Below are 72,089 nucleotides of genomic sequence, written 5' to 3'. Positions count from 1 at the left end.
AAAGCAGATTGCAGGTTTTTAAGGTTCATCCTCCTAGATGGTCCTGCCGGAAGCGAGGAGAACTTTATAGAATTAAGTTAAACCCAACAGTGCTCATTCAACATATGCAACAAAGAGAGTACACATAAGAACATAAGAGAAGCCATGTTAGATCAGGCCAATGGCCCATCCAGTCCAACACTCTGTGTCACACAGTGGCCAAAAAAAATTATACACACACACACACATATACACACTGGCTAATAGCCACTGATGGACCTCTGCTCCATATTTTTATCTAAACCCTTCTTGAAGGTGGCCATGCTTGTGGCTGCCACCACCTCCTGTGGCAGTGAATTCCACATGTTAATCACCCTTTGGGTGAAGAAGTACTTCCTTTTATCCGTTTTAACCTGTCTGCTCAGCAATTTCATCGAATGCCCACGAGTTCTTGTATTATGAGAAAGGGAGAAAAGTACTTCTTTCTCTACTTTCTCCACCCCATGCATTATCTTGTAAACCTCTATCATGTCACCCTGCAGTCGACGTTTCTCCAAGCTAAAGAGCCCCAAGCGTTTCAACCTTTCTTCATAGGGAAAGTGTTCCAGCCCTTTAATCATTCTAATTGCCCTTTTCTGGACTTTCTCCAATGCTATAATATTCTTTTTGAGGTGCGGCGACCAGAACTGCACACAGTACTCCAAATGAGACCACACCATCGATTTATACAGGGGCATTATGATACTGGCTGATTTGTTTTCAATTCCCTTCCTAATAATTCCCAGCATGGTGTTGGCCTTTTTATTGCAAACGCACACTGTCTTGACATTTTCAGTGAGTTATCTACCATGACCCCAAGATCTCTCTCTTGGTCAGTCTCTGCCAGTTCACACCCCATCAACTTATATTTGTAGCTTGGATTTTTGGCCCCAATGTGCATTACTTTGCACTTGGCCACATTGAACCGCATCTGCCACATTGACGCCCACTCACCCAGCCTCAACAGATCCCTTTGGAGTTCCTCACAATTCTCTCTGGTTCTCACCACCCTGAACAATTTACACAGAAATACACAACATGATTTGTACCAGATGTTCCACGAGAGAAGGGTGGGACAATGAAGAAATAGATGAGGATCAGTCATATACATGGCACCCTCAGGAGTACCACATGGAGAGAAGTGTTACATCATTTTGTTGGTGATATTGGTCATCCTCACATCTGTATTTTGAACACTTAGAATTCCATGGACAGGTATTGGCAGTGGGTATTGAAAAATCCAACTCTACTGCCCCTCCTGGTTAATTAAAGCTTGCCAGGAGGAGCTAAGATGTCCTATACGGGACATCATAAATAGATCTCTTTCAGAGGGTCTTCTTCCAACCCCTCTGAAAAAGGCAGTGGTCTGCCCCCTCCTGAAAAAGGTTACATCAGATCCGGCCAAATTGGCGCATTACCGTCCGGTCTCAAATTTGCCCTTTTGGGGCAAAGTTATAGAGAGGGCTGCGGCATTGTAGTTGCAGAGCTTTCTGGATGACACTTCCACCTTAGATCCTTTTCAGTCCGGCTTCCGCCCAGGCCACAGGACGGAGACAGTGCTGGTCACCCTCATGGATGATCTCCGGTGACATCTGGATTGAGGCGGTGTGGCAGTACTGCTGTTGCTAGACCTATCGGCGGCGTTCGATATGGTCGATCACCGGCTGCTGACCCACCACCTCGCTGACGCAGGGATTCAGAGGTTAGCCTTACAGTGGCTTTCCTCTTTCCTTGAAGGTCGGGGACAAAGGGTGGTGATTGGGGGAGAGCTATCCCAGAGGCACCCAGTTAATTGTGGGGTGCCCCAGGGGGTGGTTCTCTCTCCAATGTTATTTAACATCTACATGCGCCCCCTTGCCCAGATTGCCCAGGGATATGGGCTGGGTTGTCACCAGTATGCTGATGACACCCAGCTCTATCTATTGACGGGTGGCCGGGCTGCCAATGTCCCTGTAGATCTGAACCAGGCATTGCAAGCCGTGGCTGATTGGATCAAGCTGAGCGGGCTGAAATTGAATCCAGCGAAGACAGAGGTCCTTTGCCTAGGTCGCAGCGGTCTGGAAGGAGGGATTCCCCTTCCAGCTTTTGACGGGGTGCCACTGGTACCAGTGCGCGAGGTCAGGAACTTGGGAGTGCTACTGGAGTCTTCCCTGACAATGGAGGCCCAGATAGCTGCCACTGCCAAATCTGCCTTCTTTCACCTTAGACAGGCAAGGCAGTTGGCCCCTTCTTGGAGCGAGGCGACCTGGCAACAGTGATTCATGCGACGGTCACCTCGAGATTGGACTACTGTAATGCCCTCTACATGGGGCTGCCCCTGTTGAACCCGGAAACTGCAGCTAGTGCAGAACGCTGCAGCCAGGCTGCTGGTGGGACTACCTCGGTGGGAACATGTGCGGCCTAGGCTGTGGGAACTGTACTGGCTGCCAATTGTATACCGGGTTTGTTACAAGGTGCTGGTTATTACCTTTAAAGCCCTATATGGCCGAGGACCTGCCTACCTGAGGGACCGCCTCTCTCCATATGTTCCCCAGAGAGCACTGCGCTCCAGCTTACAAAATCTTTTGGAAATCCCTGGGCCTAAGGAAGCCAAACTTAAAACAACCAGGGAGCAGGCCTTCTCCATAAAAGCACCCCAATGGTGGAATCAGCTGCCGGAAGAGGTCCGGGTCCTACGGGATCTCAATCAGTTCTGTAGGGCCTGCAAAACCGCCCTCTTCCAATTAGCCTTTTAAGATGGAACCAGAACTAATATTATGGTATCTTGGATAAACAGAGATTATAGCACCATGGTATTGTTTTTAGCTTAATTTAATAGCTTAATTTTAATATTAATTTACATATTGTATCTATGCCGTTGTTTATTGATTTTATTATCTGTTTATTGTTATACCATGATATTATATCATGCCTTGTAAGCCGCCCTGAGCCTGCCTTGGCGGGGAAGGTGGGGTATAAATAAAAACTTATTATTATTATTACTGACTCCTACTGATAGTTGGGAGTCCTACTGATAGTTGGGAGTCCTACTGATAGTTGGGAGTCATTGGTAAGGGGATTTCTGTTAAGAATACGAGGAAACGGTCTGAAAAAGTTAATGTACACATCTCAAATTTGTCCACACGAAAAGTTTCTTCAAGTGGAAAATAAGAGGAACCTGCACTGAGTGGAGTTGGTGTATGCAGAAACTAGGTTCAGAGGACCTGAGTCTTAGGTTGTCCTCATTTGTGGTAATACAGGCAAAACAACCTGGGTGGGAAAGATTCTACACCCCCGTAAAAGAGTATTTTTAGAAGGATACTATTAATGGACATTGGACTCGTTGGTAAGAGTTCTGGAATACTTCCCTGTTAATTCCTGACCTTGCAGAAAACTGGCCAAAGGTGGAGGAGAGTCAGGACTATTGGGAGAAAAGGGGTTTCTTCTGTCAACACCTGGATCCGTCACGCTCATTATATGTTTCAGCAACATGGGAAAAGCTCTAGATTAATTTATGAGTATCCCACATCAGTAGTAACGCTGAGTCTGCTACCTGGATTAATAAGTGAGACCCCATTAGTAGTAGGGTCCTTACAAGCATTATCTAAATGGTCAGAACATGAAATATTGTTTGTTTCCCACTCAATATAGGAAAAATCAGATTAAGATGGTTTAGATACAGCAAACTGACCCTAGGCTTATGTTTCTGTCACACTCATAGTGGGGTATAGAACTCTATAGTGCCAGGCTTCAACCAAGCACAAGAAAGAATGAGCAAGCTGAGTAACTACAGTGCTTGCACAGACTACTTCTGGTTGTCAAAACGAGGAAATCATGCATTGGGGAATAAAACTTTCCTGTGGGGCAAGACAACTTTGAGAGATATTTTTCCTGACATACCAATGTTCCAGGCCGATTATTCAGGTAAAGATAGTATATGTTCAGGGATGAAAATAAAAGACCCCAATATGTGGTTTTTCTTTGATAAGTGGGCCACTAATTATCATCCTGGGTACAAGAGAGGGGCATGTGCTGGGATAGGATTCTTGACCTTCCCGATGCAGGTTTTGCCCAAGCATTCCCGGATAAAAAGGGAAGATCATCTCAGTCCACGAGTGGGACAGTTAGGTACAAATTGTAAAGATGAAGTAATTGTGGGCCGTCAGCTCTCAGATGATGAAGGCAGCCGCATAGGGGGAGGATTAATAACAGGTCTTTTAACATTAGGGGCCTACCCAGGAATAGTGGCACAAGAAAATCGTAAAAGCATAATAGGCCTGACCTGTAGACTAGAGAAAACAGTGAATGCAACAGGGAAGGTCATCAGAGAATTGAAAACTGAAATAGAAGAATTAAGTCAGACCCAGCTACAACATCAGATGGCCCTAGACTATTTGTTAGCGCAGCAAGGAGGATTTTGTAAGGTGAGAGGAACACAATGCCATGTGCAGTTTCATGATTTAAATAAAAGCATAGAAATGCACCTACAAGAAATGCAAACTACTTTAAAGGAAAACTATGAAGGAATACAAATTCCCTGAGACTGGCTAACCTCCTGGTTACCAGGCTGGAAATGGCTCAAGAGCATATTTCAAATTGGTATAATCATAGTAGTAATCAGCATCATCTGTTGTTGTTGTCTACACTGTTTACCTGTGTGCACCAGTGCTTGCAAGTCAGCAATAAAGAAACATACAAAGAAGGGACAAGCTCAGCTGATGGTTGCAAAGTATGAAAATGTTCCAGCTCAGGTAAAAATAAAATAGTAGGGATTGAGAGGGGTGAAATAATGAAATGAGCTGAAACAAACAGAAGGTACTTTTCAAAGAAAGAACCAAATGTAATGTCTTAGTGATTGTAAAAACACAAAAAGCAAAACCAGGTATGCAAAGCACAAACATTTAGTAACCATAGAACAGGTGTATTAGCCATTGTTAAAATGCAGAAGTAGAACTACTATACTAAAAGAAATGACATGGTTGAACAGGCCATGACAACAGTAAAGATTAATAGCAATACAAACTAATAAGTAGCAAGTACGCAGGCATAATCAAGTAATGAATATTAACTGACACACCCTACTTCGAAGAAAGGTAAATTTAAATGCACATGCAATGTATGTAACGGGAGGGGTACATATCAAGGAGGGAGTATGAAGTACGCGTTCGAATAGGCTGTACCTTCCGAGTACCTCAGCCTATGGGGAAAGGAGGAGGGACTCATCGGCCGGGAATAGAGGATAAAAAGGCATGTATGGAACTGATCAGAGAGCTTGTTGCAAAGCAACTCCCCTCTTTCTTGATATCAATAAAGTTGTATATTTTAAAGGAGACTCCCGACTGACAGCTCTTTTTCTTTGAATCTCCTGGAGAGGCCGGGAGAGGCGGATAAATTGTCTCTAACAGGCTGAATGTTTAATTTTTTTACAGCTGTATAAAAAGTACAAGAAGACGAGGCCTATTGTCTGTCACGTTGCTGAAGATGTGACTCCTCTGGAAATTTCCATGGTAGATGTAAGATTACTGACAAGTGAGTCACTGAAGTTGTAAGGACTATTAACTTTTGGTTCTAATTTTGGTCTCTGATCAAGGACTATTTGCCTCCCACTTTAATCCTCTCAAGGGCAAACCAGACTTCCAACTGCTACCTAAGTGATTGTACAGTTCATGGCTATGCAGCTATGCACAGCTCATTGGGAAGACAGAAAGTGATTCAGTTCAGTGATGTTGTAAGAACATTTTTCAGCCATCTGCTCGCCACAGGAAGTCACAGTGCATAGCATAGAAGCATAAGCTACATTTTTAAGAAAATCCAAAACAGTGTACATGATTAAAGGGATATGCAGTGGTGCACAGCACTAAAGGAAGTCTGCCATAAAGAAAGTCTGTCTTGTGTAACGAAACTAGCCATTGCCAAAAAAACCCCCTACTTTTAAAATGGTAAACTCACTCTCACCATCTAAGAAACTGAGGGTGGTTTCCCACCAGTCAATGTGGCAGAATTGTCATCAGTCATGCGAGCAGCTATAATGGTGATTCCAGAGAATGTAAATAAAACCCAGAAATTTTTCTGTTTTTTCCTTGTTATATTTCCAATTTTTGCAGGAGCTGATTTTTTTTGAATGCCCCCCTCTCCCGATAGGGAATATCACAATTTCTGTGGGATAGATCTACACATACAGAAAATCCAGGGGCAAAAAGTTCTCCCCCCATTATTTTATAAGCGAGGGGGGGATTCCAATGAAATATTTTGTTTTGGAATGAGTGAAATGCTTTGTAATACCATTTTGCTCAGTCAGGATGTATAGTATGATTTTTAGATAAGATCTGAAGCTTTAGATAATGATAATTCTTGCAGATTTATACACCATATTTTCAATCATATATTTAAATGGGACTTATTTTATTAATAAATAGTACATTGTGATATGTATGATAATGAGTAGATATGGACAAGGGATGGAAAGTAAACAAACCAGAGGGGGAAGAATGTAGGAAGTGTTAAAACTTTGTTCTTGTAAACTGGAGCATGGACTGTTGGAGGGGACCAGATGGACTAAGAACAGAAGCCAGGTAGTGCAACATCTGGTCTATAAATTTTCCCTTCCTGGCAATGGAAAAAAAACATGTGCAGATCAAGCCTTTGGGGAATATTTAGAGCTAAAATGAAACAAATGTGGCAACTGGAAACAGAGAGAAATTCCATTATGTCTTCCAGACCAGTCACTCTGTATGGACATTTTGAAAACTGTAGTCCATGTACACTTTTTAACACTTCTTCAAGCTAGGCAGCCAGTTGCTGGAAAGTTTAAAAAAAAACACACCAAAAACCTATGAACTGAAAGGAAACTATTGATAAATTCAGTGACACATGACTGAGAGGATGCTACTTTGCTAGGTCAATACCTTCAATCCCTTATGGTTCAAAACACAGCAAACGACTAAAGAAATTGCCTCTAATCTCATAATAGAACTGGAGATAAGAAAGACAGGCTGGAGATAAGAAAGCCAGACTGAAGTTTCCTTTCAGTTCACAATGCATGAGTCTTGATATGAATGTGAGCAATAATCTAAAGTTTCACTGAACTGAAAAAAAGTTCAGAGTTTCTACTGTGTCAGTTGGAAAGAACTGTTTCATGATGGGCATGCTTATTGTACCAGTGAGCAATATGAAGCAGTTGCTCCAGACAAGCACTCTGTCCCTTTCTCCCATGTTTATCTTTTTGAATGATTCAAAAAGGCATGGGGAGGAACGTTAGTTTAGACAATTATGAAGGATGATCTTTCTCTGTTTATTTGGAATTAACTTTCACTTTGTTTAGTTGAATTATTCAATTATTGTTCTTGGAAGAGGGGGGGAAGAGGGGGTGAGCAGCTTGGTTGTCTCATGATCCTTGTCTCTACAAACAAGTGACACCCTATGGTAAGGATAGGGTCTAGGAGTGCCAGCACTACTTCAGCAAATGTTTTGAGATCTTGAGGGTGGTGTCTTGGGAGGGTGGAGCTTGGTGACAAAGTTATGCTACTTCCCAGTAGTGCTGTAGGAATTTTCCCTAATCTCAGTAATAAAGACCACAGAGACATGGGGGAATTTCTTTGTTGTTGTTGTTGTTCAGTCGCACAGTCGAGTCCGACTCTTTGCGACCCCATGAACAAAGTCACACCAGGCCCTCCTGTCTTCCAACATCCTCCAAAGTCTGCTCAAATTTGTGTTTGCTACATCAGTAAATTTGTGTTTGTTACATCAGGGAAATTCCTACAGTGTTGTAAAGGGGGCCATTTTCTGACCATTTTTATTCCATGGGTAAATGGCAAGCCAAACTCTATGGTTTTTTCACCCTCAAAACCATAGAGTTTGTTCAAATACCAGAACATCCCTAACATGATGATGTCATATCTGGGTGATATCATCACATTGGGAACATTGCATGGTAATGCTCCTGTTTAGAGAAGGGGTTTCCCCCACTGGCAATCTGGCATGTGGTGGAGAGGAGCTCCTGAAACCAGAGAATCCCCTGCTGGGACATGGGAGATGGCAAAGCTATCTTCTCTAAGTTTTCCCTGGAAGTAATACCTTTTCCAACAGGAATTGCTGAAAATTCATGGTTTTATTGTAAAGTTGCTGGTGATTACTAGGGAGACATAACATCACCTTCAGGGTTTTCATGGAAGTGATGTAACATTGTTGTTAATGGCTGTCCCTCAATGTCCCCACTCCTGGCTGGCTCCCGCTTGTTGTTAGACCAGGCCTGGCAAGTCTGAGGCATATATTTAACAGTTCCACTCAAATCAATGGGACTTTAAAATTAGCTTTCTTTGGCTTATTCTCAAAATTCAGATTATGTGGCAGACAAGGGGATTCGAGTATGTTTTTTCTGTGGTCTTGCAAATTATATATATAATAGGGATGGGCATGAACTGGGAAAATGGCAGTTTGTAGTGGTTCATGGCTCACTCTCCTGAATTGGTTCATGGTTTCTATGGTTTGTGAGCTTGGGAGGTGGAAGAATAGCCCCCTCGTGAGTTAGAGACATCAAGCTCACAGGGAGTCTTCAGCAGGTTCTCCTCCACCTGCCCTTCAAATTGGGTGAATATTGGATTTGCCCAGCAGCAAGCAATTCTTCTTCTCCTAATTCTCCCTCACTCTTTCCTGCTGCAAAGTGAAAACAGCTGGGTTAGGGTGTGGTGTATAATATTTATTTATTTATTTGGCTTGTATCCCACCCTCCCCATTGAAGCAGGTTCAGGGTGGCTTACATATTCATAGAACATCACATAAAAGCCAATATACTCCTAATAGATTAAAAACATAAAACTATTTCAGGTGCTATGACAATCTTAAAATGATGGCATATTTAATGATGGCAGATAGCTGCCTATCTATTTTGTGTCTAATTTCACCATCCACTGTTACTACCAGATGTTCCATAGAGAAAAAGAAAGGATCTTAAGGTCAGGTCTGTGCTTTGAGGTGGTCCAGATAATTCAATATCTGTTGCAGTCTTTAATCGTAGTTAACAAATGCTTGGCAGAAGAGCACAGTCTTGCAGGTCCTGTGGAACTGTGAAAGATCTCGTAGGGCCCTAACCTCCTCAGGGAGCTCAATCCACCAGCATAGAGCTGCAACAGAGAAGGCCTGGCTCTGGACGTCTTGAGCCTGGCCTCCTTAAGGCCAGGAATCAAAAGCAGGTTTTGTGACCCTGACCATAGTGCTCTCTGGGGATCATGTTGGGAAAGGCAGTCCTGAAGGTATGCAGGTCCCTGGTCATATATGGCTTTAAAGGTGAAAACCAGCACCTTGAAACAGATCTGGTATGCAGTAGGCAACCAGTGCAGCACTTTCAGCACAGGTTGAATGTGCTCCCATGAGGGAAGTCCCAGTAACAACCTGGCTGCAGCATTCTGCAATAGTTGAAGCTTCTGGGTTTGAGACAAGGGCAGTTCCGTGTAAAGGGCATTACAGCAATCCAGTCTTGAGGTGACCATAGCATGGATCACTGTCCTCAAGTCATTGCATTCAAGGAAGGGGACCAGCTGCCTTATCAGCTGAAGGTGGTAAAGGGCTGATTCGGCAGTGACTGCTACCTGGGCCTCCATTGTTAAAGAGGGATCCAGGAGCACCCCTACGCTCTTAACCTTTGGCACCCATTGAAGGCCGGTAGTGGAATCTCCACTCCTGGACCACCACAACTTAGATACAGGACCTCCATCTTCATCGGATTCAATTTCAGTTGACTCAGCCTGAGCCACTCTGCCACAGTTTGTAGGGCCTGGGTCGGATCTTCTAGGATGGAGTCAGACTGGTCACCCATCAACAGATGGTATCATTTGCATACTGATGGCACCCCAGCCCATACCTATGGGCAATCTGGGCAAGGGGGTGCATGTAGATATTAAACAACATTGGGGAGAGAACTGCCCCTTGTGACACATCACATATAAGCAGGCGCTGTCAAGATAGCTTCTCCTCTATCGCCACCCTTTGTCCCCAACCCTGGAGAAAAGAGGAGAGCCAGTGTAAGTCCAACCCCTGGATTCCAGTGTTAGCTAGGCAGTGGGTCAGTAACTGATGGTCTACTGTGTCGGACACAGCCGACAGGTCCAACAGCATCAGTACCACTGAACCACCTCTATCCAGATGCCTCTGGAGGTCATCCATGAGGGCAACCAGAACTGTCTTAGTCCCATGGCCCAGGCAAAAACCAGAATGAAAAGGGTTAAGCATGGATTGTATATATACAATTTACTCCCATACAGCAGAATGGGAGCTCCGTGGTTGGCTGCCACAGCTTCCAATAAAGCTGTGGACAACTACTATGGGTGTTTCTAGGGCTCTCCACAAGTTCACTCCCTGCATTGCCTAGGAATTGATTGAATTGGTGCCAGGCTGTCTGGCCAATGAACCTCTTTAATGAATTACTCAAACCTCCACATACAAAAAATAGTGGTTAGTTTTTGGTTCAGAAACTGCAACCAGGTCAAAAAGAACAGCAAAGTAATAATGCTTTTGAAATGGGGAGGGGGGGAGAATCACAAATCAGCCTGGTTTGAGTAAAAATTCAGTTTGTTTTGCAGTTTGTGCCCATCTCTAGTAAATTATATGTAAAATTATGCCTTCCTTTTGTTTTCTTTTGTTCCAGTTTGTAGATTTCTGTTGTGGCTTATTTGCAAGTGAACAGATTAATTTTCTTCACTTCATACTACCAGATAGACCTGAGATGGGAGGTAAGGATCCTGTCCTTATACACACAGACAGACCTATGTTCTAGGGGAGAATTATTGATGGACTTACAGCAAACTATGCATATTTGAGGGGATGTCAGGGAATCTTTAGGAATATCTCTTGAGCAAGATTGCTGTGCATGTAAAGGCACACAGCTGGTTTAGAGAAAACACAGGAAGCCATAATGTGCAAATGGGGAAAGGTGAGAAGGTATTACAGAAAGGAGAAAGAATTGGGAAAGAGTGAATCAGTGATGGTGGACAAGTATTATGTAAGTGATATATAATAGCCTATTTGTTTTAATGTAAAAGGGATACCATTTGTAATGAAGATTTCTTTTAAAGGGTATTGTGGATTTTAAAAATCTAATCATATACATGTATCTGGTGGTTTTGGTTTCTGGGCTGCTTACCAATTTTTATTCTTCCAGCAGTGTTTTGGTTATGTGTGACCTTGAAAGGAGTTGTTTTAATCTCCTTCTAATTAATGGTTACTCTCAGCAGCACTAGGAGAGTCAGCTTGGGTTGATTGGTTCTTCTGGGATGCCCATTTTTGGGTGTCATTAGCCAGCTGAGGAAGATTTATACTGTTTCCCAAAACCGCTTAGTTATTGTTGTTCTATTTCTTGGCAAAAAGCCGTCCGGCTTACCGGCTGGTGATTATGGAGTTGCGTAAATTGTATTAGTTAGTCATATTTTATAACGTTATTTTGTTTTCACCAGTCTATTCTGAAACTGCCTGCCAGCTCAATAAATATTTTTGCTTATCTTTGAGTTGTGTTGCCTTGTCTGTCACTGTAAAGAAAACACCTTGCTCTGCCTCGGTGTGAGGGGAGTTTAGGTTGTTTACATGGTGAGCAGCGCTGGGATATGTGATTTAGTGTGGCATTCAAGGCAAGGGTGTTTGAGGCTGTGCAGGTGGTTGACAAGGAGTGTGAGCTGTTTGTTATTTTGATAGTCAGGATGGCTGAGAGCTTGTGGAGAGGTGGCAAAAACATCCCTGCATCCTCGATATGCCTCCCTCCCCATTTAAAGACCCTGGCCGACAAAGTCTTTAAATGGGAGAAGGAGGCAGATTGGCTGCTTTCACGCCTCTCCACAAGGCAAAGAGGCACAAAAGCAGCCCCGAGCACTCTAGCACTGATGCTGCCCCCCACAGCATTTATTGAGTGGGGGCACATGCTTTACTCTATCCCCCACTCAAAAATTTTGTAGATCTGGCCCTGCTTCAATTTATAACATGCAGCACATGTCTCTGTAGTGGAAGGGGGGCTAAGTGAGTGGGAAGGGGGAGAGAGAACTAGGCTGGAGGGTCATGAGGTAGGAGCAGGAGGCACCCATTTAGAGATCTTTGGCTGACTCCACCTCTGAAGAACTATGTCTGCGCTTGAATGCTTATCCGACTCATGCCCTTATATGCACCCACTCACCCAGAGCCTCTTTCTAGAGCCCATTGTGTTTTTTTTTTCCATAACGGACCTTTTTCCTAGTTTTTAAATAAAAACCTATGCGTAGATCTGCCATCACCATTGTTATATTTTTGCCTGTACCTTATATATACCTTTTCTTTTTTATTCTATTTAGTAGCTGGATTTTGAGGTTTTTCCCTTGTTAATTTTTTTTCTGTGTGCCACAGGAGACTCTGGGACATATCAGGATATCATATGGAGCAGCCCTCTGCAAAAGTCATTTGATCTGGCTGTTGTTGGTGCCCTAAACCAATCATGCAGGATAGTGGCACCTTCTATGCCAAAAGCATTGTGAGAATTGTGTGCCAGTTTTTTTTTCAGTTGTCATGACCAATCCTGGCTAGACTTAGACTTGGGAACAGACACCTCAGAGGAAGGCCAGAATGAACTAGGGACTACCCTGGTGGGAGATCAGGGGCCTCAGGGGATGCCCAGTATCACCAGATTGCACCCAGACCCAGGACCCTGGACTCTGAGGCCTCATCTGAGGAGCCTAAATATGAACCCTAAGCTCAGTAAGGCATTGGCAGATTTCTAGGCTCTGGGGGAGCCACCATAGGCCCAAAACCACAATTCTCTGAAGTTCTTTCCCTTCCTTCTAGTTGGAACAGTTGAAACAGCAGTCCTACAAAGAGGCAGTACAACAGTGAAGAAGTGTCAGGCTTACAGCTTGTGCTCTGGGTACCAAGCCAGTTACTGCTTTGTTATATGTGGTTTCTTACAGGGCAGACCCTTAACCTTCAGTTACTGGGTGGATCTCTATTTATAGTCAGTTCAAGAACTTGGCTGCTAACAAAGAAGGGAATGCAGGGTTGCTCTCTCTCTCTCTCTCTCGGCTTGGCTTCGCGAACGAAGATTTGAGAAGGGTGCAATAGTCCACGTTTGCTGCAGGCTCGCTGGTGGCTGACAAGACCAATGTGGGACAGGCAGGTCCGGCCACAGCGGCTGCAGGGAAAAGTCTGATTTAGGGTTGGTCCTGTAGCAGTGCGATTCTTCCTCAATCTCCTTTTGTCCTCAAGACCAGCTATGCGTGTGTTCTCAAAGGAAGAGACAGCCTGGTGGATGGTGTGCCTCCATGCTTTGCGATCTGAGGCTAGGTCAGACCACTGGTGATGGTTGATGTGACAGGTGCTAAGGGATTTCTTCAAGGAGTCCTTGTACCTCTTCTTTGGTGCCCCTCTATTTCGATGGCCAGTGGAGAGTTCGCCATACAGGGCAATCTTGGGAAGGCGGTGGTTTTCCATCCTAGAAATATGCCCTGCCCAGCGCAGCTGCGTCTTCAAAAGCAGTGCCTCGATGCTGGTAACCTCTGCCCGCTTGAGGACTTCAGTGTTGGTCACAAAGTCACTCCAGTGGATGTTGAGGATGGTGCGAAGGCAGCGCTGATGAAAGCGCTCAAGGAGTCGCAGGTGATGACGGTATAAAACCCACGATTCGGAGCCATAGATGAGGGTTGTCATCACAACCGCTTTGTAAACATTGATCTTTGTGCCTTTTTTCAGATGCTTGTTGCTCCACACTCTTTTGTGCAGTCGGCCAAATGCACGGTTTGCCTTTGCCAGCCTGTTGTCAATCTCCTTGTCGATCTTGGCATCTGAGGAGATGATGCACCCCAGGTAGCTGAACTGCTGGACTGTCTTCAGAACTGATTCACCCACAGTGATGCAGGGAGGGTGATAATCTTCCTGGGGTGCAGGCTGGTGGAGAACTTCTGTCTTCTTCAGACTAACTTCTAGGCCGAATAGCTTGGCAGCCTCTGCAAAGCAGGACGTCATATGCTGCAGAGCTGATACCGAGTGGGAGACGAGTGCAGCATCATCAGCAAACAGTAGCTCTCGGATGAGTTTTTCCATTGTCTTGGAGTGTGCCTTTAGTCGCCTCAGGTTGAACAGGCTGCCATCGGTGCGATAGCGGATGTAGACACCATCGTCCTCATCTAGATCTACTGTGGCTCTTTGAAGCATCATGCTAAAGAAGATCGTAAAGAGTGTTGGCGCGAGAACGCAGCCTTGCTTTACACCTGTGCCTATTGGGAAGGGCTCCGAGAGGTCGTTGCAGTGTCTGACTTGGCCTCGCTGGTCTTCGTGTAGCTGGATGATCATGCTGAGGAACCTTGGGGGACATCCTAAACGTTCCAAGATTTGCCACAGGCCTTTCCTGCTAACGGTATCGAAAGCTTTGGTAAGGTCGACAAAAGTCACATACAGACCCTTGTTCTGTTCCCTGCATTTCTCTTGGAGCTGCCTGAGAACAAATACCATGTCGGTGGTGCTCCTGTTAGCTCTGAAGCCGCACTGGCTCTCTGGGAGGAGTTCTTCTGCAATGGTGGGCACCAGTCTGTTCAGGAGTATTCTGGCAAGGATTTTGCCTGCGATGGAGAGCAGGGTTATCCCCCGGTAGTTGGAGCAGTCTGACTTTTCCCCTTTGTTCTTGTATAGGGTGATGATGATTGCATCGCGAAAGTCCTGTGGTAATTTGCCTTGTTCCCAGCAGGTGACAAGTACTTTGTGAAGTGAGCTATGTAGTACTGTGCCCCCATGCTTCCAGATCTCTGGTGGAATTCCATCAACTCCTGCTGCCTTGCCACTTTTCAGTTGCTTGATGGCTTTCACAGTCTCTTCTAGGGTGGGGATCTCATCCAACTCTGTTTTCACCGGTTGAAGTGGGGTGAGGTGGATTGCTGAATCTTGAACTACGCGGTTGGCACTGAAGAGAACCTGAAAATACTCCGACCACCGGTTCAGTATGGATGCCTTGTCTGTGAGGAGCACTTGGCCGTCTGCACTATGCAAGGGACTCTGAGCCTGATATGATGGACCATATACTGCCTTCAGGGCTTCGTAGAACCCTCTTAAATCACCAGTGTCTGCACACAGCTGGGTTCTCTCTGCAAGCTTGGTCCACCACTCGTTCTGAATGTCTCGAAGCTTGCGCTGGAGGTTGCTACATGCAGCGCGAAAGGTTGCTTTTTTCCCAGGACAGGAGGGCTGAGCAAGATGTGCTTGGTAGGCAGATCTCTTTTTTGTCAGTAATTCTTGGATCTCTTGATTGTTCTCATCAAACCAGTCCTTGTTCTTCCTTGTGGAGAACCCGAGGACTTCTTCAGAGATCTGCAGGACGGTAGTTTTTAGGTGTTCCCAGAGTGCTTCTGGAGAAGGGTCTGTGGGGCAACTGAGGTCCTCAATTCTTGACTGGAGTTTTGCCTGGAAGGCAGCTTTAACTTCGGCTGACTGGAGGCTGCCAACCTGAAACTTCCTCCGAGGAATACCTCCTCTCCTGGGTGTGGGTTTAAAGTGAAGACGGAGATTGCAGCGTACAAGACGATGATCCGTATGACATTCTGCGCTGGGCATTACTCGGGTGTGTAAGACATCTCGAAGGTCTCTCTGGCGCACCAGAATGTAGTCGATAAGGTGGCAATGCTTGGACCGTGGGTGCTTCCAGGGTTGCTAAGAAAGAAGGAAATGCAGGGAATGACTCACAAAGTTGTTCTCTGGGCTGCATAGTAACTTAATGTGCTTAATCCATGACCCATCAATCTATGGAGCAATAAGCAGGGTAGTTGGACAGGAAGAGGTTTATGGAGGGATTCCTACTACCTCTTAACTTCTTTCTGAGTTTCTGATCCAGGATTAAATAAAGCAATATTGTTGCTGATTAGCTATTATGATCACTTTAGAGGGCCTCTTGTTTTATTCTATAAATTTATGCAAAATGTCTGAAAAAATGAACCTCATTCTAATGTCTGCCAGTGTGCCTCTTAGGAAACTTCATAGCATACCTAGATTTGTATCTGTGAAGGCCTTTGTTCAATAACTTCTGTGGAAATAAGTGCTTCTCATTATTATGTCCTTCAATACAATCAGAAAAATAGATTATAGTGGAGAAACTGATTAATATATTATTAATATAGTGGAGAAATTGATTAATGTAGTGGAGAAACTGATTACTTTGTGATATTCATGCAGGAGAATCTGATCAATATAATAAATGGTGCATGGGTCATTTTAAGATCATCTTTGCCTGCTGATCAAGATCATTTATCAACATGTAAACTGAGATACACATTTGGGAGGGAAGAAATCACATAACAGTGAGACTTATTCTCCCATAGATTACAAGCATATGCACTGAATTTATGTTTGAAGTCTTTAACAACTGCTTAAAGTAACTTATCAAAATGGCTATGAATGTAAATCATAGTATATATTTGTCCACTTGGGGGTAGTAAAGTCTTTGCCTGTGTCTGCATGCAGTATTAAAGTGTTTATTTCTTGCTTTCAATTATTAAGCAGCATCTTTTCCAAATGTTCTTTAAAAGGTGCATTGTTATCACACATGAACTGAAAACATGGTATTGCATTTGTTTCAATTATGTTCAGTCCCCCTGAATTGCAGGACAGGCATGGAGATGGGTAAATTCTGAATATAAGAAGCTTTATCCAATCTCTTATGCACTCTAAATAGTGCATAATTAAGACATATGTGCAAGACGTTTTCTATATTTACATATACCTGTGTCTCATGAGCACTTCAAGGATATCAATTGATTCCCTTTTATTGTGAAACACAGAACAACTATAGGTAGCATGCAGTCTACTGAGAAAATGAATAGCATGATTCTACTTTAAGAAAGTGAACAGAAATTCAAGAAACATAAACTTCTTTGTAGTATATTGAATCCATATACACAGACTATGGGCCAGTATAGGCAAATGGAAAGTCTACCACCAGGGAATACACACAACATTGTATAGTCTCTTTTGCAGCTGGGGATACATACATGGAAGTAATAGGGGATCACTTGCATTCCCTGGACATTTGGCTGCCATAGCCGCTGCTAGTCCTTATGGTCAGTATCCTACCATCATTAGCTGAGATCCATAATTGTCTCATATGTAAAACTGATGTTAGCAATAAATCCCATTGACCCAACATAACTGTAAGCCTCAGGACATATACGTTGCTCTGACTGTGGTTGGTTTAACATTTGTTCCTTCCAAGAATCCCTGAAAAATATAGTTCTCTACAAAAGTTAGGGATTGTTATAATGTCTTCTTAGCAGCTTCATTCCCAGTGATATGATCAGTGCTCCATAGTGGGGTGTCAAACATGTGGCCCACAGGCAACGAGCTGTCTCCAGATTTCTTCCCCTGGCTGTTACCACTGCTGCTGTGTCGCCAAGTCTCTCTGAGGGGGAAGAAAAAGAGAGTGCATGTACATGCACCAGAGAAAAGCACCATCTCCTGCTTCTTTCACTGGGGCTGCTCTCTTCCAAGCCTCTCTTCCCTTCTTGGGGATGAAGTAAAGGGAAAGGAAAAAGAGAGTGCACATGCGCACACCAGAGAAAGGTTCACTCTGTACTCTCCTACTTCCTCCACTGGAGCTGCTGCTGCATTGCCAAGCCTGTCTTCCCTCATTTGGAGAGGGTGGGAGAGAGGTGGGAGGGGAGAGAGAGTTCATGCAAGAAAAGGGAGTAATATGGGCCCTTTAAGACTAACAAAGTTTTATTTCAGGTATAAACTTTCCTGTGCATGCACATTTATTTAGAAGGGAGGAGAGAGATTCTTCTAACAAGCCCTGCTCTGCTGTTTACTTTGAGATGTGATCACATACACAGAGAGCTTTTTTTGAGCAGGAATGCACAGGAATGCAGTTCAGGCTGGCTTGGTGTCAGGGGGTGTGGCCTAATATGTAAATGAATTCCTGCTAGGCTTTTTTGCAGAAAAAATACCCTGATGTCACCTGTGTGAAACAATGGTGACATCAGGGTATGGCCTAATATGCAAATGAGTTTCTGCTGGGCTTTATTTACCAAAAAAGCCCTGCATATACACATTAAAAAATAAAAGGGGGCAGGAAAGAGATGCATCTGAGATAAGGGGAATTAAAGGGAAATTGTTTTGACTTGTTCTGGAAAGTTTTTTTTTTTTTAAAGGATTAGATTTCTATGTGCCTTTCTGGGATTTTATTATCTTTCAAAAAGACCCTGGTTTAGGAATCACAGCACTTGGATTTGATTCCATGATTTAATGACTGGAAGTAGATTGTTAAGTATTTAAAAATACATTTATGGTCCTATATATTCCAGTTCAACCTGTGGTCACCCTTTCTCCTCTCCCACCTCACTGGCTGCCTTTCTTCAAATTAAACCTCCACCCCCCCCCCTTGCTTTTTAAACTTTTAATTATCATCACTAGCATTGAGTGGATTTTGTCCGCTCTGAAAACAGCACATTATTTCACTTGGACAGATCCCCCTTTCCAGTTCTAACAACAACAAAACTAACAGCACAGTTTGCAAACTTTATTAGTGGAAGGGAGCAAGAGTCCAGGAGCACCTTAATGACTAGCAAAATTTGTGTCAGGGCATGAAATTTCATGAGTCACTGCTCACTTCTTCAGATACAACTAAGAATGTGAATCCATCTGTCCTTATATCTTGGACAGTGAAGTGATTTCGGATGCCAAATAACAACAGCAGCCATTGATATTGAGAGAAGAAACCTTGGTCTCAATTCAGCCCAGGAGATTGCATTGAGCTTCATTATCAGTTGCAATTCAGCAGTCTCTCTTTCTAATCTCCCTCTGAAATTCCTTTGTAAGAGAATTGCTACTCCTAGATCACTAATTGAATGTCCTGGAAGGCTAAAATGTCCCCCCACTGGTTTTTCAATGTTGTGGTTTCTTATAGCTTTAGAAAGAGTAAGAGTCCAGTAGCACCTTGGAAATTAACAAAATTTGTGGCACGGTATGCTTTCATGAGTCATTTCTCACTTCTTCAGACTTATGTCCATTTATTCTTTGCATCCTCCTGGACCAAACTGAGACCTAGGTTTCCTGTAACATTACCAGTGATGATATTTCCATGTCTACTACCCCTCTGCATATCACACCTAATCCAATCAAGCTTCTCCTTCCTATGCTGTCTTTTAACTAGTAGTTGTCTGTGTGTATGTTTTTTTTTAGTTTTGGTTTTCATTTGGTTTTATGATTCTTTTATAATGTTGTGCTTTTGATGTTTAGCCACCTAGTTGACCCTGATTGCACAGAAAAGCAAAGCATAAATTTAGTAAATTGATAAATAATAATTAAATAAAAGGTGTATGTGTGTATTTGTACTGCTGAAGATAGCTATGTTAGCTAGATACCTGGCAGTTAGTAGCCAAGAAACAGTATAAGAAGAAAGGAACAACGAGTGTAGCGCGGCAAGTGAAAACCATTGTTGGATGGATTCAGCTTCCTTTTTTTCATAGTATCCTAGTAGGACCATATTCCTGACTTCTAAATGAACTGTAATAGAAACCAAAAACAGCAACTATGGGAGGGTCTGTAGCTCAGTGGTAGTTCAGTACTTCTGGAGAATTGCTGCTAATCATAATCAACAATATTGACTGATGGTTGTTTCATATGTTCAACAGCCCAAGTATTCATAACTCCTCTGCCAGAGATATGCCAAACTGAGTTGGCTATCAAAAGCTAAATTACAAACAATAGACAGTTTATAAAATACTTCATAAAGTTTTATATTAAGAGAGGAAGTTTCTGATGACTACATGCAATGGTCAGCTCTGGAAAGGTAAACAACATGCAGTAACAGGATATTACAATAGTACAGGTCCTGTAAACTATGTTTCTCCATTCTGAAACAGCAGATCCAAATCTGACAGATTAATATGGTCAAAGAAACAAGACAGCAAACAGGACTTTTTGGCACTGGAAAGACTAACACAATTTCATTCCACCATAAGTTTTTATGGAGCAGAACCCACGTATTCAGATGCAATGAACTGATCCTCACTTTGCTTGCAGGGCTTCTGAGAGCCCCCATGGGCCCCCGGACAAAGATTCCATCTGGGTCCCCCAAATGACCCTGATCCAAACCCAATATCATAACAAAACAAATCACTTAACTGGCTGCTATCACATATCTATAATAATAAAAGGATACACATGGTTATCTCTTTGTCCATTTGTGGCAGACATAATGCATCTGAAAATAAAACTAAAAACCTCAAAATTGGCCACTAACTTCAGGATGATCATGGGAATTTCAGGGCCAAAAATGAAAGGACTATCCTGGCCCAGGCTATTTCTACCTGCCCCCCTGCATTTGCAATGGAATATAAGCTTGTGTACTGGTTCAAGTGTTGGGCTAGGATCTGGGAGACTACAGTTCAAATCCCCACTTTGCCATGGAAGCTTCCTAAGTGACCTTGGGCCTGTCACATACTCTGAGTTTAAATTACCTCACAGTGACGTTGTGAGGATTAAACACAGGAGAGGAGAACCATGTAAGCTGCTTTGGGTCCCCCTTAGGTGAAAAGATGATGAATAAAGTAAATAAATAAATTAACATTCTAACTTCTGTTCCTCATTTGTTACCACTAGGGCAGATTAACATTCTATTATCATGCATGTAGAGGGTAAGGGAGAAACATCCTTTTACTACTTCTCCTCACAATATTAACAAAGATTTGCTGCTATACTATTATTCCAGTTCCAGTGCAAAAAGAGTGCCTGTATGCACATGAGCATCAAAGTGGAAATTAGTTATATTAGTTATATGTATTTGCAGGGGTGGATTTCTAGCAGGAGCTCCTTTGCATATTAGGCCACACACCCCTGATGGGATTTTTTGGTAAACTCTTGGAGGATTGACTATATCAGGAGAATTCCACCCCTGTGTCTTTGGACAAATATTCAAAGTAGTGATTACTGATTAGGTAACAGATTATGGAGAGGGTAAGACAACAGATATATTAAATGGTAATTATGTAAACATAAAGGAAAGTGTGATATCAATAAAGAAAAAAATCTTATTGAGGAATATGAATCACAACTAAATAAGAAATGAGTGTTTCTGACTGCATTTTTGCATGGGCATGCTTTCTGTTCAATCAGACTACCTGAGAATCTATTAAATAATTCATTTAAGGGGTACAGTGTTATGTTAAGTCAAGAAGAAAATTCTTCAATAAATTGTTTTTAAAATTCAGATAATCTGAAAGTATTGGAAAGTATTCAATACTCAAAAAGAGCATGCACATTTTGATTTTGAATCACTGAATAACTCAAGGTGGTTCCTTTGTTCTGCGCTAACAATTATCTAACTCATAGCTAAAAGAAGATCTGAAAGAAAACTATTGTAAGGAATACACAAATATGAGAGTCTTTTATCTACTAACTTTGTCCAGGAAGACACCAAAAGATTGAGTTCAGTCCATTTTAGAAGGTCAGGAACAAAATCCTGGTCTAATAAAGAAATCTAAATTTCACCACAGCTTTCCATATTATCAAAGAGAAGAAATTGGACTACCTTGTATATACAAGTTGGAATTTGAAATGCAATTAGGCACTTGAAGGATGACACAGAGAAATTTTGATTGTAACTATTCAGTTTTAGAAGTAAGAGCTGGAAACCAGAATGGAGTGCCATATAGCAGAAAGGATCAATTTTTTGCTTTGTAAACTTCCAGAGCAAAAGGTACAAATTACCATCCAGCATGATGAAAAAAACTCATAATTGTAACTAAATGTGTTTTGGTGGACTTAAGGAGACAAAATAATGCATTTTCCAGTTATTAGAAGAAACAAAATTAAGGCCTAAATACTAGAAATTAGACACTTGCTCAATCAAATGCCCATCCAGGAGTCATATGTCCACTTTTTTCTGTGATAGGTCTTTCAGGAAATACATTCTTTTAGATTTGGTACAATTAATAGGAAGCAGTTATCATGGCAATAGGAAACTTGGAAAAGATGTCTTAATCCCACTCTTGAACAAGAAAGAAGAGCTGCATCATCTGTGTAAAATAAAAGCAGAATGGGATGAGCAGCCAGACTAGAAGCATGAAAACGATTAGCTAGTAATTTATTTATGAGGTCATATAAATACAGATAGAATAAATCTGGTGCCAAAATTCAATCCAGTCAAACACCTTTTGTGACAGAGATTGGGTCTGAAAGGCAATTTGTTGAACATCTTATTCTCATAGTAGTTGGAAGTATGTAAAGAGACAGATGTCATAATTGCTCAGGAATTCCCAACTGGTCTAATTTGCTCCAAAGTACTGGCATTGAGATGTTGTCAAAGGCCATCCCAAGTTCCATAAAATTGGCAAACAATTTTTCCTTAGAATATGGGGAATATTTACTTCCACTATTAAGTACATTCTAAATTGCAAGTCAGGATTAATGATAAATTGAGACTGCAAAATAAGGTGGGGGTGCAGAGAAAACTTAGAAGTGGGGATAGATGATTGGAATATCATGAAAGGAAGAGTAAAAAATAAAGGAGGTGAAAAGAGTTAGAGAAATGCAGGAAAAGAGAAGGAGTTTCTTTTCTAAAACTGTTATCACATACTAAGGCTAGTTTCAGATTTTGGAAGCTAATCTGGATTGGCCTTGGCTAGTATTAGGATGAGAGACCTCCAAGGGTTACCATGGTTGTGATGCAGAGGCAGGCAATGGTAAACCACCTCTGAAAGACTCTTGTTTTGAAAATGCTAAGGGGCTGCCATAAATCAGCTGTGATTTGGCAGCACTTTTCACCACCAGCACACACTAACAGAGCTGTGCCTTTGCAAGATCTGGCTATGCTGGAGCTGGGTGAAACTAAAGGAAGAGGGGAACCACAGATAATGACCTTGCTGGAGGCTGCATCTTGGCAATGACTGTAGCTTGTCCTTACTGGTCTTCAGGGCTTTCTTGGTGGAAAAAGCCCAGCAGGAACTTATTTGCATATCAAGCCATACCTCCTGATGTCACCATTGTTTCATATAGAGCTATTTTATAGGGAAAGCCCAGCAGGAATTCATTTGCATGTTAGGCCACACCCCCTGATGCCAAGCCAGCCAGAAATGCATTCCTGTGCATTCATCCTCAAAAAAAGCCCTGCTGGTCTTCCCTTGTTTCAATGCAGTTTAGCTGATAGGTTTAACAGGATCTGATCAGCAAATGATTTCCTCAGCCTCATAGTCAGAACAACTCCTGTTTAGTTGGCTTTTCCTGTGCCCCTAGTTGCTGTAGTCAGACTTGCATAAGGAATATTTTCTTTAAAAAATGACACACACACACACACACATTCAGTAAATACAGCATGATGCTGGCTTCAGGAATCCTGCAGCTGAAGCCACCACCACCCCTTCATTGTTATCCTCCCAGTTCCCCCAATGGGCAACCCTGTTTTCTTGCCTTTTTTTGTGTGTGAACCTTCTACAGAAAACCAGTGGAAAGTGAGAACAAGTGGGCTCTGCTTTTGTGGGCTCTGCTCCACAAAACTTATGCTGTGATAAAATGCTACCATCCTTTAAAGTGCCACAAGACTCCTGTTTATTTTGGCTGCAACAGACTAATATGGATACCCTTTGTCAATAAGACAGTAATTGAATTGGCGCTAACAACCAACTTGTCTTTTCCCCAAACCCACTCTTTTGGGAAACCAGCATTACTTAGAATACAGACAGCTGTAGCAATTCTGTAAGTCAGAACAAAGATATGATTTCTGACCAATGAAAACCTCTTTACTATGGGTCCTATAGAATGCTTACATAGATGGAGCTAAATAAATATGAGTTTTAACTTGCTCCAAACCAGAGCATAGATTTGAATCACAATAAATACTTAATATAGATTTCCTTGCAATGCAGTTCAGATGAAACACATCTAATGTTTCAAAGAGTGGTATGTAGCCATCGTTTTTGTGCCTTTTGCCATCATCGAATCGAGTTCAGTAGGTTATACTTCCAAAGTATTTTATAACCTATTCTTGGAACACTCCAGTTCTAATCCCATCTTGATGAAACACTCTTCAATTCATTCTCCAAAATGTGTTGGAAAAAAACATGGCTTCATGTCACTTCCGACTCAAAACATGTCTAAGTCCATCTACAAGGTATCAAAAGCTAATGTTGTCTGTGGCATAGTTTAATAATCTTCCCCTAATGTATTCAGAATATGCCATTGCTGCTCTTTAGGTATTTAGAGATGATCTCATTATATAGAGTGGAGACAAGTGAAATGGGAGGATCCAGTCCACAGGAAATAGCCATTACCTTATAGTCTATTTCCAGGAAAGCCAATTGTTTTAGTACTTAAGATGAAGAACTGCTCACTGTTTTTTTTTGCTGATGTTCATGCTTTCCAACTTTACTAAGACTTTTGCAACTGTAGGGAGAAAGACTTATCTGGGGGGGGGGACTGCTACTTTTATTCCCCCCCCCTTCAATTTCTCACTGTGATGTGTCCATCATCTTTCTGGAAAGTATTTGAAGTTCTTTGCATTGGCAAATATGATGATGGTAGATGACCTTTCAGATCTGACATCCTCAGCTATGTCCATCAAAACACTATTTTCATTGCTTCTTCTCCAGGACCTGACTTTTTTCTCAGCATCTCTGAAATATATTGCATCCTTCATCATTAAACAAAAGTTCCCTTTCAAAAATCACCCAGCTGTGGGAGAGCCACTTACTCCATCCATGGCCACTTCCCAAGCAGGTGGAATAATATTTCAATGTTCCACATATGTGAACAGGACTTGATAACTGGGATTCTCAGTCATGCTCACAATTCCCTGGGATGGGCCCACACAGCTCAAACCCACCCACATTGTTAGTTAATTTAATTGTTGTACCAGCTGTGTAGCAGCAGTTCAGGGATAAACAGCTGCATCATGGTCACAGGCCACTAGAAAGGTGAGAACTACAGACAGATGACCTGTGTATGCATGTTGGACTTCTGTCTTCAGCAGATCCCATTATGTTGCGCTCCCCCAGCATGAAGATGCTCCTCTGGGGTGGGAGGTGACTGGTCGTGTGTCTGAGCTGCCAGTGTTTCCACTGGGGAAAGATGATGCTGAAAAATGCCGTTCGGAATCTCCTGGACAGTAAATTATAGATTATAGGATTCACAGCAGAACTCAGATAGAAGAAAACACCTGGAAAGAAAAAAAAGGAAGAAATAGGGAGATAGGAATATAGAGAGAAGCCCAATTAGTAAGTGAAACTCACTGTGCTGACCTCAGTTGACTTTCAAGGTATATTGGATGATACCTCTTGCTACCTAATTACGGGCATTTACTTGCTAGAATGACAATTAGTCTCATAAAATAAAGTAAAGTAGCATTGTAAATTGTCAGATTACCCAATACTGATGCAAAGCAATTAAGAGAAGGGAACATTCTGTTATGAACAAAATTTCATATCAAATAACAATGGAAACCAGGTCAAGAAGCACTTGCTTACCCAGGCTTTCTATTGACCATTTCTCTGTCAATTATTTTAAAACCTCATAATATGGGGTTGTTTATATCCTTTGTTAATTGTAATAAGATTTGAGCTCCTCTTCTAAGCAAAACTATCCAGTTATCTTTTAGCACTTACCACATGTTGCCGGTGGCTACAATGCTGTGCATTTAAAGTGTTTTTAAAGTGATTCCACCCCCCCCCCCTGCAAATTCCAGGGCGGTGCATCTTTTTGCACATATATCAATATTAATAAAATATTGTTCAATTATGTCCTCATACGACATAAAACTTCAAAATGATAAATAATCTGCTGATGACTGTAAAGTGTAATGAACTCTCATAAAAGCTGGGGTGCTAAATAGTGCCACTAAGGACATATAAAGTTGTGATGTCCAGACAGTTTATGAAGAAGAAAAGCAAGAATGGGAGTCTGTCACAATTTTTGCATCTAGCAACTGAAATTATTAACTGGTAGCAGGGGTCGTTTTGTAGAAAAATAGGTGGTGGAGCTCATCCATGGATTGTTATGCAGCTGCACCTACTATTCAATGGACAAGAAGGTGGAACTTTCAGAAGGAGGAGGTGAAACTCTCAGAAAGGTTTAGGAGCTGTGCTTCTATGAGCTCCCACTGAATCTGGGGCCTGATTGTAGGTATTTTAATTTGTAGAGGATAATTTGACTACTCTTGGAGAGTGACTAAATAAAACTGTGACAGACTGTACTTTTAAAAGCTTCAAAGTGCTGTCCAAACAGAGTAAAGGACTGTGAAGGGTTAATTCTCCACAGAAACTGTGTGACAGGCTACTCTAAGCAATCTGATTGGTTAGCATCAGCTGAGCAAAAAAAAAGTCTTGAGACAGCTGGATGCTGAGAAGATTCAGTCAAATTTCTGCCTTAACTGAGAAAAGATGTGTACTGAGACTGGTCTGAAAAAAACCCTGACAGAAAAAGGATGTAGTGCTGACAGTCAGATTTCTACCTTGACTGAAGGTAGTCTGAACTCAGTATTAGCTGAGAGCAGTTTGACACAGACAAACAGCTGGAGGAGAGTTTGGCAAGGATGTTTTGAGTAGTAGCGATGACTCCCATTCAGGCCAAAGGAAAAGGGAATAGATCTTCTTGAGAGAGAAAATAAGATTCCCCACCCAGAATTCCCTTTCATCAAGGATAAAAGCATTGGTATTCAACTCCAATTTTTAAAAAATGTATTCACTTTGGTATTTAAACCTTGTCACGATGAGTAAGATCTTTAGGGTTTCAAGTCCAGACTGCTCCCTGTATCATATGTGGTGGAAATGTCCAACAGTTTCAAATTTTGGGAACAAAGTGGTAGAGCAAATAAAACTTATATTCAACCTAACCATTTCTTTTATTTGATATCTAGCCAGATAAATTGGTGAGTAAAGATCAGAAATCTTTAATCTTGACAATGTTGGCAATAAGTCACATGACAATTGCTAAATATTTGGGGGGGGGAGGAACCCCACACCCTCATGATTTAAATGTGGTATGATAAGTTATGGAACCAATATGTAATGGGAATGACAATGGATAATCCTTTCTTCAATAATGATACTGATTTGGCTATAGATTATGATTTACTTTGGAACCCGGTTTTGGAATTCTTTGGAAAAATTTCTTTTTTGCCTAATGGATTATAGGCTATTTTTCAATTCTTAATACTTAGCATATTACGTACCATTTTTGTAAATTGTTTGTTATATGTACCCAATAGTCCAAATTAGATCTTTGTATGTTAGATTTATATTTTTAATTACTTATTTTCCCTATGCTCCCTTTGTATTGGATTAGAACTTGTATCACTTTCATCTTTTCATTGTGCTCCTGAACTCCTCTTATTTCTTTGGTTTCTTCTGTAAAATCCTTTATAAATTCAATAAACTATATACCAAAAAACAAAAACCAAAAAAACAGAATCCCCTGATCTGGTGTGATCTTAAATGTCAGTGAACAACTCAAGAAGACTACTAGTAGGTCAAAAGAAGGGGATGGAGAACTGGGAAGAGGTTTCCATTCTTCTGAGCACCAAAAGAGTCAGCAATTACTCAAATAAAGCATACTAGAGTGTTTGGGGGAAACAATAGGAAAAAAGCCTCTCAATATAAAGATCTAACTAACCTCTTATTAGCCTGATGTACACAATCAAAAGTCTGTGCTTGTACTAGTTTTACCTAAGTAATTTCAACTCCTAATTTCACCTGTTCTTTCCAATCAGTGCTAAATAAAAAAAAAAACTTTTGTTATTTTTTGAATTAAATGTCTCATGCCATTTTCAAGAGTTTAAATTTCTTCCCTCAAGCTCCTGTGCCGAGCAAATAGCCAAAATATACCATACTGGCTGCCAAAGTTTCTTCAGGGGAGAAGAAAACACATTACTAGTGCTGCTCAGTCAGAGAAGGGAAAGAGAACAGAGGGAAAATCTAGCCTCTGAGCAGGGGTGGAATTCTAGCAGGAACTCCTTTGCATATTAGGCCACACCCCCTGATGCAGCCAATCTTCCAAGAGTTTACAAGGCTCTTTTTTGTAAGATCTTGGAGGATTGGCTATATCAGGGGTATGTGGCCTAATATGCAAAGGAGCTCCCGCTAGAATTCCACCCCTGCCTCTGAGACAGGGATGTGGATGGGGTGTGTCATAAAAACAATAACATTTTTTTTCTTCCTAAGATTTTGTCTCATTGAGCCCATTATTGACAATGTATTTAGAAAGATATAACTCTGTTTAGGATTACACTTTTGATGATCACACTCTAATAAGAAAAGCTTACCTGACACCACATGGATTAAGTTGAATATACTGGCCAGTGATTCTGTCCAATGTACAACAAAACTGTAGAAGAGTCGGTCTGTGTGGAATGGAGCCCAGCATATAGCAAATACAATCACTAGGACAACTGTCACAAAGAAAAGAGAGTGGGAAGCAAAACATATTCTACAGCCATGAACCAGGTGATTCAATAAAGTAAATGAGTGCTCTAGATGGCTTCCCACATCATCAAATGGAAATATAATGTAATTATATTTTATAATGGCGGCGCCATGGTCTGACCACTATGCCCTGAGGGCTTGTGTGAATATGCTAGCTCTACCCCGTTTAGGCAGTGAGCAAGTTTTAGCTCGCCCACGTAGCCAGATGGACCCTTTGCGGCTTCAAACGGCTATGCGGGATCCCTGGCCCTCTGGCAACTCGCTGGATGAACTGGTGGAGAACTGGAACAACCAGCTCTCCACGGCTATTGATGAGATCGCTCCCCGATGTCCTCTTCATCCTCGTTCATGATCCGCTCCATGGTATACCCTGGAGCTGCTATCAATGAAACGGCGATTAAGACGACTAGAGAGACAATGGCGACATACTCGTGACGAAGCTACAAGAACATCTTATAGGTCATTTATGCGAACCTATGAGATGGCAGTCCAGGTCACAAAGAAGAATTACTTTGCCTCCTGGATTGCATCTGTGACCTCGCGCCCAGCACAATTGTTTAGTATAATTCGGTCATTAACAATTTTACCACATGGTAAACAAAATATTAGAGAATTGGAAATAGGCTGTGAGGTTTTTGCGGGTTTTTTCGCAGATAAAGTCTCGTCGCTCTGATGCGACCTTCCCGCCATAATTGATACAGTGAAAGAACTTGGGGCACCAAGCGCGTCTTCTGGTCCAGTTCTGGATTCCTTCAGTCCACTCGGCCTGGAGGAAGTCAACAGGATCCTTTTAGCTGTATGCCCTACAACTTGTAGGTTGGATCCATGCCCGTCCTGGCTTATAAAAGCTAGCCAGGCAATGCTACACGAACCACTGTAAGGTATCATCAATAGATCCCTGATAGAAGGGATCTTTCCCACACCCCTTAAAGAGGCTGTGGTCTGTCCCCTCTTGAAAAAACCATCTGCAGATCTGGCCGTATTGGTGAACTATCGGCCGGTATCAAACCTTCCCTTCTTGGGTAAGGTTATAGAGCGGGCAGTGGCAATTCAGCTACAGGGATTCCTGGAGGACACTTCCGCACTGGATCCATTCCAGTCTGGCTTTCAACCAGGTCATGGGACGAAGACGGTTCTGGTCGCTCTCATGGATAACCGCCTGCGACATCTAGATCGGGGCGGCTCAGCAGTGCTGCTATTATTGGACCTGTCAGCTGCTTTTGATATGGTTGATCATCAGCTACTGACTGGCCGCCTTGCTGACATAGGGATTCAGGGGTCCGCCTTACAGTGGTTGACATCCTTTCTCCAAGATCGGGGACAAAGGGTGGTGATAGGGGAGGAGTCATCCCAGAGGCACTCACACACATGTGGTGTGCCTCAGAGTACGGTTCTGTCCTCAATGTTATTTAACATCTATATGGGACCCCTTGCCCAGATTGTCAGGAGGTATGGACTGGGTTATCACCAATATGCAGACGACACCCAGCTCTATCTATTGATGGGTGGCCAGTCCGACTGTACCCTGGAAAATCTAGACCTGGCTCTTCAAGCCGTAGCATCTTGGCTCAGGCTGAGTCGGCTGAAGTTGAATTCGATGAAGATGGAGGTTCTCTATCTGAGCCGGGGGGGTCCAAGGGGAGGGGTCCAGATGTCGGCTCTTGACGGGGTGCCATTGATACTGGCCCCTAAGGTCAAGAACTTGGGCATGCTCCTTGAGTCCTCCCTTACAATGGAGGCCCAGGTAGCAGCCACTATTAGATCCACCTTTTTTCATCTCCAGCAGGTGCAGCAGTTGGCTCCTTTTCTGGAGCACAATGACTTAGCAATGGTGATCCATGCTACGGTCACCTCAAGAATAGATCACTGTAATGCTCTCTACATGGGGCTACCCTTGACGCTAACTGAGAAACTATAGCTAGTGCAGAACGCTGTGGCACGGCTGTTAATGAGGCTCCCTCGATGGGATCACATTCAGCCAGTGCTGAAAGAGCTGCACTGGCTACCTATTGTGTTCCGAGTCCGTTTCAAGGTGTTGGTATTGACCTTTAAAGCCCTTTATGGTCAAGGACCTGTTTATCTGCAGGACCATCTTTCCCCATATATCCCCCAGAGAGCACTGCGTTCAGGGACAAAAAATCTGCTGTCCATCCCTGGACCAAAGGAGGCCAGGTTGCATTTGACATGAGCCAGGGCCTTCTTGGTGGCAGCACCAGAGTTATGGAATGCTCTCCTGGAGGCCATAAGGGCCCTGCAGGACCTTCCTACATTCCGCAGGGCCTGTAAGACCGAATTATTTTGACAGGCCTTCGATGCTTAAACTGAGAGAGAGCTGCCACTGGACATCAGCTAGAGTTTCTGGTGACCAACCGTCTGAAAAGCAGAACCGCCAACATAGTAATGGTACAGCACTGTGAAATAGTTTTTTAAATTTTAATTGTATTAATGTTTTATAGATTTTATTGACTTATTGTTTTAAATCATGTAAACGAACGTTGTGAGCCGCCCTGAGTCCACTTGCGGAGAGGGCGGGATAAAAGTTTAATGCAAATAAATAAATAAATAAATAATATTTGTTTTTTTTTCCTTTATGCTCTGCCCACACATGATAAAATTAATTTACAAGAGTGTAACACAGCACATATATTAATCTACCAGTGTTCTGTGCAATGGTATTGCTTTTTTATTAGTGAGATACAATACACTTGATTTTGAAAGTCCTTGAGCGTTCCATTGTGAACAAGTAAACACTAAATGAATCAATGGTATTATGCCAACACAGACTTTGATAGGAAGTATACATTCGATAATTATTTCTTATGGGACATTTGATTGTATTGTGCACATTTGAGATGATCCATCCTGTATCTGTATATCTATCCCAAATCAAGGTGTTGTGAGAATCAAATTCACAGATATATGGATATCAAAAGATATATAGATATTGAAGTGATTATCTAATATATAAAAGAAGTTAAATGCATTGCATTAATTTTATGTAATGTAATTACACTGACATTTCAGGTGCCATTTTCTACATCATTGAAATAATAAATGGCAGGCTCTTCATTGTTCTTCTTTCATAATAATAATAATAATAAATTTTATTTATATCCCGCCCTCCCCACCTCGGCAGGCTCAGGGCGGCTAACAACATTTTATAAAAACATACAATAGTAGATAGTAGATAAAAGCCTTAAATTTAACAATATAAAACATTAAAACATTAAACTTAATAACATTAAAACCAATCCCAATAAGTGCAGTTATTCAGCGGTATAGGTCTTCAAACCGCATTGGCGGATCTTTAATTACCGATCTTCTTAGCAGTCCAAGTGTGCAAGTTTAAAAAGGGCGGTCTTGCAGGCCCTGCGGAACTGATCAAGGTTCCGCAGGGCCCGCACCTCCTCGGGGAGTTGGTTCCATAGGGTAGGGGCTGCGATTGAAAATGCCCGTGCTCTAGTGTTCTGGTATTTAATCTCCTTCGGCCCAGGGATGGTCATTAGATTTTTCCCGACTGACCTCAGTGCTCTCTGGGGTTCATACGGGGAAAGACGGTCCCTCAGGTAGGCAGGTCCTCGGCCATATAAGGCTTTAAAGGTAATGACCAACACTTTGTACTGGACCCGGTATATAATCAGCAGCCAGTGCAGTTCACGTAGCCCTGGCCGTATATGCTCCCATTTTGGGAGTCCCAACAACAGCCTGGCCACCGCGTTCTGCACTAGCTGCAGTCTTCGAGTCCGGCACAGAGGTGGCCCCAAGTAGAGGGCATTACAGTAGTCTAGTCTTGAGGTGACCATTGCGTGGATCACTGTTGCGAGGTACCGGCGCTCAAGGAAAGGGGCCAACTGCCTTGCCCACTTCAGATGGAAGAATGCTGACTTGGCGGTGGCTGCTATCTGGGCCTCCATCGATAGTGAAGGCTCCAGTAAAACACCCAGGCTCTTTACCTGGCGCGCAGCTTTCAATAGCGCACCATCGAAGGCCGGGAGAGCTATTTCCCTTCCCAGAGCGCCGCGACCCACGCAAAGGACCTCTGTCTTCTCTGGGTTCAACTTCAGCCCACTCAGCCTGAGCCATGTCGCAACAGCCTGTAAGGCCCGGTCGAGATTCCCTGGTGTGGGGTTGGGCCAGCCGTCCATTAGTAGATAGAGCTGGGTGTCATCTGCATATTGATGGCAACCCAGCCCAAACCGCCGGGCAATCTGGGCAAGGGGGCGCATTCACCACCATTCATTGAGGAATGGTGGTGCTGTATTGGTGTTCCCCACATTCTCAAAGAAATCTGCAGTTGTGTAATAATCCCGATATCTGGCTTTCCCATCACAGAATAGGCTGGAAACCACAACACTCCATGTCAGCTGCCATGTGTATGCCCATAGATAAAAATGGTAAAAAAGAAAGGTTAATGATTGAATAAAGCAATAGATTCTTTCTATATTTACCATTTTCACTTCCCATTCCCACCCCCATATACATAGATGTCCTCTAAAGCACTCTTTATAATCTGTGCTACAGCTTCTGTGCTGTCCAGAAGGGGGAAAAAATAGAATATGTAACAATTAACAGGGCAAGGAAAAGTCAGCTCATACTTAGTTGGCATTGACCTATAGAAATTTAATATGCCTTGGTTTGATTTTTAATCTAGTCACTTCCACATGTTGGGAGTTACAATGCTTTACTTTCCAGTTGTTGTTTTTTTTACTTTTCTTGAAGACTTTTTGGAGTTTGTTCACCAAGAACTGTGTCCCTGGTCCTTGATCACTGACAATGTTGCATCTAAAGCTTTTGTTCTACCACAAGGAAGAACTGAATAGTAGCACCTAGTAGTACAAAGACAGATTTAATACATCTGTGCTTTGGCACAGATCATCATAAACAAAGTGTTCTTTGAAGTTACCATAATGTCACAAGTTCTGGGTTGAGCAAATGCGACTGGGACATCATCCAGGAAATCCTATCAATTCCCTTATGTTTTAATGTGAGATTTGACCACTGAAAATCCATCTGTGAGGGTTTGATTTGAAAACTACTTTATATATATATTATTAAAATGTTGTGCTGATAGTCCTTAACAGGATAGAAAGTGCATCATTACATCAGTGCAGTGGGATCTTAATTAGCTTCCCCTAACTGGCTATAGTTCAGAAAATTAGCCATAGCCTATAAACTGGGATATTGCATCATTCCTCTCAATCATTCCTCTCAGTTCCAAAGATGAATTTGAATAGCTTCCTACCACCTATTTTATATATTAGTTTAAAATGTAGTGCACAAAGACTGCTATTGCATTATTATAGTCTGCTACACAGTTCTTGAAATCTTTCTCCTGGCAGTTCATCGGAGTCTGAGTCTGAGCACAGTCTGGAAGCAATGACAATCCTTTCAATTTTGGTAGCAATCTGGTGGGTAGGCTTAAGTATACAGGTTTATTTTTACCTACTATATTTTTATTAACTTTCTTAGCCACCACGAATTATGATGCCTTCATTATCATGGCTGATGAACATATCCAAAACTCCAATTGTTATTTTAGGAGTAAAAGCAACAATAGCTTTCCACAGCAGACCAGGTTATCACAGTGTATATACAGGTTTTGAGTGCCCCAGTCTCTCATAATAATAATAAAAAACCCAACATAATGACAGATCAAGCCAACATGATGACAGGCAGCAAAATAAAGTGAGACAAATTACAAAACTTGTTAAATGCCAACAACAGCGGCAGCAAAAAAACCCCTCCAAACCCAATGTGTTTAGATTTGATACCCCTTTTGAGTTTGAGGCCTAGGACAAATGGCCCTCCTGCTTGACCTCCCCCATTGGCCCTGATTTAGCCTTCTTAATTCTTATGAAATTTCATTCAGCTACTTACATAGCATCTTAGTAACTGACTTTCTGGAGGGTCTTTGAACATTCATTCCCATTTCATCAGTTTCCAAAGATCGATCTCCTTTCAGCTGGTGATAGGGGGACAAAAAGTTAAGACAAAGCTTAAAAACAATGCATCAAGAACAAAGCGGGTGACATTTCTGAAATCTGAGTCAAAATAAGGTTTCTTCTATCCTGTCTTTGAGAGTCTCTAGTTATGAGACTTCTACCATATGACATTCAAAAAATTAAACAAGAAAAGTTGCATCATGGATTCCTGTCCTCTTTGGAAACCCCTCATTAGGTAATACATATACAAGAATAAAGAATACAGAGCATCACTTCCCCAGACATAGTGTTCCATCTATCCCTTGTAGCTAATAGCCACTCATGGACCTCTGTTCCATATTTTTATTTAATCCCCTCTTGAAACTGTCTGTGTTTGCAATCACCACCACTTCTTGTGGCAGTAAATTTCATGTGTTAAATTACTCTTTGGGTGAAGAAGTAGTTCCTTTTATTTGTTCCAAATTCACTAGTCAATATCCTTGAGTTCCCATGAGATCTTGTATTGGGAGAAAGGGAGACATACATTTCTTTCTCTACGTTCTAGGGTTGCCAATCCCCAGGTGGGAGCAGAGGATTCCCTGGTTTGGAGGCCCTCCCCCGCTTCAGGGTCATCAGAAAGTGGGGGGAGGGAGGGAAATGTCTCCTGGGCACTCCATTATTCCCTATGAAGACCGATTCCCATAGGGTATAATGGAAAATTGATCCATGGGTATCTGGGGCTCTGTGGGGGGCTATTTGATGAGGTAGAGGCACCAAATTTTCAGCATAGCATCCAGTGTCTCTCCCCAAAATATCCTCCAAGTTTCAAAAGGATTGGACCAAGGGGTCCAATTCTATGAGCCCCAAAAGAAGGTGCCCCTATCCTTCATGATTTTCAATGGAGGGAAGCCATTTAAAGGCCCTGTTCAGATGCACAGTTTAATCAGTTGTCACTACTGTTTCCTACTGGATTAAAAATGGCTGATCAGATAACAACATCAGCCTCCTGGTAGTCAATCGCTGTGGAACCCCCCCCCCCCAAACCTTCTCTGATGCGGATTATATTGTTACCTGCTCCTTTGTGGTGTTTTTTGAGTTGTCCAGTTTCAACTCGTAGTTTTCTCCATTTGGGTAGTTCTCAACCAACTTCTGGATGTCTGAAGGCTGTCCCAGAGCAATAGGAGCCTCAGACATCCGGTTTATGGTCACCATTTTTTAAAAACGACATACCGATGTGCACATAACCGTATAACCACATATTAAATGTTTTCTGACCTATGCACATGCACTTAGGCAGGAGAAACAAAAAAATAGAACTGCACAGTGCCATTATATGAATGGCAGAGGACGATTTCAACCATGGAATAAAATAAAAATAATAAATACATTTTTTATTTATACCCCGCCCTCCCCGCCGAGGTAGGAATGATTCGAACTGCAGTATGGCAGTCTGATCAATAATATCCAGAACAAAGATATTCAGGACAAAACCAGGTCAGTTTAACACGGCCTCAACATGCTATGTGACCAAGCCCGTAAGGTGTACAGTCCCTCTAAATGTGATGGCAAGAACTCCCTTTGGAGTTCGATTATGCTTGTCACAACTTTGCTCCTGGCTCCATCCCCAAAGTCTCCAGATATTTCTTGAATTAGACTTGGCAACCCTGCTACCTTCTCTGTCTTATGCTTTTTTTTTTTTTTTGTAAACCTCTATCATGGCTCCCCTCAGTCATCATTTCTCTAAGCTATAGAGCCCTAACCTCTTTAACTTTTCTTCATAGGGAAGAAAGGTTAATTATTTTAGTTGCCCCTTTCCAATCCCCTTAATTATTTTAGTTGTCCTTTTCTGCACCTTTTCCAAAGCTATAGCATGTTCTTTTGAGATGTGGTGACCAGAATTGTATACACCATTCCAAACAAGGTTGCATCATAAATTTATACAGCGATATTATGATACTGACTGATTTGTTTTCAGTCCCTTCCTAATAATACCCAGCACAGCATTTGCCTTTTAAAAAAAAATTGCAGTCACAAACTGAGTCAGCATTTTCATATATGATTTCATATTGTGGTGGGAGGTGGCTAAGGCTGCATTCTAAGGCTTAATTTGACCTAAAATGTTTGCCAGAGAAAATTTAGTTAAGTCTAAGCCATCCTAGATTTTTTTGAAGCCAAGAAAATTAGTTTTAATACAGAAATAAGGAAGAATGATTAGGTTCTTTTATTGACTTTTGCATGCAAATATATATCACCAGGCCTCCTTTTGGGCAGGAGCACATAGGAGCAAAGCTCCAGAACCTCTAAATTTTATTGTGCTCTTTCTTTCTTATCACTCTCCCCCTCCCAAATATTTGCTGCCAGGCTCCATTATTCAAACCCCTGTAAGAATTTTGCTGAACTCTAAGATTTGATAAACTGTCTGATATTTCCCCCTGCAAAAAATGGGATAATAACCAAAACATATAAAGCAGACTGTTGGAAATCTTCACAATGCCACTGTGGTCATATAGCAGAAAGTAATTTAAAAAGTATGATGGGGGTGAGGTTTTATTATGACAATTATAATTCAAGAAGCATTTTAAGGTAGATGCTGAGCTGATATAATTTAATACCCATTCCAGTGATGTCAGGAATGTGTGGCATATGCAAATGAGTTGTGCGAACGAGCTCTGGCATCTCTTTTTCTACAAAATGACCCCAGTATATCACCATATTTTGCTGTAAATTAAGCCTCTTCCTTTCCAGATCTGTTTTGAAAATAGTTTGTTAATATAAAACATGTCACTTTTTAAATTAGAGTGCAGACAAAAAACTACTTGAGAGAGGGATAGAGAGAAAGAGAAGCTAAAGAAACCATTTTGTGGTGTTTTGGAAACTATTGTCAGCAAATTGGGAATTTTCACAATTTCTAACAGTTCAATAAATTTGGAAGACTCAATAATATATTATGCAAATATCCACCACTGAGACTGCCTGAAAAACTGGCACCAAAAGAATATTGTGAATACAATATAGTGTAATTTTTTTTAAATGACAAGGTAATGGAAAAAGGTGCAGTTGTGCATCAGCTACCCAGAACATACAACATCAGCTCAAAGAAAGAACAACAACAAGGAGGTGGGGAGAACAAGATAACAAACTGTACAAATACTCCAAAATAAAGCCCATCCTTCTGTACACTAAAAAAATGCTGATTTACATTTTCCTATTCATTACAATCAAAACTGATTCAGAAACAAGCTATGAACTCTGTCTGAAATTAGTGAAATCAGGTTCCATTTAACAACTTGAAAAATGAGGAAGATTTGAATGGAAATGTCTTGGAATATCTGGAATGGGTGTCTTGTGAAGGCTGAACATATTTCCTGTCTTTTATCCACCTATTGGAAAAGTGTGTACTTATCACTGATTATAGTATGAACTAAAGCTATTGGGTGGACAAATGGAAAGAAGATTATATAATTGTTTATACTGGCACATGACTAAACCTGTTGAATTTTGTGAATGACTGTTATGTATGTTTTTGTATTTTGTTGTGGAATATATGTATGATTGAAATGTGAAAACTGTTGTATGATATTTTGGAACTTCGTGGTTTTCCTATTGCCTAGGTCAAACCCTGAGACCCTTTTGGTGTGTGCAAACTGCACTGGCTGCCTATAGAGTACTTGATTTGGTTCAAGGTTCTGGTTCTTACCTTCAAAGCCTTATACAGCCAGGGGCCAGAATATCTTTGGGACTGCCTCTCCCCATATGTGCTCCACAGGTCTCTGAGATCAGCAACCCAAAACCTTCTGGTGTTTCATGGCCCCAGAGATGCCTGACTTGCCTGGTGGAATGAGCTTAGATATCCAGGCCCAGTCAACTCTTGCCAACTCAACCGGTATTATTGTCTGAGTAAAGCAGTTTTCTTAGCTTCCTGGACTAGAATAACAATCCTTCCTCAAAGTGGTTTAAATACTGTTAGGGTGAAGAAGTCTCTTTTTCTCTCTCTTCAGAAGGATCTTTCTGACTTAGAATGACTGCCAAAGAGTGATGGACTCTTTCCCCTCCAGAACAGCTGATAGTTTCCCTCAGCTGATACTGGCCAATCAGAGAACGTGATAGAGCAACTAATCATATTAGCTCTTTATTCAAAGGAAGACTAATTCCTAATCTCCCAGATTCTTAGAAACAAGCAGCCTTTAAAACCTGCATTTCTTTCGCAAGCCATCACAGCCATCCACAGCAATAATCTCACCAATGAGGCAAAGGATGGCTTCCTGAGTGGTACTGAGTGACACTGTTGGCATCCCTGGGGACATGACCTCTTGGGGGGTGGCACCCTGAGCACAGGCAGTCTTTCTTGGAGGGGCATCCTGCTCACCTTCCATTCAGCCCTGCTGAGAGGAATGGGCCTGTTCCTCCTCTTGTTGCCTGCCACCCCTTCCTCTGGTGACAACAAAGTGGGTGCCTGTGGGAAATGGAGGAAGACAAATGTTGGGTGTTTGGGTCCTTCTGGACATGGGTTTAGCACACTTAGCACTCCATCTCACAGGCGTCGCTGGGGAGGGTGTGGAAATGTTTCCACATGGTTGCCTGGAAATAGGGTCCCATGATTGGAGGAAGTGGGAGGCACAGCTGCTTTCTGACACTGGTCTGGGAGGTGCCAGAGGAGTGTGCATTTAAGGCAGAAGGAGCAGAAGGAAGTTGGTAGGGGAGGGTGCTTTCTCCCACACACACACACACACACACACACACACTGCTCTTGAAATCCTCTCCAAAGACTTTTAGTAACTGCTGTTGTCTGGGCAGTGCGGCTAATTTTTTTTTTTTCTATTGGGGGATCCCCATGGACAGAGCAGAGGAAGGAGGCTCCAAGACCCCCGGTTATAGCCTGCTGGGAGATGATGCCTGGGGACAGGGGCCTCTGGTATGTGGGGGGAGCAACTTCCCCCCATGACAAGCACCCCTTCCACCCACATTAACCCTCGTGATGTTCACAATCAGGAAGGGTGGGTATAAATATGGTCCCCCATCTGAGGAACCCACCAGGTAAACCCCTGTGCTTGGCTTGAGCAGAGAGACTGGGTGGCTCAGAGCCCTGAGACCATCCCTGACACCTAAGTCCTGGAAGGCTATATAAATGTGGGCCCTCATCCAAGGAACTCACCAGCCAAGCCCCTAAACTCAGCTGGAGCAGAGACTGGATGGCTAATTCATACGATTTTTACTTTGAAACAAAATGAGACCATTATCATATTGTAGAACATGTTTTAGTCTATTAACAGCATCGCAGAAATTACTATGTAAGAATAGCAAAAATCCAGATGTAAAACACATTATTTAGTGTAGTGTGAATGTACCACAAGAGTGGGAAGAATCCTGGAAGAAATGTTCGAGCTGTTCAGAGAATTAAACAAAAAACATTATCATACAAAACCAAAATGTCTGATATTCATTGAAAATCAGCATCACCTATAAGTATATATGGATGCAGAGTGTCTTTTCACCATCTCTATGGTAACATCCATTACATTGGAAACAGACTAAAAACCTGTTCAATTTTATACTGGAAGTAACTGTGATGACTAGACTGTGATGACAGAAGCTCCTATCAATAAATAATTAGATCTCAGCATGTGGTCAAGGTGTTTTGGGTTTGTTTGTTTGTTTGTTTTTCTGGATAGTTTTGTGAGATGATCCAAAAACTAGATGATAGGGGACAGCAATATGTCTATGAGTTCCCATACTTTAGAAAGGGAAATCTGATTCTGTCTCCTTTCCCCAAGGAAGAGTCCCTTCTTCCACTGTCAGGAAATACACTGTGTTAGCTTGAGAATTCATCCTTTCTTCTTGCAAAAAATAAATAAATAAATCATGGACTCACTTGAGTACCCTTGCATACTCTGAGAGTTTCCTAGACCGAGAAACGCTGATGCATATTAAAGTCTAATTTCATATCCAAAAAGAAATGGAGATAAGACCCCTTGCTGGCAGCACAATAGATATTTCCTGCTACTTCTCTGGGCTCTGCCTTCATTTATCTTCCATTTTATGCTTTATGATTTATCACACCATATAAACTGTTTAGGAGCTTTTTAATTGTGGTCAATATAAAATCACTGCTGTCATTTATCAGTTTATCAGATTATTCAACTGAGGAATCTATTTCACAAAGAAGTGTGTTAATTCAGTTTTATTTTTATGCATTTAGTATTATAACATTCAAAGCAACTCATGAATGCTAAATTTGCTTGTACAGTTCAGAGGCTATTTTTCTGTCACAGCAATATTTATCCTAGCAAAAGCCATACAGTATTTATCGTTCTGACACAGCAATATACTTGAAAAATAACACAAATACTGAAGACATATCCATATATTGTAATTAACCTTATGACATTTAGCATTTACTAGTAGATTTTTAAAAAAACATCCTTTGCTTTGGGCACAGCTGTTGGGATTTACAGTGCATCCTATTTAAGAATGCAACCCTGCTGGAAAAAGTCAGAGTGGAAGTTACAACGGGATTGGAGCTGATGTCAGGATACCACCCTTATGGCAGCCTCCAGAGAAACTTAGTGAAGCCTTTGCATATTTACTTAAAAGTCAATTCTATTGATTGTAAAGAAAATTTTGAAGTATGTACTTGAAGTAAATAACTAATGCAGTAAACTGTGCATGTCCTTCAGTTGCAGCGATTTCAGTGGGACTTTGACATGACTAATTAAGCTAGATGTGTCCTTAATTGGTGACTAATGGGGTAAATAGCCAGTACTCATCTCTAAACAGCATCCCAAAATGTGTTCCTATTAGTACTATCCAATGGAAGCCCTAATTGCCTTTAAAATATATATTCTGACATTATAGAAAATGAATATGGAGAGGGCAAGCAGATTGTGCCTTCCATTCCTGCTCTACTCCACTTGTTTATTCATGCTGTATGCTCTTTAGTCCCTGATTATGTCAGAAAGCAGGCAGCCTCTATGCACACAGGTTCAGTGGATGCCTGGAGGTCAGCAGCAGGAATAGAACAGCATCAGCCTGTAGTTTGTTTTCCCCCTTTTATTATTTGGTCTAGATCCAGCCTGAAGAAGTTGACGATGTGAGGGGGAAGAGGGGTTTGGGAAGCCAGGTCTATATACTATCCTTTGTAGTTTCCCTTCTCTTTTTTCTCAGGTCCTTCATTCCTGGTTAGGGTGATTATAGTCACAGGCTGCCTACCTTTCCTGCTACCAAGTCTGTTGTCCACCCATCAACATGAAATGCCAAGAGCTGGGGTTTTTTATGCTATGAATTTGACAATTCACTTCTGAACTGGAGATGCCGTTTCAGTGTTTGCCTTCTGTAAAATGGATACACTATTTTTTCAGAATGTTTTCTAAATCATGAATGCGAAAAATTGCTTAATAACATTTATTTATTTATTCAAATTGTTCATTTAAAATTTATATCTGATTTTTCTTACTGAAACCCACACAATCTATATTAAATCAATAAACGAGAAAAACAAAACAAACAAACAGGCTGAATAATGTGTGTGTTACATGTGAATAAAAGTGGAAACTATATCTGCTTGAGATATATGCCTTTTGTTTTGTGTTCATACATAGCAGAATAGAAATCTGTGGAATGTAGTGGGTTTATCTGTTTTGGCCTGCTACCATGTATGGGTGTATTGCTTTGTGGGATTTGTAAGCACATCAAACAGCTTGATACTCCTCCTATATGCCCTCTTTGTACAAGTGGTTTGTGGAGGGCAAGCCAGGCTGCATCATGGTGCAAGTACCCTCAATGACACTTGGCATCTGTGACACTGTTGTATTCTGGACACTCTTTGCCAGGGTTGGCACACAAAATGGAGTCTGGCAGCACATTGGATAAACTGCCCCAGCTCCAAATATGCTATGTTCCCAAGGCTCAGCACATACATGCATTGGGCAAGTCAGATAAGTATGCATAAATCTCTTTGTCTATGGCTAAGGTGGCCCTGGTCTCAGGAGCAAGCAGACACCTAGCTAATCTCATCATTCTTTCAGCTTCCATGGAATGTACAGACTTAGTAAAGTCTTTCCACTTGAGTTTCTGTCCTCTCTTCAAACATTTTGTCTCTGTCAATATCACCTCTAGTTGTGTCAATAACCTATCAATGTTTTCTGTCAATTTCTGATTACCCTTCCTCTATCCCTGAAACTTCCTGCCTCCACCCAATTAATCTAATCATCCTACCCATCTTCAATTCTTCTCCCCTCATCTTTCTGGCAATGGGCTACCAGCACCTATTATTTTCACCCGAAACCCATCACCCTGGCTTACTAAGACCTTTCGTTTGTCTCAGCAAAACCCATCAGTTCATTGTCTCACAACTCTATAATCCAATCTCACATTGTTTCAAGGAACATCCTGACCACATATGCCCCTAGAATACATTTTTGCCTATTTAAGGAGATGCTCTGGACATGCATAGTCCAGAAACTTTCACCCCCAAACTCAGTTTGGAACACTTTCCATATTCACATCCTCTGCTCTATGGTCTCCTAGACCTTGTCTGGATAGGTAGATATAATCCCACACACACACAAACCCCTGCTATATCCCTCTCACCTCTGTATTTTCTGTTAAGTTTGTGTGTTTGGTTTTCTGTGTGCATTTATTTTCTATATGTGTGCATTATTTTATTTTTATTATTATTATTTTCTATTAATAAAACATCCTCCCTTGTTAAGCAGCAATCTGGTTAATTCTGAGAGTTCTCTAAGGAAATATCCTGATATACAATTTGTGTAAAGTTCCCCAGTTACTGCCTCTCACAAGCTGAGGTCTCCTAAGAGCTAATATTCCCCCCCAAATATTTCCCCCAATTCTGGTAACAAGCTGTGCACATTAGACCAACAGTGTTTTCAGATGGCTATGCCCTCTGGCCTGTGGGATTCCAAAAGGTTCTGTCTTGATCCTCATGCTTTCAGCGTCTATGTAAAGGTGTTGGGAGAGGTCATCCAAAGATTTGGGCTGTGTTACCACCAATAACCTTTAAAGCCCTCAGAGGCCATGGGACTGCCTCTCCCCATATGTGCCCCAATAGGCCTTGCACTCTTTGGATCATCACTTATTGGAAGTCCCAGGTTCAAAAGGTGTCTGCCTAACCTCAACCAGCGCCAAAGCATTCTTGGCCCTGGCCTCAACATGGTGGAATCAGCTCTCAATAGAGATCAGGGCCCTGTGGGATCTTCTACATTTCTGCAGGGCCTGTAAAATGAAGCTGTTCCCCCAGTCTTTGGGGTGAGGCAGTGGACATTGAACGCATGATGATGAGGCTTCATTTTCCCCCTCCCTTCCAGTTCTGGAAGGGAGGGAAGAAGCAAAGCATTGTCGTCATGCGCTCTTGCTTTACTGAGATTCCCGCATCAAAAAGGGTAAGGGGGAAGCTGGTGCTGCTCCTCTGAGCACACTGGGAGCAGGGAGGGGGCTGGAGTGCAGTGCCGCATTGTGACGCCACAAATAAAAGAAGAAGGGAGGGGGTGGGAGGGGGCCAAGGGGAGGGGTGGTACTGCAGAGGGGGTGTGAAGCGGCAAGTCTGTCTAGGGCACCATGCACCCTTGAACCAGCCCTGAAACTGGCAAAAGGGTAAATAGAAGGTGTCTTTTGGATCTGAAAATTTGGCAAACACAATCTTTCAAGATGAATTAACATTTTAAAACTGCCATAAAACAATCATTTTACATTGTATTTTTCTAATTCTTGGCCAGATTTAACCAATCTACCTGGAGATTGTTTCCATCCAAATTTTAAACACATGTAACAAATTAATTTTAATCTACGGTAAGTACATTGGCCACTCTTGACGTGGCCAATCCTCCAAGAGCTTACAGGGCTCTACTGTAAGCTCCAGGAGAATTGGCTACATGAGGGGTGTGTGGTCTATTATGCAAAGGAATTCCTGCTACAAAAAAGCCCTGATTCTTACACATAATTACTGTACAAGTTTGAAAAATGAACAGTAGCCTCATATATACTTTGCATGCAGACAGTCCTAGTTTCAGTTCCTTATTATGAAATATGGAATGCACTCCCAGAGGCCATAAGGGCCCTGCGGGACCTCTCTCAATTCCTCAGGGCCTGCAAAACTGAGTTATTCCGACAGGCCTTTGGCACTTAAACTGGGAGAGGACTGCCACCTACACTACTGAGATATTGGAACTACTACGGGTTTAACTGTTAGTAAAGGACAATCCCGCCTAAGTAGTTATTTAATAGCACCGTAAAATGGTTTTAAATTGTTTTAAAATGTTTTAATAGTGTTTATTGTTTGAAGTTTGATCGTTTAATTGTATTTATTGTCTGAAATTTTGAACTGATTGTTAGCTGCCCTGAGTCCACTTGTGAAGAGGGTGGGGTATAAATGAAAGGTAACAATAATACATATCGCCTTGATCTCACTCAGGTCTGTGAGCTCTCCTGCTTGCAGACCTCCTGAATCAGGCAGAGGGAGGGGTGCCATGGATGTGACACCCCCAAAGAGGCCCTGGAGGGGTCTCTTTTCTGTATGGGGCTTTTACAGCAAGACAGGGGTGCAACAGCAGTTGCTCCTGTTCTTTCTGTATGCCCGGAAGCTCTCCCCGTCGTGATCGCCATTACAGCAGCAAGAGGTGATCACTTGCTTCTCTTCTCTTCAATAAGCTTTTGATCTATCACCTCTCTACCTCAAGCATGACAATTCTACAATACAAGTAAGTCAGCTTTCAATTGCCAATGCCTAATGGGTCATTTTTACATTTCAATTAATAATAATAATAATAATTATTATTATTATTATTTATACCTCACCCTCTCCGCCGAAGCAGGCTCAGGGCAGCTTTGCAGTTCAAAGGAAGGGAAAGAGGTCGATACCTCTAATTTCCCTGTGAATGAGGCCATGAAAAGCTAAAGGACATATCTAAGTACTGGAAACAATTTGAATTAATCTGAATATGGATACTTAAATCAACCCAGATCATAATTGGATATTTATTAAAGAGACTATTATTCGGCTGCAATATGGTCTGAACAAAATGAGATACTTGTTAGAGGGATTTCTCTTTGTCATCTGATTTGAAATTCAAATGTTAACATTTAAAACTCCAGTTGGAGGAGATTGGGAAGGATGGACTATCTGGGACTCTGAGCCACTTTTCAACCTGGATTAATGAACTGAGTTTGCTGACAGAGAAAAATGGCTTTGCTAAGCGAAATTTTTACACAAAAAAGATATTTTAAGCAGTTTGAAGTCTCTCAGGCAAGATCTTGGTTTATTGACAGAATTGGTTAAGAAGCAAATGGTAGCTTTTGTGCTGAAAGCTAGTGAAATCTCAGATTTACATGAGCAGAGTGCTAAAGAGAACCCGGTGACGTCTGTGGAATTGAAATGGGAGAGCGACTCATTGGGAAATGAACAAAAGAAAATTAAAATGGAGCCCTATGGCGTAATTAAAAAAGAAGACCGGAAATGGAGACTGATTCAAGTTATGTTGAGAGGAACAAAGGCTTTAGAATTTTTCCCACTCTCTTCGAGAAGGATGACTGCATTAAGAAGTAAGAAGATGCATTTTAACCAGAAAATCATGATGTGGAAATCTTTCAGAAAGAAGAGCCTCCTGAACTAGATTTTTCTCTGTGGATAGTTGGATATGGACTTTGTAAGAAAATCTGATATGTGATATTAGGAGGCTTAGTGAGATTCCTTTTTCTTGTTTTTTTTTTGGGGGGGGGGCTACAATAAGTTGTATTGTCTAAAATAATATGGATATAAAAGCTAAGGACTAAAAAGTCTTTGAAAAGAATTTTATGTAAAAATAGTTAATTTAGATTAACTTTTAAGAAGGCAGATAGTGTAATTATTTGATAAACTGGTGAATTTGTCTTTAACAGATAATGATATTAGCTTTTTATGTTATTGATATGGGTAATCCTACAAGTTAATCTATAATTGTTAAGAAGGTAGACATCATAATTATTTTGTAAATTAGTAGATCTCCTTCTAATTATTTGTTTGAAGATATTGTCTATAATAAGATAGATAAATTATTGTGCTCTATTTCTAATCTGTTAGGGATAAAGATATTGGTCACAGACCATATTAAGGAGAGAGAAGGTGCATATTAGTTACAAATCAGGAGATAGAAAACTTTTTAGTAAGAAGGGTTTCTTGAAATGTCCTTATCTTGGTGGGTAGTTGGGTATGGAACTCTCAATAAGAACTGTCGGAGCGGGAGTAGCAGAGTGAGGGAGATGACTTGCCCGACACAGGGCTTCAGGAAAGAAAATCAGGCCGACACGTGCAACTAGTGCCAAAAGGTGTATTAACATATATACACGACAAGTGCTCTCTTGTGCAGTCTATACAATATCACCTCCACGGACAAAGTGCTTCGCCTAACCACCATCTCACAGGGAGAGACCTGTGTGGTGCACACACAGATCATATATAGTCCAAGCAGCCAATCCTGGCCGTGCTGACTCAGCAGATTGCATCACTTGGCTTCTGCCGGCTCAAGCCGGTCTGCTGATCAGGTCACTGTGACCTAGCCTGGCAGCTAGATCACCAGCTGTCATACTGTGGCTGTCAGACTGGGTTTATGTAGATTCTTGCTCCAACACACCTCCTAATCTATTTAAACCCAGTGCACCAAAACACTTTACACAGTTTACATACATGTCCACCAGCAACATTACAGTTCATATTTACGTAGCTCGGAACCCTTTCCGGAATTCGTTCAGGAACTCATCATGATTGTAAAACACATCATCGTGTTCCTGTTCAGCCAGCTCTTTCAGACGCTTGGCTTCAGCCTCCTTCTCCCTTGCCTCGCACTCTGCCACCCAGGCTTTCCATTTCTTAGCCTTTTCTTTTAACATTTCCTCTAATCCGGGTGGGTCTGGATTGACAGTCAGAGTGACATAGGGACACTTGTACCTAGCGGGACGTTGGCCTTTGGTGGACCTGGCAGACACCCGTGGCCCTGTGCTTGGACCAGCTTTGTCTTCTTCGGGTTGCTCTGTTCCCACCTCCTGGGCTGGTTGCTCTGCCCCTGTAATTGGGTGTTGAACCTCCTGACTCTCACACTTTACCTCCAGTTCCTGCATTTGAGGCTCTGCCTCCTGACTCTGCTCGTCAGGCTCTGTGCCAGCATTCGGCTCACCTTCTCCAGCCCCACTGGGTGCCACCTCCTGGGCTGGAGTTCTGGGCTGCGCTCCAACATCGTTATCGCTACTTGGCAGCAGGACAAATTGTTTCTGCAAGGAGTGCAACCTTGGCCAGCTGCTTTCTTCATTGAACTGGGCACTCTTATTAAGTGTTATCTTGCTTTTGCTATTGCAGAAACGATAACACCTGGCCCTTGGCTTGTAGCCCAGAAAAATTAGGCTCTCTGCCCGGACATCCCCCTCCCCGCTACTCGTGGAGTGGATGCCAACCCGAGCCCGTGACCCAAAGACTTTTAAAGAACTCAAATCTGGGGTCTTGTTCAACAGTAACCTGTAAGGCACATTTTTCACAGTATTACACCAAACCCTATTTTGCAAAAAAACAGCTGCATGTATGGTTTGTAACACGGCGCCTGTTCGCTCGGATAGCCCATGTTCTTGGGGCGTTGCCGGGTTCGTCAGACGGTGGGCAATGCCCTTGTTCTCCAGCCAACGTTTCATCTGGTTAGATAAGAATTCCCCCCCTCTGTCGGTTTGTACAGCTAGGAGATTAACCCCTAATTGTCTCTCCACTGCTTTGACCCACTTGGTGAATGTCTTATACACCTCAGACTTATGCACCATGGTGAAAACCCACGCGTACCTCGTGTGGTCGTCGGTGGCCACCAAGCAGTATCTCCTCCCCGACAGACTCTTTGGCAATGGGCCAATAACGTCTAAATGGACTAGTTCCAGGGCTCGTGTGCTTTCCCTTGAGCTTTCTTTAGCAACAGCACACGCCTTGCTTTTGGTCTTCTTGCAGACCTGGCAATCCAAGTAACATTTGCAAGGATTTACTTTCAAACTAGGCACAAGCTCCAGGGTTTTCTTTAACGCCCTAAATCCGCAGTGCCCAAGTCTCCTATGGAGCAAATGTATACAATTATTGTGCACAGGCTCATTCGACACCTGAGCCACCTGGGCACAATCACTCTGGACCACATACAGTTTACCTTCCCTCTTTCCTGTCACAAGCAACTTTCCCCCACCTCCCAGGATTTTGCAGCAGGTTTTCTCAAATCTCACCTGGTATCCCTGGTCAAACAGTGTGCTAACACTCAACAGGTTAGACTGCAGTGAGGGTACATACAACACATTTTGCAACATACATTTCAGTGCAGGAAATTCCACATTGCCTGAGCAAACAGAATTGGCAGTGGTCCCATCAGCCAATCTCACATACTTATGCTCAGGACTGTCAATGTTTTTCAACAACTCCTTCTCGCAGCAGAGATGGCTCGTTGCCCCGGAGTCTAAAATCCAAGCAGACCCTGTGCTCTCTACTGCAGACGTGACCAGCCGGGTTGCTTCCTCACACGGGCTGGCGGTCCTCCGCTCTCGCCGCACACGCCCCAGCCTCTTCTCCCTCTCAGGGCAAGCTCGGAGCAGGTGCTGCGACGACCCGCATCCATAGCAGCGACGGACTGCAAGCGCAGTCGGCTCCACTTCCTCCACCTTCGGACGCCTGCCAGCAGCAAAAGCTGGCTCGTTCTTGGCTGTCTTCCCGGACACACCGATAACAGCACGCTGCCTGGCCGACACCCCCGGACAGCTCACGGCCGCAATTCTCTCTTGGAAGTCAAGCAGGTGGGCACAGACGTATTCCATGGTCAGGGTCGCTACGTCCACCGTCTCCAGAGAAGTTATCAGGGGAGTGTACTCAGGTGGCAACGACGACAGCAAAATGTACACTCTGTCGTCTGGAGCTACAGTCTTGCCTCTTGCCTCCAGCTCAACGAAACAGTCCGTTAGCCGTTTGATGTGATCTTTCACACGCCCTCCAGCCGGCATAACGGTGCGGAACATCCTCCTTGTCAAGGCCATGAGGGAACCAGCAGTGGTGCTAACATGCACCGCACTCAACGCGTCCCAGGCAGCCTTGGGAGTGTCCTTCCCTCGCACATAAACCAGCTGGTCATCTCCTATAGATAGCACTATGTTGGCCAGTGCCTTATCCGATAACACAGTCTCGGCAGGAGATAAGTCAGCAGGGGGGTTACTCACGAACAGCCATTGCCCTTCACGCTTGAGGTAGTGTTGCATTCTCAGGCTCCACACCGCGTAGTTGGCTGAGGTGAGCTTCTCAACGGCTACTCCAAGCTGTTGCTGAGCCATCGTGCCGACTCCTCCTCACAGCTGGCTGCCGACGTCCGTCTGGCTCTCAAACAGAGAACGGTGGTGCTTCTGTGTCCTTCACCGGCGTTCCTCGCCTCCGGCTCTTTCCAAACTCACAGTCAGCTCAACTCTCAACTCTCTCCTCCGCGCAGCGGAAGCGTCCTGGGCCCATAACCCTGTCGGAGCGGGAGTAGCAGAGTGAGGGAGATGACTTGCCCGACACAGGGCTTCAGGAAAGAAAATCAGGCCGACACGTGCAACTAGTGCCAAAAGGTGTATTAACATATATACACGACAAGTGCTCTCTTGTGCAGTCTATACAATATCACCTCCACGGACAAAGTGCTTCGCCTAACCACCATCTCACAGGGAGAGACCTGTGTGGTGCACACACAGATCATATATAGTCCAAGCAGCCAATCCTGGCCGTGCTGACTCAGCAGATTGCATCACTTGGCTTCTGCCGGCTCAAGCCGGTCTGCTGATCAGGTCACTGTGACCTAGCCTGGCAGCTAGATCACCAGCTGTCATACTGTGGCTGTCAGACTGGGTTTATGTAGATTCTTGCTCCAACAAGGCATGTGATTTTTATTTTTGGGTTATAATAAATTGTTTTTTTTCTAGCCCAATAGGGATATAAGAGTTGGATTAATTGTTAAAAAGGCAGACAGCACAGTTATTATGTAAACTGTCAGATTTGTCTTTAGTATGTCTCCCAGGAGAAACTGTGTATGTTGAGAGAGACAAAATACTATGTTGTATTTTTCTTTTAGCTTCTTAAGGATAAAAATATGATTTTTTTGTGTCTATGTCTAGGATAATGTTAAACTAACAAACTAGTCTGTGTTTTCAATATGGTTAAGCCAAAGCGGCTAGTTCCATGTTGAGATTGCTCTGACTTGTTTATACTTATATGTGTTGAAGAAGAATTGTTTAGACTTGTATTGCAAAAAAAAATTGTTTAGTAAAAATGTTTCATAATGAAAGATAAAGATGGTAAAATATATGGAGAACTCTATACTTGCAGATAGAACGAATTGGATATTTTATTTGGAGGTAGAATTAAAACTGATATATTTGTATTTTTCTTTTTTTTCTGCTTTTCCCATTCTGTATATGCCCCCCCCCTTTATTTGTATCTATGCTTACGCTTCTTTCTTTTGTAATTAAAACCAATAAAAATTATAAAATCCAGAAGGTAATAATAATAATATATTTATTTAATTAAATTTATATCCTGCCCTCCTCGTCGAGGCAGGCTCAGGGCGGCTCATGCATCTTTTATGTAAGTATATAGTAACAGATGCAGGAAATTCCTTTGTCTACTTCCAATCCTGCCAGCCAGAGTAAACAATACTGAGCTCAGTATTAGGCAGGGCCTTATCTCCTAAACACAACTATTATGGTTTATGCCTATGGAACCCAGTATTTCCAATAGTTTTAAAGCCTATAAGAACACCTGACTTGGGCATTCCTACACATGTTAGAAAACTGCTTACAATGCTAGATATCTCATATTTCTACCTTTTTCAATATAATCTCACATATTTCTTCAGTGTTATGAGTTTAACATTGATTTGGGAGTGGAGAGCACAACATTGGGAGATGTCACAAGATGACTTCAACCTGGACAGATGTTTGCATTATAATGCTGAAAAAGAGCCACAGTAGGCACAAGTGAAAATCTTTTCTCCCTTGTAATAGAGTAAACAATGAATGGAGTGAACAGAGTGAGTGAGTGAAATGCTTCATCATGTGGAGTGACCCTCCCCCAAAGAGTACACATGCACGCATGCACATACACACACAAACACTTTTGGGGATTTCATTCCATGTGATGAAGCATTATATATGTTGTTTTCTGTTTTTAATTGATTTTTCTCAATAGGGTACCAGGCCTAGAAATCATCCATGTATTAGCACAAGATAGTTGTCCAAGGTAATGTGCCAATTATATGGCATGGACCTCTAGATAATGAATTGTATAATCAAAAAGTGGCTAATTTCTATTACTTCAGATTAGCTGCTGATGTGTACAGGCTTAAACACTTAACTCATGCCAGCTTGCTTTCCTATCGATTTATTGAGCTGCTTCTCAGAGTGTCACCTTGTTTTTCTGCAAAACAGTGTAATGAATTATTTAACTTCTTTGCACTTAGTTTCTAAATTATACATGGAAAATGCTTCCCATTATTCCGCTTCCACCAGAACATTGGATATGAAAGAAAATGCTAGAAAAATGTGAAGAATCTTAGAATCATAGAGTTGGAAGGGGCCATACAGACCATCTAGTCCAACCCCCTGCTCCATGCAGGATCAGCCTAAAGCATCTTCAACAAATAATCATCCAGCTGTGTTTTGAAGACTGCCAGTGAAGGGGAGCTCACCACCTTCCTAGGCAGCTGGTTCCACCTCTGAACTACTCTGACCATAAAAAATTAAGTTGCCACTGCATTTGTGAATGTTCAGTCCCCAGTTGGGGGCAAGGGATACCCTGGTTTGGAGGTCTTCTTCTGCTTCAGAGTTATCAGAAAGTGGGGGGCAGGTGGGTGGGATTGAATGTCTGCTGGTCACTCCATTATACCTTATGGAGATCAGTCCCCATAAGGTATAATGGAGAATCAATCTGTGGACTCAAGGGGGCTGGTTTTTTGAGGTAGAGGCACCATATTTTCAGTATAGCACCTAGTGCCTCTCCTCAACCCTCCCCCCCCCCAAGTTTCAAAAAGATTGAATCAGGTAGTCCAATTCTATGAGCCCCAAAAGAAAGTGGCCTTCATTATTTCCAATTAAGGGGACTCATTTAAAAGGAGTACAGTCCCTTTAAATGTGATGGTCAGAACTCCCTTCAGAGTTCAGTCATGATTGTCACAACTTGTTCCTGACTCCACCCACAAAGTCTCCAGATATTTTCTTTGGATCTTTTCTGAGCTGGACCTGGCAACCCTAATCCACGTGGTACTATTTAACACTGGTAACACTAAGTCAGGTGAGCGGTTGTGAGGTCATAACTCAGTGTGGAGCATATGCTTTGAAGAAGGTCCAACCCCTAGTTCATTAATGGAACTTGAGCAGTAACTGTTAGGGAGAACCTTTCTCTAAGATTCTACAGTGCTCCTGCCTCCAAGTAGAAAACACTAAGCTAGATAGGTCCATGGTTTCACTTGGCACAAGGCAACTTCATATGCTTATATAGGTGAGACACTGACTGGTTAGTGATGCACTTTTCATGGGAGGAACCACAGATAATTGATTGGCGACAGGCTCCTGAAAGAAAAAAAATCAAAACTCACTCCCTGTAGTTTAGGATAGAACAGCTTGTGAAGTTACTTTACTAACTCCCAAATATTGTCCACTATTTCCTGGGCAATGCTGTATAATTTGGGTGTTCCTGAGCCTGTGCAATTCCATTATAGTGATAGCTTTACTTGCCCATTCTTGGAAAAATTGTGCTCCATCATCTAAACTTAAAAAACAAAACAGGAGTTTGACAACAACATTCCAATCAAGAAATTTAACATATAGTTAGATGGCAGAAACTTGCTCTTTAATGCTGATAAAATATCCAGAAGTATAGGAGGCTAATTTAATGGATTCTGGAGTTTTCTGGAACCCCTTTCTCTGAATTATTATACCACTATTTCTGCTGTCTCAGTGGCATAGCCCAAGCTCAGCTCAGCATGATGACCCATGGTGTCAATGGCCAGGACAATCGAGACACCAACCCAGAATGTGTTTTCTTGTGCATAAAGACACTGATTAAATATTTTTCTGTGTAGGGATACATACACATATGGGCATATATGTACACATACATGCAAAAGAAACTCTAGAATAGATGAATACATCTCCGCATATGTGAGGTAAAGTGAAGTAATGAAAAATAATTACACATCCTCAGCAGTGGTATGTATCTTATGGAGGTTCTTCAGGTGGAACAGATGCTTCAGAGCATTGGTCAGTCAGCAGACTTCAGGATTTAGTTGAGAGCCTGGCTCAATCACTGTGTGAGCCTGCATCAGTGATGCATTGGTGATACGCCTGCATTGATGCACAACAGTTGCTAGCCTTTAGCTGTTATTTTTCAGCTTTGTTTTTTAAACGCTTTCATTTTTAAAAAGTTAAAAGAAATCCAATTTTCTCTGAACTGCTATCATTTCTGTTATTTCTGCAGATTGCTAAAGAAGAAAAGTACACTATAGTGAGTCAAAATGAACATAGTTATGCTATATTTTAATTACCCCAAGGTGTCTCAGAAAGAAAGACTGTTTCTTTAATTTTTGTTATTTTTGACTTCATGCACAGGAATTTTTTAAAAAAACCTAAATTCATTCTAAAGTAGAAAAGAATGACTTAATCTATGGGTAATTGACAATATCTTGTGTATGTCTGGCTTATAAGTTCTGTGTTTGCTGTGATTATTTTTGTGTGCAGTTGAAGCATGATATTCACTTTCAGATTAAAGTTGCACATTTATTTATTTTTTAAAACAAAATTTATATCCCATATTTCTGGCCTCATAAAGGGTACCTAGGCAACTAAGACACAGAGCAGCTCACAACAACTATATCTTGAACAGAATGAATGTGGCAGTGGATTGGGAAAATGCTAATAATATGGAAGTTCTATTCAGAAAAGGGGTAACCAGGGTTTTTTTGTAGAAAACCCCCCAGCAAGAACTCATTTGCATATCAGGCCACACCCCCGATGCCAAGCCAGTTGGAACTGCATTCCTGCTCAAAAAAGCCCTGGGGGTAACTACCTAAGTGCTCACTTTTTAAAAATAGAACCATCATGACAGCCTATCTTGAATCACTTCAAAGGAAATTTGTAGGTCAATTATAAATTGCCAATGCCTCCTATGAATGAAATCCAGTGAATGTATCATGACAGAATGGCTGTCATACTACAGAAAAATATATATAAAAGGCTAAAATGATGGGTAAAATGGTCTTCTGACAGTAAAGCTTCTATTTATGTGAATTAGGTAAGAAGTGTGTTTCTTTTAAACTCAAAAAGTAATATAATTTTAAATACATTACTCTCTGAAAAAGAGTCTGATGCAACTGTAAACCACCATGTCAGCCTCACAGTTAGTTTTAATTAATCAATTTCAGCAGCATTCCTTTGAAACCATACTCCCTATCAATATGGAGGAAGAGGGAATCATTTTGTGGTAATAATCAGACCATAAAGAAAGATACATTAATGTTTGTCTGAACATCTGAGCTCAGATTCCTGTATTGCCCACAGTTAGTTGTATTTTAATTTTGAGATGCTGTCTTTACTTCCGATCTAACAAATGTGCCTGAGAAAGTAGTTTTATTCTACAATTCTGGCATGCTTGTATGAAGCAGTTCTACTCTGATTTCATTTAAAGGCACAGAACATGACTTCCTGCAGCCTCTAGAAAGGGAGTATTCAGTCAACTTCACATTCATTTCCCTAAGTATCTTTATATGGAGACAAATCCCACTGAATTCATTTCTGAACATGTTGAAGATCACATTGTAAGACTGGTAAAACAGCTTGAACATATTGATTTCAAAGACTCTACTCATGGTTCTTTTTTGAAATATGAAAAAAGGGAATAAAATATGAGATACTAGCATAAGATGCAACTGAAAACAAATAAGATAAATAACAGAGTAAAATAAAAGACAGGCAAAATGGGTGTCTATAACTATGCACTGTTATGGGGAAAAGATCTGAAACATTACTTCCACATGCAATTTGAACTCCCCTCCCCCATTGTGTCTTGACAGAAATGGTGAACTAGAAAACATTAATAAAAAGCAACACATGGGATAAATGCATAAAATATGAAATGGATATTTGAAACAAGTTACCCAGAGACAAAACATAATGGAGTCAAAACTTACTTTCAGTCCCATGAGGCAGTATAACACACTGATGACACTCATTGGCAGGACATAAAAAAGGAAAGAGGTCACTTGGATGATACAGTTATAGATCCACATGGGCTTGACCACAGCACATGTAGCAGAGCCAGGAACCTCTGTGTGGTTTGGGAAATACTGCACCATGATGCCATGGATGCTGGTGTTGGGAAGAGAGAAGAGGACAGACAGGATCCATAGGGCAATGATGATTCGCAGAGCACGTCGCCTTGTGCTTTTCATCTTTGCTTGGAAGGGGTGAAGAATGGCCACATATCTTTCTGCACTGACAGTGGTGACACTCAGAATGGAGGCAAAACAAACAGTCTCAAAAAGAGCAGTCTTAAAATAGCACCCTACCAGCCCAAACAAGAAGGGGTAGTTGCTCCACATTTCATAGACTTCCAAAGGCATCCCAATGGATAGCACCAGCAGGTCTGAAACAGCCAGGCTGAAGAGATAGTAGTTAGTGGGAGTTTTCATGTTCCTGTGCTTGAGAATCACCAGGCATACTAAGAGGTTGCCAGACACTCCAACTATGAAGATCAAAGCATATACCCAAGTCATAGGCAGAAAGAGATGGCTCCGCTTGGGTCCATATAAAAAGGCTAAGTAGTCCTCAGTGTTGTTTAAATATCTCCTTAGCGGTTCAACTTCTTCTATTCGATGAACATACCAAGTGATGTTAGTTGTCCAATCCATTGTAGGTTTTCTGGATGAAGAATAACTTCCCCAGCTCTGGTTTTACTCTCCAAGATTTGCTTGTTCCAGATTGCTTACTTTTAAAAGTAGGAATATGACAGAGAGAAAGAGAGAGAATGCATTCAGATCTGAAAGCACAGATGCATTGAAAAGAATAACTGTGTGTGTTTGAAAGAGTGAGTGAATGTGTGTGTGTGTGGTGTACATCTGCCTTTGCTGTATTAACTGTTCCCTTGTGCAGTCTCTTTGACAGCAAGCCCCTCCTTCCACATAGACTCATTGGCTAGCTGCATGAATGAAATTATATGTTGAATGAGAAAGTCTTGGCTAGTTGTATCAGCTTTCATGGCAGCTTTACAGATAAAGGTGGGGAAAGAGGGTAGAAGAAATGGGGAATCTGAAATCTTTAAGAGAAATCTTTACCTTAGTGTAAATAATTGAATTGTTAATATTATTAGATGGTAGAGAGTCCAGGAAGAAGAAAGTGGGCAAAATACTAAAGCTTGATAAAAAGTTATGCTGAAGTGATTTCTTCCAGCTGGAAGTGATAAAGAAAATAATGCTGTTTTCCATGTGCAAACTTATAGCCCCTATTGATTTTGGTATTCTGTATTACATAACAAACAATAACAGTAGATTGCCTTTCTAGGAAGAGGCAGCCTGCTGTATTAGTCAGTTTTAATGTTTTCATTTCACATATAGAGCTGGAAATTTGCCACTTTAAAGCACTATATCAGTGCAGATGTGCAGAAACACTCATCCCATAAAGTATCCTTTATACCGGGAATGGGAACCTTGGGCAGCGGGAAAAGAAGGACAACACAGACACATGTGCTGGGAAGTATTGGCCACAACTTTATTGATTACTTTATTCAGGGCTTTGTTTGTAGAAAAAGCCCAGCAGGGGTCATTTGCATATTAGGCCACACCCCCTGATGTGACCATTCTGTTGCATAGGGCTTTTTGTAGAAAAAGCCCAGCAGGAACTAATTTGCATATTAGGCCATACCTCCTGACACCAAGCCAGCTGGAACTGAGTTCCTGTGTGTTCCTGTTCTAAAAAAAAAAGTCCTGACTTCATTTGTTCCTCAGGTCTTGGAGCACTATAGGCTAGGGACAGTGGGTGCAATCTCCAGCCCAACTGCTGTCAGCATCTTCCCCAGTCTACCTGTTGGGTTAACCTAGGGCATTAGGCATTAGGGCTGGAAGCTGTGGAGACCACTATTCTTGCCCATCACCATCCTCCTGGGGGTGTGATCAATGTGTCAGGCCCAAGGTTGGCTGTTGTGCACCTCTCAGAGCCCCCTAAGGCCACCCTTTTGGTCATGCAGGGAGCCAACCTGCACTATATTCCCTGCACAACCTGCACTATATTCCCCAGCCAATGCCTAAACATCAGTTGCCAGTCATGATGGTTATGCTCTTTTTAACAGTATAAACAAGCGTACACCATAAATATATATATTTTCCTGTAGGGAAAGCAAAGATTCCAGAGCTTATCAGCCAATTAGCACAAGATGAAATTCCTTCCCAGCCCTGTTAAGCAGAGACCCATTGCAGCCTTAGCAAAGTATGAGTAGTCACATAGAAAATAAACCCCACAAGCATAAGGTGTGAGGGTGGGTCTTTGCTGAGAAAGAGTGAGCGAGCTGCTGAATGCCAACCACCTCTTCAGCCTGCTTCTTTCAATCTGAGCTGCAAACCAGAAAGAAGCCTGCAGCTCTTAGGTCTGTGCAGGGGTCATTTTGTAGAAAAATAGGTGGTAGCACTCATCCAGGGATTATTATGCAGCTGCACCTACTATTCAATGGACAAGGTAAGTAGGTGGGGAGGAGGGGGAACCCTCAGAAAGATTCAGGAGCTGTGCTCCTGTGAGCTCCTGATGAATTCAAGGCTTCGGTCTGTGTGCCCCACCCATCCCACAACAGGCTAACCTCTCAGGAGGACTGCAGGAAGTTGCTTGAAAGATGACTGGCTGACAACCAGTGCGGGACCAAATTGCCCTAAGTCTTCCTGTTCCTTTCCCCCAGCAAGAATGATACCCTAAGTTGGGGTGTCAAAAGTGGGGTCCATGGGCTTTTGTCTGGCCCATAAGGAACTGCCAGTCATCTGCTTCCTTCTCCCTCTCTCCTGCTTCCTTCATCACCCTGAAATTGAGGCAGCTGATCAGAGCAGCTTCTTGCTCTTCCCCTCTTCCTCTTCCTCAAGAGAGGAGGAAGGAGGAGGAGCCTCAGCAATGGAGGAACTTGGCTCTGTAGCTTTGCTGTGTGATTGATAGAGCCTGGCACAGCTCTAGCAGTGCCAGGCTCTCTCAATCAAACAGCAGAGCTACAAAGCCAAGTTCCTACATGGGCTGACATTCCTCCTCCCTCCTCCTCCACTGGGGAAGAGAGAGGAGAGACGAGGGAAAAAGCAAGAGGCTGCTTTGCCCAGTTCCCTCATATAACACAGAAGAAATACAAATAGTATCTTTAAGACTAACACAGTTTTATTCAAGGAAGAGCTTTTTTCCTTGCTGCGCGCTCTCTCTCTCTGTTTTCTTAAGCTAATTTTCCCAGTGATCTCCTGGATGCAACTGGGTTCCCTCCCCCTTTTCACCGTATTCATGCTCTTAAGTCCCTGACAAGTCCCTGACAGTTATGACTGTTGTTTTCACTGGTATTATATCCTTTGTCAATGTTTCATTATTATCATATTATTGCCATTGCATTTATATGAAGTACTAACTTGGAGAGCCAGTTTGGTGTAGTGGTTAAGTGTGCAGACTTTTATCTGGGAGAACTGGGTTTGATTCCCCACTCCTCCACTTGCACCTGCTAGCACGGCCTTGGGTCAGCCATAGCTCTGGCAGAGGGTGTCCTTGAAAGGGCAGCTGCTGTGAGAGCCCTCTCCAGCCCCACCCACCTCACAGGGTGTGGGGGAGGAAGGTAAAGGAGATTGTGAACCGCTCTGAGACTCTTCGAAGTGGAGGGCGGGATATAAATCCAATATCATCATCATCATCATCATCATCATCATCATCATCTTCTTCTTCTTCTTCTTCTTCTTCTTCTTCTTCTTCTTCTTCTTCTTCTTCTTCTTCTTCTTCTTCTTCTTCTTCTTCTTCTTCTTCTTCCATACTGATAGTGTATCCACAAATACTAACCCCATTGATTTTTGTAGCCATTTTTGTAGCCTGTGGGATGTTCCAGGCCAGCTGGTGGAAGAAGAGTATGGGGAGATAAACTAGTCTCCCCAGGTAACGCTGATAGGCACCAACTGAACTGAAGTGTGTGGAATGTAACCTTGACTGGGAGCAACACTGAGGCCTAGGGAAGAACTTTTTGTTTAATTCAAAAGACTTTTAGTGGGCATGGGGAAAAGGGGAGCCATTATGCTGTAACCTGTAAGTGCCAAGGATCAACCAGTTCAATTCAGTCTGGCAAGACCTGATCATGCAATGCATGTCATTAGTGTGTACTGCAAGCCTCAGCATTAAAAGCTTCTTTTGAACCAACCTAAGGGACCTCATGATTGAACTTGGGCAAAACCTTACATTTTGCCAGAATCACTTTACAGCTGCAAATGGCCTGAATCCTTCCATCTACCCAGAACCATGAGTGGATCTGGTGAAGAGGGAGACAGGGCTGTCAGTACCACACAGACCAAGCCTTTGAGTGAGAAAAAGCCAAAGAACCCCAAGCCACAGCTCCTAACATGAGAGGAAGGTAAAAGGTGCCATGTGGGGAACCCTGCTACCTGCCAAGTTTGTTGTGGAGCAGAGCCTGAGGCCCCTGCAAAGTGGGGATGCTGCAGAATGGCCAGGGACGACTCCCAGACAGTGGAAGATGTGACTTTTGGTGGCTGTTTGGGAAACTGGGGAGTATGACAGCACTCAGAGTCACTGGGATCAGGGTGACAGGTGCTGGGGATGCCAACCCTCAGCTGAGTGGGGGCTCCTCAGTGTAGCTGGCCCACAGGTGACTGAGGCAGAAGACCACAAGCAGAGAACTGAGAGCAGATGATGAAGTTCATGAAACAGCAGCAGCATCCGGGCCATGGCCATGGTGGAAAATAAAGCTGTGGGGAGGAGACAAGCCCCCCTCAAAGAAAGGTCTTTTGGCAGCTGAGAAGTACTGTCAGCTGAAGCAGTGAATGTGCCTGAATTGTGAGTGGGAGCACCACTTTGCCACCAACTGCCCATCTGGAACCTGAATCTCCCCACCCAAAGCAACAGAAGCCCCAAAGAAGATAACCAGAGGAAGTCCAGAGGGAGCCCCATGAAAAGCAAAGGATGGTGCAGCAATGGCTCGATCCCTACCAGAAGATGGGGAGAGTGAGAAAACATTATCCAACGGTGACAGCAGAAATCTCCAGCTTCTGAGAAACGTGCAACCTGCTGTGAATGGCGCCAAGCAGCATGTTTGGAAACCTGAAGCACCAAGCAGGGTGAGAACACGGGGAACGTTGTTTTATGTCCCGATTGTGCTAGTGAACCCCAAGTTAAACACTTACATATGAGTGCAGGCCCTATTAGATTCAGGGTGCACTAGAGACCTCATCACTCCCACCATAGTCATGGGGTTGGGAGTAGGAACAGTGGATCTCCCCAAACCCATTTACTTCAAGCAGATGGATTGTTCCACAATTCGAGGAGAGCTGGGCACTTTAGAGACTGAGCCCATCCTGATGGTGATGGGGGAGACAATGGGAATATTGCACTTTCATAGTATCCCCCTCCATGAGTTTCCCAGTGGTGTTGGGGGGGGGGGCACTGGCTGAAAGACCATGATCCTATGTGCATTGGAGTCAATCAATCAATTTTTATTTGTATCCTGCCCTCCCCGCCGAAGCAGGCTCAGGGCGGCTAACAACATAATCAATACATTAGTTTTACAAAGTATTTGAGCATAACTAATTAACACATTAATTAAAATTCTACTAAAACTCTAAAATCAATAAAATCTATAAAATTAATATACTGATGCTATTGTATAGGTTTCACTAGCAGTTTCCCTTAATCGGTGAAGGCCAATCGGAACAGGGTGGTCTTGCAGGCTCTGCGGAACTGTTCAAATTCCCGCAGGGCCCGCAGATCCTCTGGAAGCTGGTTCCATAGGCATGGAGCCATAACAGAGAAAGCCCGATCACGGGTGCTCTGAAGCTTTACCTCTCTCGGCCCGGGGATAGTCAGCAAGTTCTTCACAGCTGACCTCAGCGCTCTCTGGGGTTCGTATGGGGAAAGACGGTCCCTAAGGTAGGCAGGTCCTCGGCCATATAGGGCTTTAAAGGTAATAACCAGCACTTTGTAACGAATCCGGTATATAACTGGCAGCCAGTGCAGTTCACGCAGCCCTGGCTGTATGTGCTCCCACTTTGGGAGCTGTAAGCTGAAATGCCCTCAAAACGAGGTTGGGGAATTAGTTAGGTGGGCACCTGGCTCACTAGGAATCTTTTTACCAATATATACCAGGCTCAACCATCCAGAGGGTAATTGCTCAAATAAAGGACTCTAATTTAATAAAAACCAATTGTAATTTATTTAGAATAATAGTTCTTCCACACAAGATAAAAATACAATACAATCACACATTCACACAGGCCTAAGAAACACAGATAGATTGATAGGGGAACATATAAGGGTAAACAGACAGGGTAATATTTACCATCGTAGTCTTCGAGGAAGGTTCCAATGGTGACATCAGAGGACAGGGGAAATGGACCCAAAACTGTGGCCAGAATTGGGGATGGATCTATGCAGCGGAATATGGGTTGCTGATAGAAGCACACATGAGTGGAGTTGGGTCAGAGGTTATAAGGCCTCACCTGAGCCCTTAGGGGATGGGAGGCAACGGGGAGGAGGAATGGGAGGCTCTGTGATGACCATGAAGGCTGGACATTAGCAGAGCCAATGGTGAGTCCTTTGGTGACATCCAATTGGGTGTCAGCTTTAACCAATGAACTTCACCTTAGTCCTGTGAACCTGGAAACTTCCAGGTTGCGACAGGGCCTGAGGCGGCTCCAAGGGTGTCAGTATGGAAATGGCTAGGTACTTGGGATTAAGTGGGCTTATCTGGGAAGGTGACAATAGGGAATCAAATATTGACCTAGGTATCCCCGGTGTAGACAAAAGACCTGGTTATGACAGGAGATGTTCTTCCTCTTTTCTCATCATCTTCTGGGCAAGAGTTATTGTTTAGGGTATTGCCCGGCAATCAGGAACATTGGTTGAGCTGTTAATCCATTCATGGGGCAGATGGGTTGCTTGCGAGCCAAGGGTGACACAGGGTGTGTATGTGAGCCTTCCACTATGAAGGAATGAAGTCCAGTCTGGCAGGAAGATGGCTACGAGTGGTGTTAGCCCTTGGTTCATGGAAAACAGGCTAGAAACTGCTTGCCTGTACAGTTCATGGTGGTGTGGCTTCTGCCACTGCAGTGGCCAAGACTGGGCACACAAGGAGTAGCTGGCAGCTCATTTGTAGAATGCTGCTGCAAAGCTGAGGCTTATAGTATCCACATAAGCCTTAGAAACTGTAAGCAAAGTCCACTTCTTAGAGCAGATGTGTGAGAGTCAAAACTCCAGGCACCCTGGCAACCATACTGGTGATCACGATGTCCATATGTATGAGAAGTAGGGGGCTTTTTCCTCACAGAGCCCCAACAGTAATCTAGCAGCCATGTTCTGCACCAGCTGCAGCTTCCCGGTTCGGCACAAAGGCAGCCCCATGTAGAGGGCATTACAGTAATCCAGTCTCGAGGTGACCGTTGCGTGAATCCCGACGCTCTAGGAAGGGAGCCAACTGCCTTGCCCATTGTCCTTGAAAGGGCAGCTGCTGTGAGAGCCCTCTCCAGCCCCACCCACCTCACAGGGTGTCTGTTGTGGGGGAGGAAGGGAAAGGAGATTGTGAGCCGCTCTGAGACTCTTCGGAGTGGAGGGCGGGATATAAATCCAATATCTTCTTCTTCTTCATTGATAATGAAGGCTCCAGTAGAACTCCCAGGCTCCGCTTTCAGCGGCGCCCTGTCGAAGACCGGGAGAGGTATTTCCCCTCCCAGAGCGCCCCAACCTAGGCAAAGGACTTCTGTCTTCACTGGGTTCAATTTCAGCCTGCTCAGCCTTAACCAGGTTGCTACAGCCTGCAGAGCCAGGTCTAAGTTCTTTGGGACGCAGTCAGGTCGGCCGTCCATTAACAGATAGAGCTGGGTGTCATCCGCATACTGGTGACACCCAAGCCCATACCTCCTGGCGATCTGGGCAAGGGGGCGCATATAGATATTAAATAGCATCGGTGAGAGAACTGCTCCCTGGGGCACCCCACAATTTAGTGTGTGCCTCTGGGACAGCTCGCCCCCGATTGCCACCCTTTGTCCCCGATCCTCGAGGAAGGAGGAGAGCCATTGTAAGGCTGACCCCTTAACCCCAACATTGGCGAGGTGGCAGGTCAGTAACCAATGGTCGACCATGTCGAACGCGGCCGACAGGTCTAACAACATCAGCACCGCCACACCGCCCCAATCCAGATGCTGCTGGAGGTCATCCGTCAAGGCGACTAGCACTGTCTCCGTTCCATGGCCCGGACGAAAGCCAGACTGGCAAGGGTCTAGGACGGAAGCGTCATCCAGAAAACCCTGCAACTGCAACGCCACTGCCCTCTCTATAATTTTACCTAAAAACGGTAAATTAGAGACCGGTCGGTAATTTGCCAATTTGGCCAGATCTGCTGTACTTTTTTTTAGGAGGGGGCGGACCAAAGCCTCTTTTAAGGGCGTTGGAAAATGCCTCTCCAGGAGGGATCTATTTATGATGTCCCGTAGAGGACATGTAAGCTCCCTCGGGCAGGATTTAATTAGCCAGGAGTGAGCAAAGACTGTATTTCCCAGACTAATGTTGTAAAAAGCATATATTCATGGTGGGGCCCAAAGTCTCCTTCTCTCCCTGAGGCAATCTGTTTAACCAAGGAGGAGGTGAGGGAGATCCCTCAGGAATACAGAGACCTAAGTGTGGTGTTTGAGGAGAGTGAAGCTGATAAGCTACCCTCCCAAAGGACTACTAACTGAGCCATAGAATTGATCGCAGGAAAGGCTTTGCCAAAAGCTAAATTGTATTCAATGACATCAGCAGAGAAAGCTGAACTGAGAAAGACAAGAATTTGGCCAGAGGATTCATATATCCCGCTAACTCTCCCCATGCAGCCCCAGTGTTATTTTGAGAAGAGGAAGATGGGAGTCTACAGTTGTCTACAGACTATTGGGGACTTAATGCGGCATCGATGTCTAACTCTTATCTGATACCACTAATCAAAGACTTATTGAGGAAAGTTGCAAAGGGGAATATTTTTTACTAAGTTGGACCTTTGGGATGCATATTTCTGGGTCAGGATCAGAGAGGAGGATGCATGGAAGATGGCCTTCAACACCCCACTGGGGCAGTTCAAGTACCTAGTGATGACCTTCGGGCTACAAGGGCCCCCGGAGTATTCCCGATAAATGAAGTGTTGCACAAGTTCCTTTACAAGAGCATGGTTGTTTATCATGATAATGTGCTAATTTATTTACAAGACCTCCTCTCCCACATAAAATTGGTGAGAGAGGTCCTTGCTACCTTATACAAGCACAAACTGTTTGCTAAACTGTCCAAGTGTGAGTTTCACCAAGCTATTTCTACAATATCTGGTGTGTCTGCACTCCTTCCTGAGAAGGTGATCTCAGACTAGGGCCCACAATTTGTCACCAAGTTTTGGAGGAAATTCCTTAAACAAACCAACACTGAGCAGGGGCTGAGCTCAGGTTATTACCCAGAAATGGCTGGTCAATCAGAATGGGTTAATCAGGTTTTGGAACAATTCCTCTGGTGCTATATGAACTATCAGCAAGATAATTGGGTGGAGCTCCCTTTGCAGAGTGCTGTTATAATAACACTATACACGTCCCATTTCAAGCAGCATAAGGGTATGAAGGGAAACCCATGCTGGGCTTGCCTGGAGGGGAGGTGACTAAGAGTGGGGATGTCTTTTAGTGATGGTCTGGTCTGGCATCACAATGGTGAAGAGCTGCACAGAGTGAAAAAGGATTATAAAGCACAAGCTGATAAGAAATGGACCCCCTTGTGGGACATAAAAGTGAGTTTATATATCAACCAAGAACTTAAAGGAGCTATAGCCCACCAGGAAGCTGGACTGGAAGGTTTATTGGATGTTTTAAAGTGAAACAGCTGATAAATGAAGTGATTGTGGAAGTAAACTTACCCAAGAACTGAAGTGGCATTCATCCTGTGTTTCATTGCAGTTTGCTGAAGCGGGACCCTGGACTGGACGTTTGGCACCCGCATCCCCCTGAGCACCCTCCTATCATGGTGGATGGTCAGTAACATCATGAGGTGGAAGAAATCCTGAACTCCAAGTGAAAAAAGGGGGCCTTCTACTATCTCATCAAGTGGAAATACTTTCCAGAGTCCTATAATGAGTGTTTCAGAAGTTATCAATTCCAGACCCCCAAATTGATCAAGCACTTTCATGCCAAATACCCAGACAAGCTGGGTGGGGGGTGATTGCTTTTGGTAGCAGAATTGGGGTGGCAGAATTCAGGCGGCTGAATATCTCCTAGAAGCAGATTCAGTGACCAAATCTGATTTAGGAGATATTTGGCTATTCTTGTCAGGAGATATTTGGCTATTCTTGAATATATGACCCCATTATACCCTATGGGCCATTGAAGACAATGGCAAAATAGGGTATTAGGAATTGCAGTTGGAGGTAGAGACTCCAGATTTACAGGGAAGCTGCAGGAATCTCTCTCCCACAGAACACCCCAAGTTTCAAAAAGATTGGGCCAGGGGGTCCAATTCTAAGGGCACCTAAACTGCCATCCCACAGTTACACCTTATGGACCATTGAAGTCAATGGCAGAACAGAATATAATGAATTGTGGCCCCTAGAATCAGACCAAAGAGAGCCCCTTTTACAGTGGGAAAAGTGACTCAGGGGATGGGGGTTTGAGTGAGAGACACCATATTTGCAGGGCTGCTTCTGGTGCCTCTCTCCTACAGAACCCCCAAGTTTCAAAATTATTGGACCAAGGGGTCCAATTCTAGGGGCACCCAAAGAGGGCCCTTTCCCCCTATGATGGGGGGAAAAGCGATCAGTCACTTTTAAAACCAACAGAGTCTAAATTCTGGGAAAAATTAAGAGCTGAGCAAGTTATTGTGTCCACTGAGATAGGAAGAAGAAGAAGATTTTGGACTTATATCCCACCCTATACTCTGAATTTCAGAGTCTCAGAGTGATCACAATTTCCTCTACCTTCCCCTCCCCCCACAACAAACACCCTGTGAGGTAGGTGTGGCTGAGAGTGCTTTTATAGCAGCTGCCCTTTCAAGGACAGCTTCTATGAAAGCTATGGCTGACCCAAGGCCATCTCAGCGGGTGCAAGTGGAGGAGTGGGGAATCAAATCTGGTTCTCCCAGATAAGAGTCCACGCACTTATCCACTACACCAAACTGGCTCTCAATATCTCTGTTAGGTCCTGGAGGTTCCTGTGTCTTGAGTATTTTTGGTGATTGGTCTCTCAGCGTTGTTACGATCAGGGCTTTTTCTGTAGCAGGAATTCCTTTGCATATTTTGCTACCCCACCTCAATGTAACCAATCCTCCAAGAGCTTACACTAGGCCTTGTAAGAAGAGCCCTGCAAACTTTTGGAGGATTGGCTACATCAGCGGGGTGTAGCCTAATATGCAAAAGAGTTCCTACTACAAAAAAAGCCCTGGTTATGATAGATAGGAATGCTTCTTTATTTGGGTGCATGCCATGCTTGAACCAAGAACTAGAATAAGTACAGTGCAGTGACAGGTTCCTAAGCTACTTGCTTTTAAAAGAAGGCTAGAGGTGATATTTATGCAAGTTATTGACACGTAAATTAAGGTTCCCCTTGAGCAGCCTTGACATCTCAGAAGCTTCTTTTAAACCCCAAGTGGTTACCAAATTTTTTTTTCTTACACTGCAATGTTACAGGATTCCCCACAGGTATTTCTTTGGAAGGGCTGTGGTTCAGTATGCAACTCCTTTGCATGTGGAAAGTCCATGCCCCATCTCTGCTGCTTGGCATTTGTTGGTTCAATGCACTGGTTCTGTGCTGCAGTCCCTACAGAAAGCCTCCATCAAAATTTTAAATCTGAGAAATTCTCTAATTTGAACTAAAGTCCTGTGCATTGCACTACCATTGCCACAGTAGCACTTGTTCTGCTGGGCAACTATGTTCCTTGCAAGCTAGCACCCTCAGCCCAGTGACTTGACTGTAGGAGAATCTGACTGCTGCCTGGAGTAGGTTTTCCTATCATAGGTGGTGCCCCTGGAGATGAACCCCCTGGATCAATCTCTTGATATCTGTTCTCATGGACAACAGGGTAGAGGGGAGGTGCTGTGCTGAGCACAGGGGCCAGTCAGTGACCCCAAATACTCAGTCCCACCAGAGGCAGCACCAGCCACACCATCCAGAACCAAGCTAGGGTGTACCATGACACCTACAGTCTCCCACCATTCCCCACAGGCCATGGAGAACAATGTATCAGTGAGCAGGTCCTACCCATGCCATGCATGGACCCACTGCCATGCCCCACCCCACAACTACCTCATCTCCATCCCTGAACACCCTAGCAGCTGCCACAGCTCAGCCCCTTTGCCAACTTTGGCACTAACCTGGCACCAGTTTGCCTGCTGAATAAAATCACCTAGGGGGAATGAAGATAATAGCAAGGGGGGGGGGTAGACCCCTGTCACCACCTCAGGGATGCAATGTGGCTGTGAAGCCACATAGACACCAGACAGGACCTCAGTGTCACAGCCATCCACCACAGTTCATGGGGCACTTGGAGTGTGGCAGCTGTGTGTGGGTTGCTTTTTCAGACATAGTAGACACCTATGGGCTATGTCAGGGATTTTGCTGGCATATTTTCTTTTGCTGGTTCCAGGGAGTGTTCCAGTGCTGGAGTGGCATAAGTTGCCAAGTAACTCTTGCCATGCCCCTGGGCCCACACTCTCCTCCATCAGTGCAGGAAGTTGTGCTGGAGAAGCATGCTGGTGCTGGGGTGCCCAAACGGCCAACACCACCCAGCCAGGAGGTCCGTCCCATTGCGACTACTTCCAGAGCTCTCCAGGAGAGTTCTGTGACAGGTCAGGGATGCCAACCATCTCTACCTGAGATGTTTGGTGGGGATGGCACCTGTGTGCCAAGAGGGGGAATCAGGTACAGCAGGAGGGTGATCACCTGGAACCTTGCCAGGTCGGTTGCCCATGGGCTTCCATTTTCAGTGGTCGAGAATCCTGGGGTGCTAGGGTTGCTTGAGTACCTGGTGCCCTGGTAAAAAGTTCCTGCTATAACCACCATTAGCAGGACCGTTGTGCCATCTGTTTTCAGGGTGACCAGATCTGTGGTGAAGGAGCATTTGTCCCGTGCTGTCGGAGGGACTGTTCATTTCACCTCAGATAACTGGAGTTCCCAACATGGATTCGAGGGGTATTTCTCCCTGACTGCACATTGGTGGCAACCCAGTGAGCTGCAGGGTGGGAGTGGCAATAGCAGCAGGCTGCAGGCCAAAGCAGTCAACACGCCACACACGGAGGACACTCTTGGAGCCATCCTCTCAGGGCAGTTAGAGGGCTGGGTAGGCAGCAGGGATGTCGCCACGGGCTTTGTGGTGATTGACAGTGGCTCCAACATCAAGGCGGCTGTCCAGCATCAGGGCCTAAAACGCCTTCCTTCTATGGCCCACCTTCTCCACCTCGTGGTTAAGGACGCATTGGGCCAGATGAAAAGCCAGGATTGTTGGTATCTAGGTGCGACCCATGAGTACCGACGTTTGCTCCAGAAGTGTCGGCACATCATGGGTCACTTCTCACGCAGCAATACGGACTCGTATCTACTGCATGAGAAACAGACACTGACAGGCTTGCCAGGGCACCGCCTGATCGGTGATGTCAGCACACGCTGGAACTCCACCTGTGCCATGCTAGAGCGCATGGTAGAACAGAGAGCAGCCCTGGATTCCTTTGTCTCTGAGACAAGGGTCTTTAAGGATGAGAACCGTCTCACCCAAGAGGATTGGGTGGTCATTTCTCAGACTGTGGAGGTTCTTGGGCCCTTCAAGACCCACACAGAAATGCTCTCATCTGACATGGCGAGCATCGCACCAGTCGTCCCCATGGTCCACATGACCCATGAGGACCTGGCCCCAGAAGGGCCAGTTCAAGGCGATGCAGACATTCTTCCAGTGGTGCGTGCCCTGGTTGTTAGGCTGCAGGAAGGGCTTGAGGCCCACTTTCAGACTTTCACCGAGGATAAGGTCTACATGATGGCAAGCATGTTAGACCCGCGCCTTAAGGGCACGATCGCCTTTAAGCTCTCCCAGAAGGTTGAGCGCTGCAGAATAAGGTTGGGCCCAGTGCCTGTAGATCATTTGCCACTTCCACTGCTGTTCATTCCCAACCTCCCCGGCTAGGCAGTGTTTCCCACCAGATTCATGCCAAGAAGAGTGCCAAGATGACACTCATCGGGCGGCTCGTTGGCCCCTCTGTGAGCAGTAGGTCCCTAAGACCGGAGACGGGTGTTGCAATGGTGAGGGAGTATCTTTTGGAGCCCAACGAGTCGCAGGAAACCTTTGGACTACTGGGTCACGAAGGAGGGGGTCTGGCCAGTTCTCTCCTCCGTGGCCAAGGCGTTCCTCTCATGCTTACTGACGAGCGTGCAGAGCGAGCACGTCTTTTTGCATATGGGTGACACTGTCTGCCCACATCACAATTGCCTGCAATCCTGGACAGTTGAGCAGTTGGTCCTCCTGAAGGTCAACTTGCCTCTGTTCAGCTCCCCGAACGTTGAGTCTGAGAGTGAATGAAGTGAGCACCTACTTGTTCCTGCATCCTCTCTTGGCCAGCGCTTGGAAGGTGGTTGTAAAATGCTCTCCCACTAAACATAGACTAGAGTCCAAACACAGCCCAAAAATCCACTCACAAATTGATTGGCAGTGCACCCCCGCACCCCTCATCCATCCCCAAACCAAAAGTGCATGCTGATTTAAAATCTGCAAAGCAATCCAAATTTCCCCAGTCCCCATCCACACATGCCTAATAATACTGAAAGGGCCATTGCAGCCCCCAACTGTAACCAACAGCACCCACAGGCCCAGCCAGGATAACCCAGTTTTTTTTTTCAGGGCAGGAGGAAGAAAGAGGGAGGTGCCAGTGATAATGACAGGCAGCCAGCAGCCATACCAATGCTAAGGTCCCTCTAATGGGACAGTGATAGGTGGTGTGTTGCTGCTGAGCTGAGAGAGAAGGAATGGTTCCCTTCTTCTCACATAATCTGAGGCCCTTCCAGTGATCTTCCTCATTTGGGGTGAAACTCTGGCTCGCCTCCTCGTGGTGCACCCTGGGTAATGCAAAAGAGCATGGACCAGCCAACCATTCATCACTCAAGGTAAATCTAAATCCTTGTTGCTTTGTGTCAGATACAGAATGATGTGGAGCTAGGTGTGGTCCACTGCTTCTCTTGTTTGAGAGTGTGTTGTTTGGGGCAGGGCTGGGGAGCTGGCATCTGTAGATTGTGTGTTCTGTGGCAGGGAAGCTGGCATCTGGGTGAGAGACCCAGAACCAGCATGCTTGTTGTGCTTGGTCAGCTCTCCCCGGGCTGGAGAGCTGGCATCTGGGTTTGCAGCAGCCAGGTCTGCAGAGCAGACCTTGAGCAGATTGTGTTTTGTGTAGCAGTGACATTGGCAACTGGGTTTATATTGGTTCCAGGCTAGCAGGGTTCATAGAGTAGATAGAGGGATGTAGTGCATTTGGGTCCTATAGAGATTCTCTGGTGTGAAGTTAGGTTTGGCTTTGGGTGCCCCAGGAATTGGACCCCCTGGTCCAATTTTTTTTTTTGGCCTTGTGAGTTTTGTGTGGGACCATGCCCTGAAGCTGCACAGCAGTTTGAGGGGCTCTGCTCAAAACCCCCTGCTCCCCAGAGCCACTTTTCCCACGACAATTACAGTGGGGGAAGTGGCTCTAATTGATTTTTTCTCACCATTGGGAGCAGTGTTCCTTTTGGGGTGCCCACAGATGGATGCATTCTTTTTGGGGCAGGGGGGGTTGTATGCAGGGGAGTCCCCTGAAGCTGTCCTGCAGTTTTGGGGCCTCTCCCTCAAACCCCCCTTTGGCCAGAGCCACTTTCCCCACAGCAATTATAGTGGAGGAAGTGGTTAATTGGGCTTTCCCCAGCATTGGTGGCAATGGGCCTTTTGGGGAGCCCAAAGACAGGGACCTCCTGGCCCAATCTTTTTGGGACTTGGGGATTTTGTAGGGGAGAATCCCCTGCAAGTTCCCTGCAGTTTTGGGGGCTCTGCCTCAAACCCCCTGTCCCCCAGTAGCCTCTAATTATGCCCTATGCTGCCATTGATTTCAATGGTCCATAGGGTATAATGGTGGGATAGGGTCACCCTCTTTGGGTGCCCCTGGAATGGGACCCCCTTGCCCAATCTTTTTAGGACTTGGGGGGGTTGTAGGGAAGAGTCCCCTGCAGGTCCCTGGCAAATTTTGGGGCTCTCCCTCAAACCCCCTTCCCTCCAGGTGGCTTCCAATATACCCTATTTTGCCATTGATTTCAATGGCCCATAGGGTATAATTGGGCTGTATATTCGGAAATAGCTGTATATCTCCTATATATACGGCTATTCCGAGTACTGGTATTCAGAAATATATGGTATTCTGACTATTTTGGCCCTGTATATTTCTGAATCTGATTGTTTCCAATCTTTTTTTTTTTTTGCACAACTCTACGTCCCCATCACTCAGATGCTTATGCTGCTTTCGTGAGGAACAGAAATGAGGGGTTTAAAGGGATTCAGAGTCCTTTTAAAC

General features: G+C 43.5%; 1 protein-coding gene across 1 annotated transcript; it reads right to left on the bottom strand.

Moving 5' to 3' along the window:
- Positions 1 to 24,866: 24,866 nt before the first annotated feature.
- NMUR2 (neuromedin U receptor 2) lies at positions 24,867 to 56,223 on the bottom strand. Its single transcript, XM_060238835.1, has 4 exons — positions 55,504 to 56,223; positions 34,263 to 34,347; positions 28,226 to 28,351; positions 24,867 to 25,126 (listed from the first exon to the last, which is right to left on the bottom strand). Exons 1-4 carry the CDS (start codon positions 56,221 to 56,223, stop codon positions 24,867 to 24,869), a joined length of 1,191 nt encoding a protein of 396 aa, XP_060094818.1.
- Positions 56,224 to 72,089: the final 15,866 nt, after the last annotated feature.

The sequence above is a fragment of the Heteronotia binoei genome, chromosome 5 (assembly GCF_032191835.1).
Source record: "Heteronotia binoei isolate CCM8104 ecotype False Entrance Well chromosome 5, APGP_CSIRO_Hbin_v1, whole genome shotgun sequence".
Taxonomy (NCBI): Eukaryota; Metazoa; Chordata; class Lepidosauria; order Squamata; family Gekkonidae; genus Heteronotia; species Heteronotia binoei.
Note: the sequence above shows the minus strand (reverse complement) of the source record. Positions and strands in the feature narration are given on the sequence as shown.

Coding starts and splice junctions, on each gene's coding strand:
- NMUR2 (XM_060238835.1), bottom strand. CDS start 56,223: ATGGATTGGACAACTAACATCACTTGGTATGTTCATCGAATAGAAGAA. Junction 28,352..34,262: donor GTCAGTTACTAAGATGCTAT/GTAAGTAGCTGA, acceptor TCTTTGTGACAG/TTGTCCTAGTGATTGTATTT. Junction 25,127..28,225: donor CTTAATCCATGTGGTGTCAG/GTAAGCTTTTCT, acceptor TTTTCTTTCCAG/GTGTTTTCTTCTATCTGAGT.